The sequence below is a fragment of the Acipenser ruthenus genome, chromosome 2, assembly GCF_902713425.1.
Source record: "Acipenser ruthenus chromosome 2, fAciRut3.2 maternal haplotype, whole genome shotgun sequence".
Lineage (NCBI taxonomy): Eukaryota > Metazoa > Chordata > Actinopteri > Acipenseriformes > Acipenseridae > Acipenser > Acipenser ruthenus.
The window spans coordinates 50846428-50918516 of record NC_081190.1 but is presented as its reverse complement, the minus strand read 5'-3'; the positions used below and the strand labels follow the sequence as shown (position 1 = coordinate 50918516).

The window sequence follows — 72089 nt, the reverse complement described above, 5'->3', positions numbered from 1 at the left end:
CAGGGTTAAGTCAGAGAGGCAGGTGGTGTAGACTGGGCCTTCCGAGGTGTTCATCCAGGACAAGTTGTCGGCAGAAGTACTGGTCATTGTAAGTAGATGTTGGTGGACGTCATGGATTTTGGCATGGAAGAAGTTCAGAAACTTGTTGCACTGTTCGGAGGAGGGGTCTGCAGGGAAGTTGTCAGGAGGCTGAAGTAAGCGGTTCACTGTGGAGAAGAGAACTTTTGAGTTGTTTTTACCAGAGTTGATGATGTCGGAGTAGTAGGATGTTCTGGCAGCTCAGAGGGTGTTCTTGTATATCAACAGACCAGTCCTTTTGCACAGATGCTTGAGACGCTGTCCACTGGCTTTTAACTGGCGTAGCTCGGGGGTGTACCAGGGAGCAGTGTGGGGGAAGGAGACTGAGTGGGTTATGAGGGGAGCGAGGAAGAAAGGCAGTCATTGTAGTGGGTGATGAGGTCAGGGGGGGGACTGGGAGTCAGGACTGGGGTATGTGTTAAACAGGCTCATGAGATCAGTGGGGTTTATGTTTTTTACATTCCTAAAGGAAATGGTGCGTTTGACATTTTGCTTGGAAAGGGGGGGGCGGAGACTTCAAACATAACAGCTTTGTGATCAGAGATCACCATCAGTTATATTGCAGGGAAGAATACCAGTGGAGCAGACTAAATCTAAAATGTGGCCTTTGTTGTGAGTGGGGAAAGTAACATTCTGAGTGACATCAAGACCATCGAGTAAGGACATAAAGTCAGCAGCAAAAGTACAACTTGAAGTGGCATCAACGTGGATATTAAAATCACCTACAAGCAGTACATTGTGAGACATGGCATAGACAAAAGTCATTAATGAGGACAGCTCAGTTAAAAACAGATCAGATGGCTTAGGTGGTCTATAAATGGTTAGAATGATCAGTGGTTGAGAGGGAGTTTAACAGCCAGACATTCAAAGGAAGAGAATGTCACTGAGCAAACAGAGCTGGGGGAGCCCTGTAGCTCAGTGATTGGAGATGTAGCAGCTCCGCTACAGAGTATTTCAGTGCAGACCTAGCACTGATGGTCGAGCAGAGGATAATCCACCAGAGAAGCATATTAATCCACATAGCGGCAATGAAGAGGACAACCAGGCAGGCAGAAATCGAGGGGTTGAGATTGAGAAGGTAGAAATAGAAACTTTTGCGAGCCAGATTGCAGACAGTCAGATAAATCCAGGTAATCGTAAATCAAGGAGGAACAGAATAGGGAAACAGTCTCTTCAGAGCCAGCAAATAACCAAGCACACAGTTTAATCCAGGTGAACTAGAACGGTAAATCGAGGAGAAACAGTCTATTTTCCAAGCCAGCAGGTAGAAGATAGATAGCCAACGCCCAAAACTCTGACGTTACTTGATAAATATAAAAGTCTCTAGCGAGTTGTAATAGAAACGATAGGCTAAGGTGGATAATTTGTAAAACACTGTGTACTTAGCTAATTAAATAAAAATACAAAGTAAAATCAACAAACAAACATTAGCAAACAAATTTCAAATATTCCCGGGCTGAGAAGCGACAGCCAACTGCACCAGCGTACTCTCACAACAATAGCACAGTAGTGATGTCAAAATGTCATAATTCCTCTAGAGCAACGTTTCCCAAAGTGGGGGTCGGCAAGGCTTCTGATGGGTCGCCATCTATAAAAAAATATGATGTTCAGTGCACATTCTTAAGATTTAGTTTCATTATACAACTTCTTATGCTTATATTCAAAATAAATATAATTTGCATATAAATCATTAGCGATAATTATGTAAACAATGTATTGTTTTATCACCAGTCTTCTGCTTTAAATATGAACCAAAAACAAATAAAGTATAATATGGCATTTTATGTGCGGTTACTTGGGATTTTGAAAACAGTTGTTAAAATGGATGCAAAACGAAAACATTTTTAATCCTCAAAGAAACAAACAAACAAACAAAAAAACCTTGCAATTACCAATTGATGCCGAGGATGATCCGTGTCCTCGTTTTATTTGTTATGAAGTGCTGTATTACTGGCTCACGATAGCTAAAGCGTCGGCATCTTGAGACAGGGCATCCAGATTGCGTTGGGAAACAACACCAGTTTTTCCAGAAGAAAGCTGATCAATTAGCTAAACAGCAAGACGTTCTTAAAAAATCAGTCACTGTCTCAGAGAAGGAGATGAATGTATCCTACCTGGTTACAATGCATATTGCAAAAAACAAAAAACTGCACAACGGACAGTATGTCTACAATGCTTGGTGTTGAATTGAAAATTAAAACTGGTATTCAGTATGTTGCAACACAATTTTAAATTGTTATTGTAACGTGGCGGTAAAGAAAGCAATCCAGGCAAGTATTCTGGTCTCAAATGCAAGGTTTATTTTACAAGAACGAGCAGTTTGGGGGCTCCCGACTGGCACATCCACTAAAAGCGCTCTGCGTGAAGTGCAGGATGCGCCCTATAGCCTGGAGATCGCAGGTTCAATTCCAGGCTATGTCACAGCCAACCGTGACTGGGGGTTACTAGGGGGCAGCGCACAACTGGCTGAGCGCCGCCTGGGTAGGGAGGGCTTAGGTCGGCAGGGGAATCCACAGTTCACCGCGCACCAGCGACCCCTGTGGCCGATAGGGCGCCTACCCTTCTGCAGTGGAGCCGCCAGATCTGTGTTGTCCTCCGGCACTATAGGTCTGATGGCCTCGCTGTGCGAAAAATGACGGACTGCCAGGAGCACGTTTCAGAGGACACGTGTTCCAGCCTCCATTTCCAGAGGTTGCAGTTCAATAAAATAAATGCAACAGTGGCGGGTCGTCAGCAAAGGCAAGTGGGGCATATGCATATTATTTACTGTAATTGAAACAGATTTAAGCATATTAAATACATTTAAGTCCACAGAAGCGCTAGTGACATTATTTAAAAGTCTCAAGTCACTTTCACCAGTAGAGAAAGTGCAACGCCAGAAAGCTGGAACAATGACCCCGTTCACACTACTGGGCAGGCCCTGGACTGGCCCAGGGCCGCCCCACATTTAAGTCTGCAACCCCATTCACATTTGCGTTTTTAAGGTGCCTTTGCGCGTTCACATATGTGACTGAAAAGCAGGCCTAAAATGTGGCAAACTGCTTTTTTTATTTTTATGGAACGATATCCTGCACTCAGCATGGAAGAGCTACCGGGATATACTTTTGTAGCAGATGTTTGTTGATAGTTTTTTCAATGCAGCACAGAAGCAATTTGATGGTATATATTAAAAAAAAACAAAAAAAACCATATTGACTATTTTGACACCAATATGGTGTGTAACGGGATGACGGTCCGAGCTTACCCCCACCCACAATCACATTATTCTCGTAAGAACACGGAGGTATTTAGAATGCGGGAAACAGCAACTTGCTAGTGTTCACAGGCATAAATATTTATTTTCGTAATGGATACTTCTCTCAGATTGCAAATGACTATCAGGTTGTACACAATGACTGACATTCAAAAGACAAACTCACGAATGACCACCTAATAGTACTACTGCTCCCTCCTAAGGAAAGACACGACATTAAATAATGTTAAAAATATAGTTTCTTCTCATGTATACGTATTTGTTTAACCTGCATGAATACCGTCTTTGTTTACAAATACGATCGTTAAACTATTCTATTATTTACTCATTATTCTATTGTTTACTCATTTGTCATCCAGATGGCTATTGTAAAATAGAGCTGCAGCATTCTCCAGCCAGATTGTCTGAGACGTGGTGATGTTGAGCACAGAAAGAATCCCAAGTTTGCTGCTGTTTTTCGTTTCGTTTCATTCAATTTATGTTTAGCGCTTACTATTGTACAATCGTCTGCCTGCGAGTGTCATCTACAGCATTGCTGCATGAAGTACAGAACAGCATATTACCATCCGATTAGGGATGATTGTTATTGTTTTCGGCATTTTTGAACAGCTCTTGATACTGACAAGTAAACTGAAGCTTCATTCAACACTGAACTTGAATACCGGAAGCAGTTTTATCAAGGTATGTTTATGTAAATTTAAAGCAAATTTGACTGTGTTTATGTTAATATATGGTATTTGTATTGATTTGGTTATTATCAATCCTTGTATGTTTTTTGCCCCTTCCCAAATGTCTAACAAAAAAAGCTCCAACATTATAGAAAATCTGCGTTTTTCCATGTTATCATAGAAAATCAAATTGGTAATATGATACGAAAAGGATGGCCCTAGTCTGCTTTGCGTTCATACATATGTAAAGGCCGGCCCTGGTCCCGGATTGCAGGTCCCAGCTGGGCTGTATCGAAACGCCGGCCTAAATCTAGGCTGGCCCAGGGCTCGCTTTTCTTTTTTGGAGCATTCACATATGAGAAAAGGCGGCCCGAAGCGGCCCAGGGCCGCCTTAAATCGCAAGTGTGAACGGGGTGTATAGTGCTGCCGCGTGAAGCACAAACCTTGAGTGCCTCACAAAGCTGCTTGTTGCCATGGCAACTCACCAAGCTGGGGAGTCCCTTTCTGAAGGCATTGTTATGGTAACCACAGCTTGATGAGGCACCTACTGGATTTGGAGCAGTAAGAATGTGTGTGATTTTAATTTTTTCAATAATGGGCATAGGTGTAGTTTAGCGGGCCAGGAAAATCAGGCTTCACCCATTCCGATCTGAAAATGTTGATGTGCATTTTCAAACACATTTTCAAACCAACAGTTCCTAACTGAGAATTCTGACCGCTCTGCCACTTTCTGTGGGATAAAATCATATTTCAAACTCGATTTTCATCCCACTGTTGCCAGTGAAGCAGATACAAGTATTCGTGGCGATTATTAAACCCCACTTGCATCTGCCTCATTGGCAACAGCTGGATAGGAATCGAGTTTCATAATCATGGTAAAGCTTTATTTATTTTTTACACGGTGCACATAGTGCTTACGGTACTCTGTGCGCACGGTGCTGGGTAGGCAGGTGTCTAGTACATCAGTGCGCATAGCGCCCTCGGGTGCTCGGTGCAAGAAGTGCCTCGTTGCCCTCTGCCTGTAAACAGTGCTCCACTCCGTTGTAGGCTACGTGCTGCTCCGGTCCTGTGACTGCACGTAGTCCAGGCTAGACACCCCTGTCCAGTTACTACGCTGTGTTTACCCTTTTTCTGTGTAACAGCCTACATCGCTTTGCGATTGCAGTCTGCTTACAACCTTACATCGGTCGCTGTTTTGTGTTTTTCCTCTGCTATTGCAGTTTAAAAAGAAAATGAGATGCGTGATCCTCCACCGGACCCCGGCTCTGCCGTGCCCCACTGTGGAGTTGACACTGCTGGACTGCCTCAGCCCACCCTCTCGGTGCGCTTAAAAATTCAGTTCACCCGAGTTGCAGTGGTGTCTGTTGTATTACCCTCTCAGCTTGCTGTTGTGTGCGTGTATGTGTGGTTTTATTTCACTGCCTTGCAGTTTAGAAATAAAAAATAATACAAGCACAATTCCTCCATCGGGACCCAGCTATGCTGTGCCCCGCTATTGAGTTGCTTACGCTGGCTTGTTTCAGCCCGCCTACTCGGTGGGCTGGTAAAAACAAAGCAAAATCAGTTACCTGCGTTGCCGTCGTAACTATTATTTTTGCCCACACAGCTTGCTGTGGAGTGTGTATGTATTCGTTTCTTGCAGTTTAGAAATGAAAAATAATACAAGCGTGACTTCCATCGGGACCCAGCGCTGCTGGCCACGCTGTTGAGTGGCTTCCGCCGGCTTGTTGCAGCCCGCCTGCTCGGTGTGCTGTTTCTAAAAAAAAAAAAAAAAACGTTACACGTGCTGCCGTGGTGACTGCTGTTTTACCCTCACAACCTTGCTGTTGTGTGTGTGTATATGTGTTTTTTCTTTACTTCCTTGCAGTTTCAAAAGAAAATGTAGTATGATATCCACCGGGACCCAGCTCTGCTGTGTCTCGCTGTTGAGTTGAATCTGCCGGCTTGTTTCAGCCCGCCTACTCGGCGAGCTTGGTCACCCGCCTGGCATGGTGAATGTGTTTCTCCCATAGCTGAATGGCTGTGTGTATAAGCCTGTATGTTTTCCTATTACTGCCTTTGCAGTTAAAAATAAATAACATGCCACAGCTCCTTGAGCCTGTGCTCCACCCTGGCATACGCTATGCACTGCCACGTTGTGTGACTGCACGTGGTCCAGAACCAGGTTATCGCCGCTCTGCACCATGGTGCAGCACCGTGCGCTCCCCTGTACTGCTCTCCTGATTGCCTACCGCAGCCACTCAAGTCTGTATATCCACCCCAGTGTATGATATGTGCTACCCCGGGTTGTGTTGACTTCACGCGGTTAAGGCTGAGCGCCTCGCAGTACTTCGGTGCCCTCTGTGTTTAGATGCTCCATGCCTCAGTGCTTAGCACCACAGCATGTCAATAACACCTGCACTCGGAGCCCCCGATGCTTCGGTGCACCAGTACTGTATTCTACCTCACTCAGTGTCCTCGGTGCGTCTGCACCCTTGGTGGCTGAGTGCTTCAATACACGGCTGAGCCGTACGCGGCGCTGGGAGCCCCTGGGTAGGCAGCAGGCTCAAGCCCTTGCTGTGGCCCCAGCTCAGCCGATAACGCCGGCCCCGGAGCTGACCCCGCCTGCACCGGTGGTTGCCCTGGATGTTATGGAACCGGATTTCAGCTTTGCTGAGGAGGACCATGATGCGATTATGTCGCGGCCTCATGGGAAGGTGGCTCCTTCCTTCAAAAGCAGCCCCTACCTCGGCTGATGGCCTCGGCTTCATCACCCACCCAACTAGGGTTACTCCACAAGCGCCCGATCCAAGTGTGGGTCAGTGCCTTCGGCTGCACCCCAAGCGCGACAGACACCGTCAGCTGACCGTGTCTCGCCTATGCTGGGAAGTCCTACGCTGGTGGAGGCAAGCCTCTCATCTGAGCGAAGGCGCAAGGATAGGAGTGATACAGAACTGACAATTGGTGATGACAGACGCACCCAACTCTGGTTGGGGGGGGGCGGTCTGGGCAGGTAGAGGAGTTCGTGGACCCTGGTCGGATCGCTGGACATCCCTGCACATAAATGCGTGGGAGCTGAGAGCAGCCCACGAGAAGCCCAAAGAGTTTTTGTACGCTTTCCCGCCTATACCTCTGCTCCCGGCTTTTCTAGAAAAAGTCCGGTTAGAGAAAGTATCAGTTCTCCTAGTGGCTCCCAAGTGGCCCAGGAGAATGTGGTTTTCGACCCTGTGCCAGCTGTTGCATAGCCAGCCCTGGGAGATTCCACTTCGTTTGGATCTCCTCAGTCAGACGAAAGGCTCTCTTTGGCACCGGAACCAGGCAGGTTCCAGCTATGGGTCTGGCCCCTGTAAGGGACGGCTAGCCCTAGGGCTATTGGACGCGGTTGTGGGTACGATGCAGAGCGCTAGGGCGGACTCCACTAGGTCTTTGTATACCTATAAGTGGAAGTATTTTCAAGCTTGGTGTCTGGCGAGAAACCATGACCCCATCACTTGCCCTGTGCCAGTCATATTGCAGTTCCTGCAAGAACTGCTTGATGCTGGAAGATCACCTTCCACCTTGAAGGTGTATTTAGCAGCTATCTCTGCTTGCCATGCCCCTGTAGATTCTATGTCTCCGGGTGCGCATTTTTTGGCTACCCGTTTCCTTAAAGGCGCACGGCGATTACGCCCTCCTAGGAGGACTGTTCTCCCCGAATGGAGCCTTAATATGGTACTAGAGGCTCTCACGAAGGCCCCGTTTGAGGCCTTACACTCCATAGAGCTGAAGGTCCTGTCTATGAAGACAGCCTTCCTCTTAGCTATCACCTCCGTTAAGCGGATCAGTGAGCTGCAGGCGCTGTCTGTGCACAGCTCCTGCATGTGTATTTGGGAGGATGGCAGCAGGGTGTCGCTGCGCATCAACCCCGCTTTCCTCCCCAAGGTGATTGCAGCTTTCCACATTAACCAGTCTGTGGAACTGGAGTCTTCAACGGAGGATGAGAGATTGAATTTCCTCTGCCCAGTGTGGGCATTGAGATGTTACGTGCTTAGGACAAGAGCTCTACATCAATCTGACCAGCTCTTTGTATGTCACGGAACACAGACCCTAGGACAGCCCCTCTCTAAGCAGCGTTAGCATGCACAAGATAAGGCAGCTCATTGACCATTCCTTGTAAAGGCCAAATGCTGTAATTTGATGATTTGAAAACTGGAACACCGTCACAGTTAAGTGTTAAGGACAAGCTATAAGGGCTCTGCAGAGGCCCTCCATCGTTGCTCAATTCTTGGTACATTCTTCCACTGTAAATATCTTCATGTGTATCTGATATATTCACTTTCCTACAGAAAGTGGATTTTATTGAATCAGAAATGTCTTCTTTCTGAAGAAGTTCTTCCAATTGTGTTTTCATGGGTAAGTATATGAAGAAATTTCCATTTTTTAAGCCGTCATTCCTATTCCATGGTAATTTGCAAACATCACATAGTCCATGTGTTCCTTTATTTCCAAGGTAGTATTCGCATGTGGAACAATAGATGTGAAATTGTAAATGTCCATGCACTGGTCCAAGTTCTTAAAAAAAAAAAAGATACTTTGAAGTTGATATTGGTGGTTCTGGACAGTGATTATTAATTAGATCTAAAAGATCAGAAAGTGCCGATCCTGTTAGTCCATGTCTCAAAACAAATGAAAGGATTAATAATAAACTCTGTCCTCTTCTTAAACTAGAGCCATTGTATAGTAAATCTGCATTTGTTTGTGGGTGTTCAGAGTCTGGATCAAGACATTCATCTTCACTTTCATCACTGAAGTCAGTGATGTTTTCAAAGTTGTCTTCATTCAAGTCAGTTGGAACCACCTCTTGAAAACCTTCACCACTGCTATCAAAATGTAATTCAGTGTGTTGGTCATGTTCATTTGTGCACTGCTGTGAAAGATTGGTTGCAATATTATCAATTTCTTCTGGACTGTCATATTCAAAGAAAAGTGGTGAATCAGTATTCCCATGTAATTCAAATGTAGGTTTCTGTTTGGCATGGCTTTCACCATCTGCAGAATCTTTACTTGCAAAGAGTACAGGTGAACCTGAATAATTTGCCTCCAAATTGTCATCTCTCTGTGCACAAAATACACTAGAAATCACAAAGTTTTCTAAATCATGAGTTACACAACTACCAGTGTTCTGTTGTAAAGACTGAAATCTCCAGTTGTCATTAGTGTGAGGAACAACATCTTTTCTAAATATTTCCAGGCTTCTTAGATTTAGTTGTGTGTCCTATTGTGAAGTCCCTTCATGTGATTTGTTACTCTGACCACTAGAATGTTCCTGATATAGTAATTCTTCATTTCTTTGTGGACATCCAGATTTTGGATCGGTTGAAAAATCAAAGTCACTGATGTTTTCAAAGTTGTCTTCATTCAAATCACTTAGGTTACCTTCATTTGGAATTAAAATCTATGTGAGAGAAACTTACCTCCTCTTGAGAACCTTCACTTCTATCAAAATGTAATTCATTATCTTGGTCATGTTCATTTGTGCATTTATTCCAAGTAAGATTAGTTTGATTATTCTCCATTTCTTCTGGACAGCTTTCACCATCTTCTGACTCTTCACTCTCAAACAGTACAGGTGATTCTGGATAACTTGCTCCCAAGTATTCATCTCTCTGTGAACTAGATAGATTAGAAATCAAAAAGCTTTCTACTTTTTCAGTTGAACACCTACCTATGTTGTTTTGTAAAGACTGAGTGACCTGATCACTAGAATGTTCACATTGGGCAAAAATGTAATTGGTATGTGATTCTGTATCTACTGAAGAAGGTATGCCCACTGTTATATTACAATCAGAATTAGGTTCTACACTGACACTACCAAACTGGATTTCATCCATTTGAGAACTGGGATTGCATGTATTGTGTGTGACAGAAGGATTAATTAATGAAATGGTAGGAAACTCAGATGTAAGATTTTGTTCATAATCAGGCAAAATGTTGGCATCTACACTTAAATGCTGAACACTTGTGCAATGCATTAAAGAACTGCTTGCTTCAGTAGATCCATATGACATATGTAAAGGCACTGTATCATTGCTTGCAATGCTTATACTGTAATCAACTGAATTTGTTTCACTGCATTGACAATCAGTCCCGATTTTGTCTACCTCTGAATTCACCTCTGATCTGTCCATTGTGCACAACAGGTTTTTCTTGAGTTAAATCTTGTGAAATATCTGCAGATGACACGTTGCTGCTGTCTTCATGTTCTTTAGTGTTATCATTTGAGAAGTACTAAACAATTAAAAAATAGAACAAAATTAAACCTTTAAAATACATTACATGTAGTCATTTTTATGTGTTCCTAAGTCCCGTCCCGTCCCCCCCCCCCACCGCCCCTGTTTGTGATCTACTCAGAAGAATGTGCAAATACAATTAATCATCTGATAATAGTATGCTGTACGTAATTTTAAATTACGTACAGCATACTATTTAACATTACAACTTATAAAAAAAGTATGAAGGCAATGTATGTGAGTTTAATCTTTAATTTACACAACTCTTCACTGGACGAAAACCATATATAATAAATAAATAAGCAGTTCTGACAGGTATATGGGAATATCATGAAAAATAATTAAAACAATACATACATCTTGTTTAAACAGTTGTAGCAACATGTAACACACCCACAAAACACCTTTAGTTATCATTTAAGTCCACCAAATCTGCTTGCTTATTTATTTATTTAGTATTTAGAATTATAAATCTATGGTTTGTTATAAATTACAGATTAGAATTTGCTTTTAGAATATTATGCAACACAATGTGTAAATAATAAGAGTTTATTTTAAGGAAAATGGGTCACCTAACAAATAACACACATTATTATTTATTTCTTAGCAGACGCCATTATCCAGGGCGACTTACAATTGTTACGAGATATCACATTATTTTTACATACAATTACATTATTTTTTTTACACATTACTTTTACATACAATTACTCATTTATACAGGTGGGTTTTTACTGGAGCAATCTAGGTAAAGTACCTTGCTCAAGGGTACAACAGCAGTGTCCCCCCACTAGGAATTGAACCCACAAGCCTCTGGTCAAGAGTCCAGAGCCCTAACCACTACTCCACACTGCTGCCCTACACAATTGTCCACATTATGCTCACTATCCAGAATAATTGCAAATTATACATAAAACTGTTTTACATATAGGCTACACTACAAACACACAAAGGCTGAAGCACAACTTACCAATGATACATGACTGTCAGTTGTTTTTTACACAGAGAATTGTGAGGTTCTGGAACCAACTCCCCAGTAATGTTGTTGAAGCTGACACCCTGGGATCCTTCAAGAAGCTGCTTGATGAGATTCTGGGATCAATAAGCTACTAACAACCAAACGAGCAAGATGGGCTGAATGGCCTCCTCTCGTTTGTAAACTTTCTTATGTTCTTATGTTCTTATGTTTCTGGATTTGGTGAAGATTTCTTTTGACCTTCCTAAAAAGTGAACAATGAGGCTTAAAGAAAATACTTTTGTGTATCGTTTACACAGGTACCTGATCTAATTCAAATTTAGTGATGACATAATTTCATTATGTTTTATTTATTAATAGAATTGACAGTTTGGGTTTATGTTTCAATTAAAACACATTCATTTTTGTTAAAAAAGAAAAGAATCAAATTAAAAGCAACCTTTTTTTCCACCGTCGAGTTCTGTCTGGTACAGCAACTGACGAATTATGTTGAATGTATTTTCTCCTAAGGTTTGACATCTCTGTGTATACATATCGTTACTTGGGGTATGATCAAATTAAATTCTGTTCAAGTACTGCAATCCCATAATGCAATTATACTGAAGAAACGGAAGTGAATAAAACACAACACATCGCAAAATGCAATTAAAACAAAATACAGGTAAAATACATTTTAATTACAAATATTACATTTCACTGGGCGTGAGCTGGGGGGGAAAGATAAGGCAGAAGAAGCAGCAAGGAGCAGTTAGTAGGACAGAATGTGGTCACCGACTGGGGCCGACGCTGTCGACATCCCAGGGGCGGAGGACCCGGCAACCGGAAAGGATAGAAAAGAGGTCGTCGACTGGGGCCGACGCTGTCGACATCCCAGGGGCGGAGGACCCGGCAACCGGAAACGGGATAGAAAAGAGGTCGTCGACTGGGGCCGACGCTGTCGACATCCCAGGGGCGGAAGACCCGGCAACCTGAAAACACATATGAGGGTTAGACTTGAAAAGCCACCCCTCGGGAGGAGATGAGAGAGGTACCCAGCATTTGAGGCTTATGTAAGGGGCGCTCGTAAAACCCCTGATTGGCCGAGACATCACGCTGCCTGGGACCTGAAAATAGGACAGAGCATTGAGGTTAGTATAGGACTCGGCACGAGTGACCACGTCCTGAAGAGAGGCAGAATAGAAGAGAGCCTCGAGTGAGATGAGCGCAGGAGCTGCGACAGGACAGAGTTTGGCCGGGGGTCCGCTCTGACTCACGCGGTGAGAACCCCTGAAGGTAAGGGAGGCGGCTGCCTAGCCCTGAGGTCGGGGAAGTGAGCCTCACTTGCCCCCCAAAGGATGGACCCCCGGCACCTACGAAAATTCCCACACCGTGAGACAAACAAGACAGAACATGCCAACGCATAACATAAACAAACAAACAAAAGACCAGAAGGACGAACAAAGGGGGATTAGTAAATTTGTTAATGGGATGTGACTGTGTATACTTGACTATGTGTATACCTGCCGCTCAGTGGAGAGGAAAAAACCCCTCGAAGCGAATTTAGGGGAAAACCTCAGGTGGCCCCGGCGAACAGGTAGCCCCCACTCCGGGCATGCTAGCAATTTTAAAATGGGCTGCTGCTATAACGAAGGGAGATGAATGGACGTAATAGTCTACTGCGGAAGAGGACCAGCGGCCCATGGTCTTGATCAGACTGTGATTGATGCTGGCTCTTGCAGCGGAGGTAGCTGCACCTATACGAAATGAATGGGGAGAATACAGCTGAGGAGGGAGGCCTGTTCTAGAAAGGAGGGTGGAGAGCTGGGCTGATTAGGAGATTTTCGTCGCTGCAGGGAAGCTTGAAGCTGAAGAAACTGTGTATTCTGAGCTTCCGAGGAAGCCGAAGAAGGCTGTGAGTGATGTTGGCCCTCGCAGCAGAGGGGGCTGTGCCTACGGAATGATTGGGGGGGGGGAGGCCCGCTCTGGAGGCAAGGTAGGTTGGAATCCAGTGACGAGTGATCCTAGGAGTGAGAGAAATCAATGAGGGGGTGAAGTAGAGGAGGGAGGCTTGCTCTGGAGGGTGGAAGGAGGGGTGATGAGTGATGATAGGAGCGAGAGGAATCAATGAACCGAGGGTCCTGGGGGGGGGTTCTTGCTGGGGAGATACCTTGATGATGAAAAGGGGCAGATAGGGGACTCTACTTGACAGCTGAATGGACTAACCACGTTGAAATTGATCCCTCTTGGGGGTATGACCGAATGGTGAAGTAAATCAGAAGCAGAAGAAACTGCGAGTTCTGAACGTAATAATCTACTGCGGAAGAGGACCAGCGGCCCATGGTCTTGATCAGACTGTGGTTGATGTTGGCTCTCGCAGCGGAGGTAGCTGCACCTATACGAAATGAATGGGGAGAATACAGCTGAGGAAGGAGGCCTGCTCTAGAAAAGAGGGTGGAGAGGTTGGCTGATTAGGAGATCTTCGTCGCTGCAGGGAAGCTTGAAGCTGAGGGAACTGTGAAGTCTGAGCTTCTGAGGAAGCCGAAGGCGGCCGAGAAGCAGATGAGATACCTTGACGTTGAAAATAAGGGGCAGATAGGGGAATCTGCTTGACAGCTGAATTAACTGACGGCGCTGAAATGGATCCGTCTGGAGGTACACAACTGAATGATGGCGTAAATTAGAACTGTGAATTCTGAGCTCCTAAGGAGACCGAAGAGGGCTCAGATGCAGATGATCTCCATAGGTAGATCCTTGTATGGGGAGAAGCGGCGTTTCAGAAGAGTAGAATGAGCAAACTGAGAATGGTCATTGATGCGGACAGCGGGAAGGTGAGGCAGAAGGGAAGGCTCTTAATCAGCTGTTAGGCAGATGGTCTCCATGAGGAGATCTTCGTAAGGAGACAAGCAAACTTTCCAAAGAGTAGAGATAAATGAATGGAGAATGTCTGTTGATATAGGTAGGCTGGAAGGTGCAGCAGGGGAGGGGGGGGGGGGATGAATCAGATTCTGGCACAGAATGTTTAAAACACTGACCAGGCTGTACAATATGAAGCTGTCGAAGGAGGGAGAGAGCTGCAGATACGAAATGCTAAGCAGATTGAAGGAGGTTACTGAGAGGATGATTCAGTCAAATGACAGCTGGTGAATCGGGGGGGGGGGGGGGGGGCACGCAGCAGACGGGACCAGTCGACGGAACTTGAACACTAAAAGTGGAGGCCGAAGGGGAGCTGGAACTGACAGTTGAGGTAGCAGCTGGAACCGACGAACGTGTGTAAATCGACTGCTGGGGAAGCTCAGCACGCTTTGTGCTCCATTTACTGGAATGGAGGGCAGAGATGAGATGTTGACTATCCTATGTGTCAGTGAATACGGGATCGATCTGTGGTCTGCTACTATCATGTCTGCTTGAAATGGAAAAGGTGAACTCACATTGAGAGACTGGGTTTCACAACTCCAGTTATTCTCCTAGAGTGGAACTCCTTAACTCATAAACAAGACAGATTTCCAGTCTCACCACGTCTCTCACCATGTATTAATGCTGTAATATTTGAGAGGATGTGTGGACATATGAATAGATTGCTGAGAAAGACAAGCACCTCGTATTTTTGATTAGATGGGGATTAGCATTAGCCTTGACTGCGGAATGCTTCCACGATCTGCGTATTGGAGGAAAGCGGAAGCGTTGGAAGATCTGGAGTAGTGCAGGTCCAGATTTAGACTGAACTAAAGCAACTTGCATGCTAGAACAGTGTGTAGATCTGAAGAGGGAGCAGAGATCTGCTGCAGGGAGGAGCAATTAACAGTAGAGGATGGGATCTGCTGGATGGTGCAGAGATCTGAGGAAGTAAACAAAGAAGTGCTGTCAATAATGAGCGGTGGTCTGCTGTAGAGAGAGATCTGCTGAAGCAGTGATCTGTTATTGTGAATGGTGGACTGCCATTGGTAGAGCGTGGTGGTCTGCTGCAGAACGCCGATATCTGCTGAAGCAGGGATCTGTAATAGTGAATGGTGGATTGCCATCGGTAGTGTGATCTGCTGTAGAGCACAGACATCTGCTGAATGCGGTGGATATTGGACTGTGAGTTAAACTGATTTAGATGAAGCCAGAGATGGAGAATACATAGAGCTGAGGCTGCTGTAGAACCTAAGAGGATGAAGAATCCACTGCTCTGAGGCTGTTGAAATATCTACAGATTTGGTCAGGAGCAGTCCGCCTCAAAAGGGGCGGGGGGAGGGGGGTAAGAGTTGAAATTGAAGAATGTAATTTGATATAGATAGACTGAGGATGAGGCAGGAGGGGGAACTCCCGAGAATCCATTCGAGTGAGAACTGCGGGAATAGATAGAAAAGCTGTAGTGTCCGAGCTTTGCAGCGAAACCAAACTGGTTTAATGTATAGAGAGAGAGCTTGTGGTATTATACTGCCATCCAGAGGTTATGATTGGAATTACATCATTGACCCGAGTGAATCAGGGTATAATCTAAGAAGTTATTACGATTAAAATCCTTGTCTATGTAGAACACCATTTGCTTATTCCTTTAGATTTGTATAATAAATATTCTAGACATGTTTAGGACAGATAGTCATGAATGGAAATAAGTTAACGCAATATTTAGATGTTATGGTTCGGCGCGTTGAATTCGTCTCTGCCAGTTGTGAAAGTGCAGCAACAGGAAGCCGGAAGATTGCGGTGCTGAGGCGCAGAGCACGCAGAGCCTGATGAAGCTGCCTGGTCACCATGACAACTTACCACTCCCCGCAGTCACTCAATAAGGGCGTTGCCGTGGTAACCATAGTCTGTGAGGCGCCGGTGGAAAAGTTACAGTACAATAGTGGAGTTGGAGAATGTTGTGACCAGTCGAGTCACGAGCCGCCGCTAGTTACAAATTGAGTTTAGAATGGGCTGGATACGTCTTTAAAATGTTGAACGTAGCTGATGGAGGTCCAGGGCAGGATCTTCTGATGAAACGGTAATTGTGCTGGCTCAGTGGGAGCGGGGGGAGGGGCGTCGGATTGCAAGCGAGGAGTAAAGAAGGATTAAACCGACAAAACTTTGTGGTAGAATTAAATAGAGCTAAGGTAAGGCAATCGCAGACAACGGGAATGTCGATGTCATGTCGAAGGAGCTTGGAAGTTTAACGGAGGACCAGACTTTCTGATAAAGTTGCAGACAAGTTGAGTATTGAAGCTGCGGTTTGGACGGCTATGAAGCCGAGGTGGAGACCGGATGGAACAGGAAAGAGTAACGTTGGAGCTCTTGGAGCCGAAAAGAGAAGCTGACTGAAAAGAAAGATCACCTGAGCAGGTAAGAAAATGATTGATAATATCTTGGCAGCGATGTGCAGAGAAACGACCTGCGTGAGCGAGGCAACGAAGTTTAGATATTAGAGGTGAAGCACGAACGACGGCGTCTAAGCGTTTGCTACAAAAACGAAACACTAGACAGAAAAGGTGCAGGTGATCAGGTCTTAAATAGTAAATAGAACTAATTAACTGGAGATTAGAAAATTGAAAGATTAGAGATTAGCAGCCCCCCCAGCTTCACGCCCCCCGAACCTCGCAAGCTAACATTTAAAGTGTATATTTACTTATTTGTTTTTATACACATACATTTACTGTTTTCAAATTTCCATTAATTTTAAATAAGTATTTTTCTCCATAGACTTCACAGAATTCACGTTCAGATTTTATTATAAAAACTACACTACACCATGCTTTCTAATGATTTGTTATTTACATTTAAAAAAAATATATATTATCATTTAACATACAGAGGTTTTAAAACGCACTAATTACTTTTGCCATTGCCTCGTTGCTTGTTTAGCTCCATCTAGCAGCGGATGTGACATCACACTAAAGAAGCGCATTCCAGAATTCTTTGTTATTACTGCAACTGAGCAGGAGAGCGCGCGCAATCGCCAGTACAGTATTATCATGGCGAAGTACGCACTTGTTTCATGGGCGGATGGGCCAGATAAAAATACTGTCAGTATTATTAAAACAGCGTGGATTATTGATTTTAATCCCCAAAATTTACAGAAGGCTTACTTAGTTGAATGCAGAACAAATAAGAAGAGACCAAGTAATGGATGGCCTGTGGAGAAGGCAAACATTATGCAGTTATCAGGTGAAACTTGAGTTTGAACTTGAAGTAAAGCCTGAGTTTCCTGCGGGCGTTTTTTTTTGGTTTTTTTTAGCTTGTCGAATGCATACTTTAAAATATTATTTTTCATTATTTGTTGATAGATAAAGAGAGTGTGGTTAAGGCACAAGAAAAGGAACTCACGACAGCACCCTCAGCTGAGTTAACAAAAAGAATAAGAAGACCGAAACGGCTAATTTATGAAGATTCTGAAACTAATGAGGAATCCGAAAATGAATCCTGCTACTCCAGTAAACGAGGAAGTATTCAAAATATATTTGATTAAATTGCTTTTAATTATTTTAGTATTGTGTCACACTAACCTGACTAGACATTGCTTTTGTAGTATTTTGTAGTATTTTTTTACATTCTGTACAAACATATCAGTATCTAACGATACGTGTTGGAGGCTATTATAACTGATAACGAAACTGAGCTTGGTAATATTGTGTTTCCCTTTCAAGTCAAAGACGACCATCAACATTATGTATGAGATATTCCCTGCCCTTGAGGTAGGTAATACTGAGCTCTCTATATCAGAGCTGCCGAAGGCCCCTTCCGTAATGACGCACTCGGTCCCGCCCACCGAGGGTATAAAACTGTCACTCACAGGAAGATCTCCCTCTTTTTCCTTCTCAAGACGGTAAGGTAAGACCTCTGTGTCTAGACTGAGCGTGTTGATAGGAAGAGCCCTCGAGTCGATTCGGGTCAGTTATATTTCCCTAGCATTCGTGCTGAAAGCTGGCTTGCCGCTTTCCTGGAATCAACAACTCTTGAAAAAGACCAAGTCTTTTATCTTTCTGTCTTTCAGCGGCCCCCCTTGGTAGGCCGCTCTCTTTTACTATCTGTCGTATGTGAGCGACTGTCTGTGCAGTCATCCACGAGTGAGTTGTCTATTCCTGAGACTTACACAGTATCCTCCTTGGGGCCAGGCCTGGCCGTATCCCCGCTGTCGAGTGACCCAGCTGCGCTCTCCTCCTCGGGGCTAGGTACTGCCGTATCCCCGTTGTCGAGTGGAGCCGCCGGCCAAACCTGACCTCTGCGGTGAGGCGGTTCGTGTACATTCGGTGTACTCTCACTCTCTTTCCTTCCTCTTTAGAAAATTGTGATTTTTTGATGAACAAAAACTTCACCCACTGCGGCTTCGGCCTCTGTCCTCCCCTGGTACACGCTCCGCGCTGACCAGGTGTGTGTGTTGACCACGCGGTCAGGGTACACACTTTGCATAAACTAAAATGCTAATTACATGATTATTTAAAAAAAAAAAACCCAGAGACAAGGTGCAGATTAACAACCTAGCGAGACAGATGTACCCGTGAAACTCTATTTTCTTTTTAGAAACTTTTGAAGCTGCGACAAAACAACCATACGGTTATCTCTTGATAGATTTAAAAGCACAGACCCCTGAAGATTATCGGTTACGAACAGGTTTGTTCCAACCTTGACTGGCCTGCCACCTATATTATGAAAAACCCCAAGGCTAAGAGGTTATAAAGCGCTGTAGCTGCTTAAAAAGATTATTTTATCAATAGCAAACAGCATGTTGACTAGAATAAAAAGAAACCTCCCTCTCTTAAAAAGGCTAGTCAGCGGCTCTTCTCCCCAGAGAAGAATCGTTTTACAAGAGGCCTCTGATGATCTTATCAAATCTGTTGTTGAAATAGTCAACACTTTAAGGGGGAATATTCCTTTGACCAATGCCCAATTAAAAAGACTTAAAAAAGAAAAGGGCATAATAAAGAAGTTGTGTAATAAGAAACAACCTCTAAAAAGCCCCACCCCTTTTGATCGATGCATGACCATAAGCCCTGCCCCCTTTACGCCTTTTGATTGATTTATGACCCTAAGCCCCGCCTTTATTGGTTGATGTATGACCCTGAGCCCCGCCCCTTCCCCACGCTTGGGAGTGATTTATGACTCTTAAGCCCCACCCCTTTTGCCACGCCTTTTTGAGTGATTTATGACCCCTATGTCCCGCCCTTTTTTCTGACATTAACTGGATATCAGTCAAAAATAGCCCACCCCTAAAAATAATACACATGGTTCTACATAATGGTTGATTTTAATATTACAACGTACTCTAAAAAACTATTTAAAGTTATTTTTTAATCTAGTAAATGTTAGCACAGGTTCGAATTGTTAAAGTTTTAGGGTGTAGGAGCCTACCCATAATACACCTGGGTCTGCATAATGGTTGATATTAATATTACAGAGAACTCTAAAAAACTATTTCAAGTTATTTTAGAAGCAACAAAATGTTAGCACTACATTCTTTGGATTAATATGATTATTTTAAGACCAAATAAGACATAATTAGGAATAAGAGTCATCTTTTTCTGTTAAAACTGAATATATTTTGTAGTTGACATGTAGGATTAGCCGTTCCGCATATTGCCCTCTGGTGGACGATTTTAATATTGCAGCTGGCTGTAATTATTTTCAAAATATAGTCTAAAAAAACTATTTAATGTTATTTTAGAAGTTAAAAAATGTTAGCATTACATTCTTTGAGACTAATATATTTTTTAAATAAAAATGTTCCAATTACTGTTGACAGGATTCTGTGAGGGCTGTTCACCCGTTAGATCTTAAGTCTAATGCCATAAACACTCGGCCACGATAGTCTCCCCCTGAAAACAGTCTTAAGGCTTTAGAGTAGGGTAGTGTTTTGTATAAAAACTTGAAAAACTTCTATTTTGGGTTGTTTATAAATGACGTATGTATATGAAAATGTAATTTAGAAAAATGTGAAAATAAAAAAATGTTAGTCGGCGGAGGGCTTCGATCCCCTGTACTCATTGCTGAGAGCTTTGCACGCTCCATAGCTCTTTGCAGAGTCCTGGGACATTCCAGCCACCTTACCATTGGTCCACACCGGCGTCCTATCTGACGTAGGTGAATCTGTATATACAGTGCCTTGCAAAAGTATTCAGACCCCTGACCAATTCTCTCATATTACTGAATTACAAATGGTACATTGAAATTTCGTTCTGTTTGATATTTTATTTTAAAACACTGAAACTCAAAATCAATTATTGTAAGGTGACATTGGTTTTATGTTAGGAAATATTTAAAAAAAAATAAAAAACTGAAATATCTTGCTTGCATAAGTATTCAACCCCCACACATTAATATTTGGTAGAGCCACCTTTTGCTGCAATAACAGCTTTAAGTCTTTTGGGGTAAGTATGTACCAGCTTTGCACACAGTGTCAGAGTGATTTTGGCCCATTCTTCTTGGCAGATTTGCTCCAGGTTGTTCAGGTTGGTTGGTCGACGTTTGTGGACCGTAATTTTCAAATAGTGCCACAGATTCTCAATGGGATTGAGATCAGGACTTTGACTGGGCCACTGTAGGACATTCACCTTTTTGTTCTTGAGCCACTCCAATGTTGCTTTGGCCTTGTGCTTGGGATCATTGTCCTGCTGAAAGGTGAATTTCCTCCCAAGCTTCAGTTTTTTAGCGGACTGAAGCTGGTTCTCTTGCAGTATTTCCCTGTATTTTGCTCCATCCATTCTTCCTTCAATTTTAACAAGATGCCCAGTCCCTGCTGACGAGAAGCATCCCCACAGCATGATGCTGCCACCACCACACTTCACTGTAGGGATGGTGTGTCTTGAGGCATGGGCAGTGTTAGGTTTGCGCCACACAAAGCGTTTTGACTCTCATGCTTTCATGTCACTCTCATGCTTTCTGGCAAACTCCAGACGTGCTTTCAGATGGTACTTTTTGAGTAACGGCTTCTTTCTTGCCACCCTCCCATACAGGCCAGTGTTATGCAGAGCTCTTGATATGGTTGACTAGTGCACCATTACTCCACTCCCAGCCACTGAACTCTGTAGCTCCTTCAAAGTGATTGTTGGCCTCTCTGTGGCTTCTCTCACAAGTCTCCTTCTTGTTTGAGCGCTGAGTTTTGAGGGGCGGCCTTTTCTTGGCAGAGCCTGGGTGGTGTGATGCAGCTTCCACTTCCTGATTATTGATCCAACTGTGCTCACTAGGATATCCAAACACTTGGATATTATTTTGTTACTTTATCTCTAACTTCTGTAGAATGCTCTTTGGTCTTCATTTTCCTTCAGATTCACAGCCTGACCAATGATCCTTCGACAGTGGGGTTTTTATCCAGAAAATGTGACAGCAACTTTAATGGTTCACAGGTGGAGGCCAATGGTAAGGTAATTGTGTCCTCGTTAGGGCAATGTCTTTCATCGGTGTAAACTGGGAGCTTCCACAACACAGGGGTTGAATACTTAAGCAAGCAAGATATTTCAGTTTTTTATTTTTCTTAAAAATATTTCCCAACATAAAACCAATGTCACCTTACAATAATTGATTTTGAGTTTCAGTGTTTTAAAATAAAATATCAAACAGAACGAAATTTCAATGTACCATTTGTAATTCAGTAATATGAGAGAATTGGTCAGGGGTCTGAATACTTTTGCAAGGCACTGTATGTAAGGTGGTTTCAAAGACCCCCAGAGCGCTGGCATGTTTGGTCATGTTATAGGTTATGACGCTATCTATGGGGGTGTGTTTCAGGTTTCTAATAAAAAGGTCGTTCTTATTCAAGGTTCATACTGCTTAAAAGAGAAGAACCGTCAGCATGGCTTCTGCGGCATTTGGAGATATTTCAGATGGTTCTTGCGACGAGTGGTTTGATTTTGATTGTGTTCCAGAGAATAGGGATGCTGAAGATCCCGAGGCGCCGTGGCAATGGTGTGTATCTGAAAAAGGGTGTTTTCTACCTTCTTACGAACTGCCGAACCAGAGTCTTCCTACCACCCCTCCTACAGAGCCGGAGGTTCCAACCGAACCTGTCTTTATACCGTTGGCTCACGCTCTTCCTACAGACCCTCCTAAGGATCATGACGACCCCGACAGCCTTTACGAAGTGACATTCACAAGAATCCTCAAGATTGTCAAGGGCCTTCTGGCCTCTCTACTGGAAGTGATCATAGACAGGTATCTGCAGAAGAATTGTGCCAGTTGCGCTGTGGACCACCCCAGCCAGAGATGCCATAGCTGTCTCTTTGAAGCGGACTACGGTTATTTCAACAGGACGTTTGAAGAAATAATAGCTAAAATACACGTACCTTGGTTAAAGACTGGTTTCTAAGGCTCTTCATCTACTCGATTTTTTCCTACCTCTGAACATGATTCAGAAACTCATTGAGGATTGTTTAATCGAACTGAGACCTGAACCTTACATAAAAGAGAAGCTCCAGCAGCTGCAACAGGACCTGGACGAAAGGACTCAAGAAGTGGTTAACAAGATAACTAGATCTTTCTATCATAGAAACTTTACCGACCCCCAGGCTCCTCTGTCTTATTACGGTGCTTTTTAACTTCGACTGATCTGCACTGGATAATATTGCTTCTTGTTCTAGACCCTCTCTGTATTGTGTGCTTTGACACTCAACAAGAATGGAAAACTTCAACAACCACTGGGGTATATGACTTTATTTTAAATGTATCTAGGAGTGCTTGTTTAACCCTTTGCGGTCCATTGTCGGACTGGGTCCGACATTGCAATTATTCCTCTCAGGTCCTTTGTCGGACTGGGTCCGACATCATTATAGCAACGCAAAAAACGGGTTTCTAGTCGTTTTTTCTCCGGAAAAAGCCGAGAAAACCATTCAATTGCCGAGTGGGAGCGACAGGATCCGAAACAAGTCGGGAAAAAAAAAACAAAAAAAAACGCGTATCTCATGAATAGTCATACATGGTATCAGGTATCAGATAACGGGGCGGTCATAGTAAACAAGCTGGCTGAGTGCGTCAGCGCACAGAGACTATCATGGACATTTGCAGAGCTTTTTTCAGATGTTATAGTAATAAAATAATGAATTTGATCGCATTATTGAGGAGTTTGGTGATAAAACGAGTGATCCGGAGATGATTGATCGGTATGTATGACTATTATTTTTATTATTATTTATTTCTTACATAGATGAAAGCGATAGCGAACGAAAGGGTGTGGTGGGGCTGGAGAAGCCTAGTGAGTGCTTTGTTGATTTGCAGGGCCATTTAAACCCGTTTGACTGTGGAAAAAAAATACATTTTAAACAGCGCGTCTAAAATTAACTGCGCGTGTGAAAATAAATTGGACCTGACGCGCACTTAATAAATGGACTGCAAAGGGTTAAAATTGTTAATCTTTTTACCGTGTTATTTAAATGTTTTTTCGTTATTGGTTCTCTTTGTTTGACTGCTGGTCTATTTTGTATATGTTAAGAATCATTCCAAGACGACCGCCGCGTTTTGTTAGGCTTCCAAGCCAAAGCCTGGGGAAGCCTATTGTTATTATTATTATTATTATTATTATTATTATTATTATTATTATTATTATTATTATTATACAGTGATGTATGACATCATCAACATACGCACCTGACTATAAAACTGCCTATAACTTCTGATCTGTTTGATCTGTTTGTGATGATAACGTTTCATTTATAATAACCAATGCACTTAAATTTCACAATAACTGCTTGGAAGCCTTTATAGTTGCTAGCAACTCTAGTTATTATTTTTCCGCACAAACAACATCGCAGAGTTATGAAAACGCATACGTATGTAGATGCCTATGACTGGACAACCAGACTGGCGTCCCCAAATGAAAAAGTCACATGGTTCGACCGCCATATTGGATCTCGTGGAAAATTGGGGAATTTTTCAAAACTCTTGCCGTTAAAAACAACTTAAGGTGGAACTATGACAATGGCAGCAGATAGTGCAGCAATGGCCTATAAAAAACAGCGAGGTCGACTGAACAATTACTTTGCCCGCTACGCTGGATTGGCGCCAAATATTCAACAATCTTCTTGTCTTAAACCGCAACGTCAATCGACACCTAAATTTGCATGCATGTTCATGACTAGGCCCTTTCTACCGTTTGTAAAATCCACGCTTTTCCGTTACAAAACATGGCCGCGACGCGCAAATAACCGTTTCACCGCGGCTCTATTTTCATACATTCGTGCATAAATCCAAGGTGCAATACACTAGTCATGGAACTTTATATGACCATAGAGACTGACGTCAAGTACTGGTGATATGTAAATGACACATTTTGGTCACATGGTTTGGCAGCCATATTGATAATTGTAAAAAAAAACTTTTGCAACCCATTGGAAAGTAATAACTGCTGAAGAATGAAACAGATTGCTCACACGGCGCGGCGGCCATATTGGAATTTACGTTGAAATTTTAACTCCTACGGCGTGCCGACAGGGTCATAGTTATAATGGAACACGTATAGGAAGTCATATGTGCTCTATGAAAAAATGTCATCACCCATGACCTTTGACCTCTCCTAAAGGTCAAACGTCATGCATGAGATCATCAACATACACAACTGGCTATAAAACTGCCTATAACTTCTTATTGGCTGCACCAAAATGCACAAAATTTGACACGGATGTAGAGGACTATGGGATGTTGTGCCATGGTCAATATGGCTGCCTTTGGTCACATGATGTGGCAGCCATCTTGGATTTAATGAAAATTTTGAGCAATTTTCAAAAGTCATCTTCTCATGAACGGTAAATAGCACAGCTGTGAAATTGTGTACATAGTGCGCTAACCAATGCGCTTAAATTTCACAGTTACTGCTTGGAAGCCATAAAGTTGCTTGCAACTCTAGTTTTAAATGTATCTAGGGCTTTTCTTTAGGGATGCTTGTTTAAAAATGTTTGATTTCTGCATGCTATATGCTTTAATATTGTGGGGTGTCTGATGTTTTGCTAAATGTTTAATACATGCTATTGAGTACTTGCTTGTCGTAATATTTATACTCGTTTAGAGCTGTATAACCTAATGGATCGACTACAGAGAAGGTGCCTTTACCATGACACTGACTCTGTAACCTTTGTAAGCAATCCCAGAGATTGGAACCCCCACTAGATGATTATCTAGGGGAATTGACCAGCGAGGTTAAACCGGGTGATTACGTTACATAATTTGTTTCAGGGGGGCCCCAAAACATGCGGCTATAAAACAAAGGACAGCCATAAGCCCTACCTCTTTTACACATTTTGATTGATTTATGACCCTAAGCCCCGCTCCTTTCTATGATTTATAATTTCAAAATATAGTCTAAAACCTATTTAAAGTAATTTTAGTCGTTAATTAATTGGATTAATACGATGTAATTAGGAATAAGGATAATCTTGTTCTGTTAAAACTGTAGATATATATGGATGTAACATATAGTCTTGAATAGCAAAAAGATGTAATATCATAGGCTATTACATAGAAAAAAAGAATAAAAATATATAATAGCCTATAATATTACATCTTTTTATTCTTTTTTTCTATGTAATGTCAGAAAAAAGACGTGGAAAGGGGCGTGGCACAAGGGTCATAAATCACTCAAAGGTGTGGGAAAAGGAGCGGGGCTTATGGTCATAAATCAACGGATAGGGGCAGGGCGTATGGGTCATAAATCAATCAAATGTGTAAAAGGGGCGGGGTTTATGGCCATAAATCACTCAAAAGGGGTGGGGCTTTTTTAGAGGTTGTTTCTTATTACATAACTTCTTTATTATGCCCTTTTCTTTTTTAAGTCCTTTTAATTGGGCGTTGGTCAAAGGAATATTCCCCCTTAAAGTGTTGGCTATTTCAACAATAGATTTGATAAGATAATGCCTAGGTGTATTATGGGTAGGCTCCTACAACCCTAAAACCTTTACAATTCAAACCTGTGCTAACATTTATTAGATTAAAAAATAACTTTAAATAGGTTTTTAGAGTACTTTGTAATATTAAAATCAACCATTATGTAGAACCATGTGTATTATGGAAAGGCACCGATACCTACCACGACCTGGAAACCGGGTGAAATGTAGGGGCCCAGTCCTAGTACATTTCCTCATGCAATCATGGGCTCATTTTCAGTGTGTTGTTTTATAAGATACTTATGATGAAATTCTTTTAGATGTCTAAGGTCTCTCTGATTGTTAATAACCCAGGTTATTATTTTGGAGGGACTCTTGCATTGTCAAAAGATAAATGCACACACACATTCTTCTCTGTTCTTTTTTTCTATGTAATAGTCTTTAAACCAAGGATACAACAGATGCCATTTTTAGGGGTGGGCTATTTTTGATGGATATACGGGTAACATCAGAAAAAAGGGGTGGGGCTTAAAGGTCATACATCCCCCAAAGGGGTGGGGTTTAATGGGTCATAAACCATTCAGAAAGGGGTGGGGCTTAAGGGTCATAAATCAAATGTGTAGAAGGGGCAGGGTTTAGGGTCATAAATCAATTTAAAGGGGTGGGGCTTAGAAAGTGACATTCACTGTATTGCTTTTACTACTTACATGGTTTGTTACATATCTTTTTAATAGAGCTTGAGAATGCTCAAAAACATAGCACATGATTACTCAATTACTCAAAAAGTGCTTGTTTTTGTGTATTGTTTCACAGCTACGATAATTAGAACCAGTTGTGTGGATGGTATACTGTTTCATGTATGTTCCTTTTTCAGGTTAAGATTTTTGGAAATTCTGGTGTGAAAGTTTCATCACACTGTTGGGTGACTGCAAAGGACCAAAAGACCCCTAGTGCCATGGCTCGTGTGCTTTTGGTTGGCCTCTTTATGACTGATGTGCTCATTCAGTCTAATCTAACTGGTGTAAAGAACAAAATCAGCCCAAATACAGAATGCCGAATACCACTGGATAAGACCAAGATTGATGCTCTAATTGGTAATGTTTGGCATATTTTTGTATCCATAAACATTTTTTTAAATGTATTTGTGTTTTGCCCTGTCCAAATTTGGAAATGTCAAACCAAAGCACTATGTCAGAAGGATTCCCCTTGACTATTGAGTAGGGCTGGATCTTTCTTTTCCTGCACCATTCAAGCAGCTTTATATTGAATCTGTGAATATTGCTGTCCAGAGAAATGGCACAGATAACAATACAGTGTTTGGCAGAAATGAAAATTATCATTACTAAACAATAATTATAAACATTTATCAAGGGTTTATCAAGCAGTAAACATCTTGTTTAATTTTTCTTTCCAGGTGCAGTTTTGAAACACCACCCAACAGCAAAAGTCAGTGAAATAAGAACGACCATAAACATGCGCATCTGCGAACTCAGGCACCACGTAAAAATAAAACCTGAAGAATTACTTTGGGAAATTGTCAAATTGTTATGTCTCATAAAAGAAGAAAGCCACACACTCAATTGCACACCAAATCAGACATTCTTGTGCTGAAACATCAGTGTTTTCAAATCTGAAGACTAAATAAGTACAATTTTAGACTGCAATCAAGTGTGCAGCGTTCAACCTATTGAAATATGGATTCATCATATATTTTATAGTGAACTACATTTAATGTATTTTAAATTGAGTGTATTCATGTGGACCTGCATATACATGCAAATATGCTAGTGCTTCTCACTACTTATATATTAAGAAATATAATACAATATATTTCACAGTAATATAATTATATTTTACTATTATATATTCATCAATATATTGAAATATGGATTGATCATATATTTTACAATATAGTGGTCATTTAACTACATGTATTGCTGTGGACTTGCAACTGTTATAATATACATATATACATATCTTTGAATAGGACCTCTGGCTCCTTGTCTCACAATTACTTGCAATATATTGAGAAATATATTATCCATGTTTTCCTAATATATGAAAAGCGGCAATAATTTGTATATTATACAGTATATATTTCCATATATTGCATTATATTTGACAGTATAATGAATAATAAATTATTTATTATATTACATAATATATAATTGCATCAAACACAACGAACGGTTTAATAAACTAAAAACCTTTTGACAAAAGTGACAATATATTCAGACATATATTTTCTTTCCATAAGGGATGGGGGTATATTTTACATAGCACCTGCAGTTTAAGCTCTCTGCTGAGGCATATGCAATCAGGATAAATAAAATAGTTTAATAAACAGTCAGGTAACACACACAAAGCTAACAGTCTCTGCGTGTCTGACTCAGTAACTAAAAACAGCAGGCTCTCTCCCACAGCTCCAAAACACGCTCTTCACCGAGCCCCTCTCTCTGCCAGGCTTACATTTCCCTCCATCGCGCGCACTCCCCCAATCACAGGCACGCATTCCTGTCCAGGGTTGCCAGATTTCTACTGTGTTATATAGCCCAAAGTCACTTCAAAACTAGTCTGTTTTTTTTTTTTTTTTTACTGACACCAAGCTTATTATTATTAACACGTAGGCCTATGCATGAAAAAAATTCAACAGCTTTCGTAAGAAAAATCTAGTATAGATTTGATAAAAGTGACAAGCCCCAGCACAGCTCATCCACACGTCATTATAAAAAAAAATCTGTACGGAACTGAAGGCACAATCAACATTCATACCAGCAGCCGGATTACAGCGTCATTTCTTTACTGAAGCACTAATGCTGATACTGTTTCCCAAACAACAATGCAAAGAAAACAGTTCAATCTTTTAAAGTTATACCACCAGTCTAATTAGATGATCAATATTAATTAAATGCACCTTAACAAATTGCAAAAAACAGACACAACAGCTTGCCTTTTTTTTAAAAATAAACACAAAAAAGTTAACAGTTAATTGTAAGTATGCCCCACACATTAAAATATAACACATAAACATATTAAAAAAAAAAAAAAACATTTTTAATGTCTTACCTTGTCAATTAACACAATCATTCGTCTCTCTCATGGTCATGCGCAGTGCTGGTTGTGGTCATGCGCAATATGAGAAGTGTTGGGAGTAAACGCAACCTGTGTGTAGCATTATTAAAAGAACGAGAAGACAATTACTGTGTGTTTTAGAGTTTTAGCAGAGCAAAACTTTGTGTGTGTTACCTTAACAATCATTGGCATATTATTGAAAGTGATTCCACACTCACTACCAAACATTTTTAAAAACAAGCCTTTGTATACAAGAGAAACAAACCTTAAAAGCTTTTTTGGTTCATTCAGACATCATTAGATATCAAACACTTACTAGATCAGGCGATAATTTCAAATGTCTGAATTGTTCCAAAAGCAAATACACGTACAACATTAGAGAATTTCCACATGCGAATGAAAATCGACTCATACGAATTAAAGAACGTATCACCTGTGCAAGCAAAAATGTGGTGTACTGTATAATCTGCCCTTGTGGCTTAATGTACATCGGGGAAACATCAAGCCTTTAAAGTTAGGATTTCTGAACATATTATGGCAATCAATAGAAATGACGCTAGACCCAGTGGCAGCACTCTTTAACCAGGTAGGGCATAAGCTTAATGATTTCATATGTTTTGGAATAGAACAAATCATGACTCCGAAAAGATGGGGGGATGTCAATTTAATTAGGAAACAAAAATAAATTAAATAGATTTCTGAATTGGGATCAGTAAGCCCAAATGGATCGAATATGGACTTTGATCTGACTGTATTTTTTATAAATGTGCTTTGTTACTACTTTTGCACAAGTTGTTTATACCCAATTGTTTATATTTAAGTACTTGTCTCACTTTAGTATTGATTTAAACTTGAAAGCAGTAAAATAGTTTGACATAACTGTCTGTAAATATACTAAATTGGGTAATATTTGTCTAATTTGTTATTTTGAGCCCTAATGAGATTGTCAGTGATCCAGGTGAACCTGATGGAAATGTTTGTAGCCTATTAAGGATGATTTGTAGCTCTATTTAGAAACACCTGATGTGTAGATTTGCTCAGAAACACCTGATGTGTAGATTTGCTGTTTTTTCTTCCCTCTGATGAAGGTGGATACGGCTGTGCCGAAACTCGTTGGGGGTAACTGTCCTTTAAATGTTATGGACCTTTAAATTTACTTTAATAAAGCTTGATGTGTGAGTGTCTGCCTGAGCTCCACCTCAGGCAGACACTCACACGTAATTGGTTACCGCCGACCTTCAATGGTAGTGAATCATGCAAAGAGCCAACTCACGCCTTCTCAAACAGTCTCCTAATCTAGGAGTGTGCTTGGACTCCGGGTCCATGCTGTCCACTCCATCGGACGGTAGAATGCAGAGAATAGTCACCTGTTTAGAGCTATTTCAGCGCAACATGCTGGCAGCAGCTTCTCAGACCTTACCTTTAGGTCTCCTGCGCTCTGCAAGCCTGGTTCATCAGCAGGGCTTTGACGATGTTTCGTCACTGTCTAAAGGCACTCTCTTGGTACAAACAGCCAGCCCATCTGCACCTCAGCGTAGCGTTAGGTAGTGTCATCAGAAAGGGAGGTTGTCACCTTGGATGCATCCAGCCTGGGCTGGGGTGCTGTGTAGAATGGCAGGGGGTGGAGCAGGGGGTATAACCCCCCTCCGCACGGTCTCCACATAAATGTTTTAGAACTGCAGGCAGTTTAACTCGCCTTACAGCATTTATTGTGTCAACCATAAAGATGGCCTCAGGTTATCCAGTCTCCATCGCATGGCCCGTATGCTTTGCTCTGGGCACACAAGAACCTACTCTCACTGCAGGCAATACATTGCCTGGGGTGAAACATTGGGCAGTGGACCTCCTCTCAAGGAGGGTCCCAACGGCTCAGAGTGGAGGTGAACCCCGAGATGGTAGCCTCATTTGGGAGAGGTTCGGGAGACCCTCTTTTACCTCCCATGAATCAACCCACTGTCCCTTCTGGCTCTCCATAATAGCTGGCGGTAAATGCCTTGGTTGACCAGTGGCCAAGGCAACTGTTATATTCCACAGCAGCGTCCACACATTCCCAGTACGAGTACAAGTGGAGCGTCTTACAGACATGGTGTCTACCTTGTGGGTTCGATCCCATGACTTTTTCCCATGGCATTAATACTGCAGTTTTGCAGGACCTGTTGATGAGAGGAATTTCCCTCTACAGTAAAGTATCTGGTAGCCATTTGGCTTGCCGTGTCAAAATTGACTCAGTCTCCCCAGGAGCTCAGCTTCCTGGCAGGGCAATTTCTTGAAAGTGGTTCGGCGGCTACGGCCTCCTATGAAGGACATCGTTCCTCGCTGGAGGTTAAACGTGGTGCTCAATGCACTCTTGAAGCCTCCATTTGAGCCCATGCATTCTGCTGAGCTGAAATATTATTGCTCAAGCAACTGTTTGCTTGCTATCACCTTCACAAAGCATGTTTTGTCTGCTCTGGGATGTCTAAGCAGAGGCTGTCTATGAGCTGGCCAACTTGCCCCCTCCAGAAAGCTCACTGCCCATTCCTTCACGGGCATGGCAACTTTGTGAACTTTATTCCAAGGTGCATCTGTCAAGGCCATTTGCAATGCAGCTGTGTAGGCTATTCCCCATACCTTTGCTAGGTTCTACAGACTTTGGTCGTGGATCCACAAAACCCTGGCTTTGGAACTTGAGTATTAAGGATGGCTTCAGGGTCAACACTTACAACATAGACATAGAGGTGAGTTTCTCCCTAACTACTGGTACAGGGGTTCCTAATTGTAACCTTGCCCTTGCGACGGCTTTGGTACACTCACCCATTAGGTAATGGTTACATTTCGTACTTGAAAGGGAACATTAGATTATTATCATAACCCTGTTTCCCTGAAATAGAAATGTAACCATTAACCTTCAAGGTCACTGCGTCTATGATTGCAGCATGCTTGATGGAAAAATGCTGGTATCTGTGCATGCAGTTTTCTTATGCCCTCGGGGGATGGGCATGACTGCGTCACACACACTGGCGTGCATCTTTGGTATCTTTGGCATCTCAGGTTCGGGGTCTTTAGGAGGTAACCACCCATTAGGTAATGGTTACATTTCTATTTCAATGAACCAGGGTTATGATAATAACCTAATGTTCCAAACTTTGTTCCTTGTTTTTTTCATTGTAAAGTAGGTATTAAGATCTACATATAGTACAATACTAACTAGTACTCAACTAAGGACTAAGGACCCCATTTTCGGCGCAGAGGGACTTGCACAATTTACCTGCAATTTTCAATCAGTATCATGATTGCATCTTGCCGTGTTGCATCTCTTTGACTCGGGTGTACTTTGAGTTGTAAAAGTTTTTTTTTAAAATTAAAAATAGCCGGGTTTGTGTGAAATGTGTTTATGAGGGTAATACAATTGTGTCAAGTTTGTAATTAATGACAGCATATGTGATTTTTGACACAATCTGTACTTAAGCACAAACTTAAGCAAGGCTAGAGCTACTTGTAATTGTGCACCAAACATAGCATTACGTCCTCGACAGTTTCGAATGCTTGAGGAAAGAAGGGGAAGAGGAGATTCCCTGCAACTAGAGTATATAGGACCAGAGTGACTTTTCAGATTAACATCTTACACAGATACTGGCTTGATAAACAGGCTACAGCAGATCTGTGTTCAGAGTTTCTGGTCTTCAATGTCTAAATGCATCAGCCAGGTGACGGCTGCTTTGGCAAATAAATACATAGTTTCCCATGTCCCCTGTGCAGCAACAAAAAGTGAAACACGTTTTTCATGCATCGTTCCTGAATGTACTTGGAGCTATTGATTGTAAGCATGTTTGCATTCGTGCACCTTCAGAGAATGAAGATATTTTCCAAAACAGGAATTGTTTTCACTCAATGAACATGCAGGTAGTCTGTGATGCAAAGTGTCTAATAACTAACATGGTTGCAAAATATCCTGGCTCATGCCATGATTCTTTTATATGGAACAACTGCACCCTAGCTGACCTTTTTCAGTGGAATATCATTCGTGGAAGATGGCTTTAGTTTATGACAGTGACTACACTTTGAAGCCCTGGTTAAGGATTCCTGTAATTGTTCCACACGCCTTACCCGATGTGTGACTGAAAGAACGCTTCTCGCTTCTCCTACATTCTCGCTCCTCCTATATTCTCGTTCCTACATTCTCACTCCTCCTACATTCTCACTCCTTCATTCTTGCTCCTCCTACATTCTCGCTCCTCCTATATTCTCGTTCCTACATTCTCACTCCTCCTACATTCTCACTCCTATATTCTCGCTCCTCCTATATTCTCGTTCCTACATTCTCACTCCTCCTACATTCTCACTCCTATATTCTCGCTCCTCCTATATTCTCGTTCCTACATTCTCACTCCTCCTACATTCTCACTCCTATATTCTCGCTCCTCCTATATTCTCGTTCCTACATTCTCACTCCTCCTACATTCTCATTCCTATATTCTCGCTCCTCCTACATTCTCACTCCTATATTCTCGCTCCTCCTACATTTTTGCTCCTATATTCGGGCTCCTCCTACATTCTCGCTCCTCCTACATTCTCGCACACAACCAGCCGGTCTGCCTTCTGCAAGCAGACATCTGGCTCTCTCAGATTACCTTTTCCACCTGCCTGTACCTCCATTCAGTGAGCTGATATTCAACTAAATCCATTCCTTTCCAATCTCCATCCAGTGTACCTGCACTGAACTGCTCTATACTTCGCCATATTCTACTACTGCTCTTAATTCTAACTATTTCCTGTATCTTGTACTTGATTTTACTGTTATAGGTATCTGTATTCTCATTTTTTGTAATTGCTCATATTTGAAATCGTACTTACTATGTGCTCTTAATAGACTTTACTCGTATAAGCAAATATTTGTACTATAAGTTTAACAGCGCTTAGTTGAACTCGCTCTTATGTGTAATTATTTACTGTATTCTTTAATTTGCTCTTATTTGAATTTGATCTTATTTTCTACTGATTTTACTGTACTGTATCACTGCTCTTATCTGTAATGTGATATTTTGTAATGTGCTATTTTGTAACAACTGTAATCCGTCCTGGATAAGGGCACCTGCTAATAAATAAATAAATTAATAATAATAATAATAATAATAATAATAATAATAATACAGAGGTACGTGCAAGCATGCCAAAGAAGCAAAGGAAGGATTGTTTTCAGGTACATGAAAATTTAACAGGATCGTTCAATGAACATAAACTGTATGGTCCAAAACCTGTGTCTGAAGCTGCCAGGCGAGCCATATGGAAGAAATAAAAGATCAAATTAATGCTTCAGGTGAAAATTCTGTAGGACCACCACCTCATTCCCCACTAACCCCCATTGAGGAGAAGATCATGAAAACTTTAGACCTCCAGAGCCTGGCCAGCATAGGAGGCCGGTGCATTTGTCCTTGGTTTTGGTTTGTTATTCCCAAGGTTACAGATAAAAGGTGTATGCCCCATTGAAGCAGTGTTTGAACAGCGGCTAAGTGAGAACTGTATTTTGGAAAATATTTTAAATGCGCTGATTTACATTTATTTCTGAACTTATCCAGTAGGGCTACACAATGTTTGCAAAATCGGTTGCTTCTAATGTGGCCAGAGATATTGGTTTCATCTGCATTTTAAATCAAACTGTTTTATATAGGGAAAACGTATTTATGTAACAATGTGTACATAAAAACTACACAATATACGTAAATAAGTAGTACGGGATGTTGGTAATGTTCCTGAATCCTGCAGTAATTTGCAACTGCAATTTCACAGAACGTTACTGGTACGACAGTAGTTTTTTATGCTTCATATATGATGATATAGCAGAAAATGACCATTAACGTCAGAGCCTTGGCGATATCTAGACATCCCATGGTTTGGAACTACAGCCTTATCACAGGTAAATAAACATATCACTCCTCCACTTATCTCATGCCAGTTCTTTCTGTCTTTCAAAACTACTTTTTCTTTCACCATGTTTTATGAAATGGTAGTTGATTTTGACTTTCAATGACTCTTTATGACTGTTCTAGAGAACACCACATAGAGAACACCACGTGGGGCTCCGGCCACCCAATTTCCAGCAGCGAAACTTGGCCGGCAGCTCCCCTCCGTGGAGCTCTGGCCACAGTGTTTCCTGCCACGAAAGTGCGGCTGGGGGAGCTGGTCTCCCGACCTCCCCCCCTTTCTTCATGACCGGCAGCTCCCCTTCGTGGGGCTCCGGCCACAGTGTAGCAACCCCAGGAGAAGCAGGATCCCCAGCGACCCCAGATGAAGCAGAGCGCCCGGCGACCCCAGGCGAAGCAGGACCCTCGACGACCCCAGGCGACGGCCGAAGCAGCGGACCCTCGGGAGGCGACGGCCACAGCAGCGGACCCTCGGGAGGTCGACGGCAGCAGCAGCGGACCCTCGGGAGGTGACAGCAGCAGCAGCGGACCCTCGGGAGGCGACGGCAGCAGCAGCGGACCCTCGGGAGGCAACAGCAGAAGCAGCGGACCCTCCGGAGGCGACGGCAGCAGCAGCGGACCCTCGGGAGGCGAACTCGGGAGGGGAGACCCTGGCCATGGAGGCGGCAGCGGGAGCTCCACTTCTCCCTCGTACCCTGTACCCCGTGCGGAGCAAAAGGCAGCCCTAGGCAATGCGGAGCAACAGGCAGCCCCAGGCGATGCGGACGTGGCATCTCTGAGTGGAGCATGCGTGGCATCCCTGGGCGGTGCGAGGCTGGCATCCCCGGGCGGTGGCGAACTGGCATCCCCGGGCGATGGCGAACTGGCATCCCTGGGCGATGCACGACAGGACGGCAGCGGTCCATCAGGAGGCGACGGCGGCAGCGGACCCTCGGGAGGCGACTGCAGGAGGGGAGCCAGGACCAGCGGCGGTGCTAGGGTTGGCCCTCTTCTCAGCCGCTGCAACCCAGTGGTTTTCCCCCTTGCTCTTTTTAGCAGCCTGTGCAAGGGCAGCTGCGGACCGCCAGCCTTCTGTTCGGGTCCGTCCTGTCGTGAAGGCAGAGGCAGCTCCTGCTCCTCTCCCTCAGGTGGTGGAGGCAGAAGCAGCTCCTGCTCCTCTCCCTCAGGTGGTGGAGGCAGAGGCAGCTCCTGCTCCTCTCCCTCAGGTTGCGAAGGCGGCAGAGGCTCCTCCCCTTCTGGCTGCGAAGGCAGCAGGGGCTCCTCCCCTTCTGGCTACGAAGGCGGCAGGGGCTCCTCCCCTTCTGGCTGCGAAAGCGGAGGTGGCACCAGCAGGTATTCTCCCTCTGCTGGCAGAGGTGGGAGCGACTCACAGTCCTCCCACGGAGATGGAGGCGGAACCAGCAGGAACTCTCCCTCTGCTGGTGGAGACGTGGGCTGTAGACATTCGGCCTCCCCCCTTTTCGGCTGTGGACGCACCGACTCCTTCCCCTTGTCTCCTCTCCTGCAACTGTAATCCCAGTCTTCGGGGAGGGGGCAATTAACTGGGAAATGCCCCCGCTCCCCACAGATGCAGCAACAGTAGGTCTGGCTTATGTTGTGGAGGAGGGCTTACCAGCTGATCTCCTCCTGTGCCTGTTGTTCCTGCAGCTGCTGCTGTCTGCAGCTCCTCCTTCTTCCAATCTTCCATTTTCCTCCCATCCTTCTTCCTCCTCACTCCTTTCTCCACGCACAATAAAAAAAAAAAAAAAAACGAAAAAACTGCAGTACCCCACTTCTGCCTGAGTCCAGGAGGCGCTGGTGATCCCACGCTGGACACCACGTGTGACAGGCTGGACGAGTGGTCTGACGTCAGGCCAGAAGCAGGAAGAAAAACTGACACCAGGCAAGTACTGCAGTTAAAGGCTGTGCCGTTTTTATTCAGCAAAAATAAATCAAAAGTTTAAACAAAAAGAAACTGTGCTCACAGAGCGAAAATAAATATGTAAACAAAAACAATCACGAACACAAAAGTAATAAAATCCAGGTCAGGCTGAGAAATTGCCTTCACTGACGCTATCCTTGGTTAGTTTCGTTTTTAAATAAATTTCTCTCACTCTGCTCGCTCTCTCCTCACTAACACCCACCCCGAGTGCCGAGAGCTGCAGGCTTTTATAACAGGTGACCATCTCCCGATTAGCAACAAATTTTAATCACCTAATTAATTCGGGAGATGGCCACCTTCTGCACGAGTTTTTAAATGGGGCTTCCCATCCACGCTACTAAATAATAAACAAACGGCTACGCCGTCACAAATACATAAACAAAACAATAACAAATACAAAAACACACTGCACAGGGGCGGAGGGGGAAACCCTGATCTAAAAATAAATAAACAAATAAATGTACAGGGCTCGCTACCACCCTGCTACAGTATCATATTACAATTTTTGGAATTCTGCATGTTGGGGACACAAAGATGATACAAAAATTCAGATTTAAAAAAAAAAAAAAAGAAATGTATTTACAGAAACTGTGTGTACAGAATGTTGTACATCAGGACCAAATCAGATGAAAAATATCAAATTGAAGATTTAAATAAGTCCAGCCTTACAACAAAAGAAATAAAAGCACATTAAAAGCGGTATGTGTGGAAACTTTTAAAGCAGCATTCTCTGCTTATTCAAAAAGAAAAACTTTTTTTCAACACATTAAACTTAAAACGTTTGAAGTACTGCTTGCTTTTTGGGTAATCTGTCTTGCCATGTTGTAGTACAGAATCTTAACCCTGACACCTTGTCTTTCACTTTCACAACTCATGTATGTAAACTGTTTGACCTATGTATGGAAACTTTTGAAGCAGTTTCTATGTTTATTCAGCCACAAGAAAACCTTACGCTTGATGCATCGACCTTCAGATCTTTCAGAACAGCCTGGATTTCTGCACCTTTGAAAAGTTTTTGCATCTCCGATTTAAAATGGGCTGCCTTCGATGTCCTTGATTCTTTTGGAGTCAGTGGAGTCAGAGATTTTTGTTTGTTTGTTTGTTTCTTTGGTGGATTGTCATTTTCACTGGATTCTGTGGATGAAGTGGTATCATTCTCTTTGAATAGAATGAGTTGCTCTGTCAAGCGCATCTTAAAATGCAGGTATTGCTTAACCTTTTTACGTGGTACAGCCAATGTCTTGCATTGTGAATGGTACTGAAGCCATGAATTAGCTGCTGCCAAATCAGCCATGTGCAAAATTACCCCTACAGTCATTTTTTTTTTGTTTTGTAGGTGATTTTGTAGTAAGCAATTTGTGGATCTATGTGATCGACTGCCTGGAGTTGAGGGACGTCAAGGTACCATTTGTCCTTTTTAGACCAAACGACGGCACCTGACCTGTGGCTCAACTGAATCACAAGTAGAAGGAAGAAGTATCTCCTTATCATACCATTTGATGATTGCTACCTCCTTGTCATTTCTGAGAACAATATCTGTTGATCCTCTTCCCTTTCTTTTAAGATATTTTGTACTAAGCAGTTTGTTGTTTTTAGGAAGTCTGTTTCTCATTAAGGTCCCAGTACAGAACAGCCCCTTCTGCAACAAGAAGTCAGTGAGACGTGAAGAATCTGTCACACACAAGTGCCCTTTTCCAGCTGCTACAACAGCTTGTCCTTGGGTTCATTTTTGGTATATTGTAGCATTCCCTAAAATTACAAGCAGGTTGTCTATCCCCTGGTGCAGCTCAAAGTCCACTACTATACTATTGGCTGCAGCTAACACATAATTCAAGATCCCCTCAGGATTTGGTTTTCGTGGCGAGTACCTTTTTAAACCAAAACTTCCAGTAAATGGAATAATTTGCTCATCAATACATACTTTATCAGGGTGGGGTATACTCAAGCAGCCTCCTCACACACATTTCAAAACTGGTCTGACCTTCCAAAAATGATCTTGTTTGCGTGCATCTTCTCCTATGTCTGTGTTATTCACAATTTTTAAGTTGTTTCGCAACTTAAACCTCTCTCGGGTCATTGTGTTTGCAATCTGTGGTATCTCTGTTCTTTTAGCCCAATACATCCGAATCCAGGGATACTTGAGAATGCTTGTGGCTATTGAAATACCAATTAATTTTCTCATTTCAGCTGCTGTGCATTGGAGGTTTTTGTGGTGTTTTTAAAAGTAGACAATGTTGGTCTTTTCAGCCATAGTTTCATATATTTCTGAAGGAAAGTATTTTTCAAACTACTCAATTTATCTTTGAACTTCACTGCAGCTGGAATGCAGATCTGTGGGTGCAATGGTTCTGTTAAATGTGAAGTTATGATGTTTCCTCCACAACACATCATGAGAGGGAGTAGATGCTCTTTCCTCAGGTTCAGTTTCCTCATGGATTGACAGCTTGTCTAAACTGGAATCATAATAGTCATCATTGCCCTGTGGATCATAAGTGGGATCATCAGCATCAGAATCATTTGAATTAAAGTGGTCTAAAGCATTACTAATTGCCATCCCTCTCCCATAGAAAGCGCGTACTGAAATAGGCACAGGCTCTGTACTAGAAGGTCCTGAAACACAAATAAATGAATACATGTATTCAACTAAGATAGATTTTAACTGATCTGTCTACTGCAATTGCTAACATAACAGATCATTTGTTATGTTACATGTTCTATCTACTAATATAGGCAATGGTAACTATGAAATAGTACAATACATTTTTATGTGAAAAGTGAAGTTTAAATTTAAAACATACATTTGATTCAAATATTGATTTTCAATCTTTAAGCCTTTATAAACATAACAAGAATTATTTTGTAAAGTCCTAAAAGTTAAGTAGGTCATATTTTAAATGTACCTGCTCCAAGTGACACACCACCACCTTGTTCAGCCATTTCATGGACTTCACAATTCTTCAAAAATGAAAGCGCAATACCACAAAACCAGCCACTAGATGCCTCCAAAAATGGTAAAGTACAACAGTGAAACAAGTATAATACTTGTAGCATCTATTTTGTTTTGTACAGTACTGTATGGGGGGTTGCAAGAGGATATAAGCTGTTTTTTATGTAATTTACCTGAAATTAATATTTTTAAAACAAAGTTAGGGGTGGTGGCAAGACAAATGACAATAACAAGAGTTTTACACTTTGGAGTAACATAAAATTGATATCAGTGCATTGAACAAGATCTGTGGTTTTATTTAATATGCCACATTGTGGGGTAATATGATCATGTGACATTGAGATCCTTTGAGTTAAAATGACTAGAAAGTGTTCCACATAAGGTAGAGGTGTTTAAGAAGGTTCACAATATTCCTCAGATGTGTCAGCTTTTTTTACCAAAGCGATTTGATCAATACCTTACCATTAGGTTTTGGCAGGGTGTCAAAAACGTGTCTGTTTTTTCAAACTTACATGAAAATGTCAACCCGCGGTACAGAATTCTGATCGTCTCAAACCTGTGCAAGTTATACATCTATATGGAAAGCTTTGTCTCCCCTCTTATATTACACATCTTGTTTTTCATAGGTAGAAGATATATTTGAATAATTATTTACATCTGTGCTTTAACAGAAATTATTGTATCCTTCAAATGTAACTTGTGTCAGATCTTGACTTCCCAACTAAAAATGCTACATTTTACCATCAAAAACATTGGTTACTGCCATTCAATATTTTACACTAGAAAATACATGTGAAAGGGTTGCCACCCGTTCTGGTTTTGCCTGGATTGTTCTCTTTTTGAGGCAGCTGTATTGGAAAATCTGTAAGACTTCCCAGGACATTAAATGCCAAAGTATATGATTTATTTATTTATTTTTGTACGAAATTACTCTGGTGTCCCGGTTTTTTGTAAGTCAGAGGTGGGAACCCTAATGTGAGCAGTGGCATGGAGTTCTATAGAACTTTGTAAGCACCAATTCAAATTTTACCAAAGTTCTGAACATAAACTGAAGACATTACTGAGTTATTTTAAACCATTGGTAAGTTTGTTTGAAATCAAAATGTAAAATCTATTGTGTGTGTGTGTGTGTGAAAGGTTTGATTGCCCTTTGTAAGCAGACCCAGAGACAGAAATTGAGGATTTAAAGCACTTTCGTGCCGTTTTTATTCTTTACAGAAATTAAATCAAAAACAAAAATAAAAGCCTAACTTTGACATGGAGTTCTAAACTAAACTTCTCACTTCAGGTTCTAACTATAGTGGACGGCTAAGCCATTTATCGATTACAAACCCACTGTTCACACACACAGTTTAACATTTAAATAACACTCCGGTTCACACAGTACCTGGGTCTAGACACTGACAGTCTCTTCTGTTATCTGCAGAGAGTTGTATGTTGTTTGTGTTAACTGATGACAGCTGTATATGGCTGATTGTGCCTTGCCCCTTCCACTGCTTGTAGGGTGGGGGGGAATGCAGAGTTAAGGCTGGTTCACACTGGGCATACGATTCAGATGGACGCTACGAACCACCACCCAATGCATTCAAATCGTAGACGCTGCGGACGAGTTGGTAGATTTCAACTTCTCAGCGTCAAGTTGATTATGTCACCCGCGTTCAACCAATCACACGCCCTTCTCTTTCCTTTCACATTTTACAAGTAAATACAATTTATTGTTTATTATTTGAAATAAATTATACTTGTATATATGTAGTGGAAAATGTCTGAAGAACTAATAATGATGCATGTACGGTACCATAAATAAACAGATAAATAATCAGAATGAAAACTAACAACTCAGTAATTTAAACCGTGTTTGATGTGTGTCTCTCAGCAGACTACGTACAGTGTTTACTGAAAGCGGGATGGTTAAATTGAGCGGGTCAGCTCAACAAAGTCTGAGCGAATGTCAGTGATTTTACCATGAAATTGATTTGTGGCATTTGCTGTCAATCACACAATAATTATTTTAAATTTTTTTGGATCAGCTGTTTATAAAAAAAAAAAATAGAGGCGCTGCGGTACAGTGTATAAGTTAAATGCGGCTTTGTGCACAACTCCCCGAACCTCCAGAAGAGTGATGTCTTTTTTAAACCAATCAGAATGAACCAACTCAGGGAGAAGACCGCTCAGTGTGAACTACAGCCTGCGTCCGTTCGTAAAGAATTTCTTTCCTTTTTGAAAATATATTTATAGCTAGAAAGCCTGTGCATTCTATTATAGAGCACCAAAATAAAACTGACTATATTTGTAAACTTGGTTAAACACATCACAGGTGTATATATCTTAAACACTAACACAGGTTTATATATAAAACAAATTGTGTATTTGACTGTCTACTATGAAACATATGCATTTTATTTTCTTTAGAGTATTTTACATTGCTGTGCTTTTCACCTCCCCTATTGATTTCATACTTTTATCAAGTAGAAGCAGCACTACAGTAGCTGTACACGGTCCGGCATCAGTGCCATGCATTTGGTTACTACGACAATGGGGTCAAACAAATACAGGCTTCATGATTACAAAATCTTGTTTGTAGTTAACGTTTCTCCTGTGTTTGATATTTTGGGATTAGAGGTAATAAAATAGGCTATAAATTACACAATCATTTTAATTGATGTGTCAACATAGGTTTTAAAGGTTTACAAAACTTGAAATTGTTGCTGAATATGTCATTCAAGGTTGTTTTAAAAAAATCTATTTTGTCTGCTTGTTAATTTTTGATTGCAGCCAACACAGACCATTTTAAACATCTTTCCAGCAGAAGTTTGTTACATTTTTAAAGATTGCTTCAATGGTGACTCGAATTACAATGTACATTTTTAAAGAGTTGACTCAGTATCTAGGCTAAATGTTAAAATGTTTCAGCCTTGGTTTTTGGGTTGTGTTCTTGATGAACTATCAACTTACATCAGTAGAATATAATATAAATAGAAAATATGTTTTTTTTTTTCTTTTCTTTATAAAATGTCGGTTTCGTGACATATTTATTTTCTCCATCTGTTGCAGTCGGGCGTCCATTATATCCATGGAATTTTTTAACTCTTTCATTGCCACCAACACGGCGGTATTGATGTTGACGGACAGTTCCGTATTCTCAATTTCTTCGGCCAAGTGCTGTTTCTTGGCATAAGGAGGAACTGAAACTATGTTGGAGCATTTCTTGACCTCCATTGGGCCACACTTGGGGACGAGGGGAGCTATTTTAGGGTCAGACGGTGAAGTAGTATTTATTTGCGAGGTTATCGAGAAACAGTTGGGATAGTTTGTGATGGGAAGCATTTGCCAGGATCATGAAACCTTGTTTAAAAATGAACTTTAGGAGTTTTCGAACAGACCAGCTGGACAATGTTGGAGATCTTTGCGCTATTCGAGGGCTCCGGCACCGGTAATCTGGAGAGGGAAGGTCTGGAAGCCATTCGTTGTATGAAGCACTTGGAAGCTCTTCCTGAAAATCAGGGAATTCGTTCAGGAGCTGGAGGTCATCTTCTGATTGTAGATCCAGTTGGAAGTACTTTTTATTTTATTTATATATTTTCTATAAAGATAAGGCTGAATGTTGATAATAGGTTTTGAAACAGTGACTAGCACTGCAGCCGCACTTGAACTTCTAATGGTAATTCAAAGCATGCCAGGACTGCATTTGCAAAGTAGGTTTATATACCTAATAGGTTGATGGGAACTTGCCGGTAATTAGCTTGTAGATTGACCAATGAATAAATGTGATGTACTAAGAACTGTATTAATGATACTATAGATTTCCTGCCTGAAAACCTAGCAAGCTTTATATAACTTGGATGGGTGTAGTAATAAACATCAACTATTTATTTATAATTATTAGACAACAAGCAGTTGAAGGGTTGAAGAGCATAGACAGCAGCGCTCTACCAGGCAAACTAAAACTTTGGTGCTTTCAGTTTGGTCTACTGCCGAGGTTGCTGTGGCCACTGACTGTGTACGAGGTTTCTTTGACAACAGTAGAGAAGCTGGAAGCTTTAATCAGTTCATACATCAGGAAATGGTTGGGAGTTCCACGCTGCCTCAGCAGAGTGGGACTTTATGATAAAGGAATACTGCAGCTACCAGTCTCCGCTCTAACCGAGGAGTTTAAGTGTGCCAAGGTCAGACTGGAAATGACATTAATAGAGTCACGCGACAAATGCGTAAGGGAGGCAGCACCTGTGTTGAAAACTGGAAGAAAGTGGGTGGCAAAGAATGCTGTGGAGGATGCAAAGGCTGCCCTTCGAATTGGTGATATCATGGGGCAAGTTCAGCATGGAAGAGGGGGTCTTGGTCTCAGTTCAGCTCCTCCTACATGGCACAAGGCAGCCCTAGCTCAAAGGAGGAAACTGGTAGCCAACGAGGTGCAAAAGCAGGAGGAGAGGATGAGGTGTATAAAGGCCATTTCCCAGGCCAAGCAGGGAGAATGGATGAGATGGGAGAGTGTGGAACAAGGCAAGATTGGCTGGCAAGACCTATGGTCAATGGAACAGAGCAGGATCAGTTTCCTCATCAGGTCAACATATGATGTTCTCTCATCACCACAGAACCTAAACCTCTGGGTAGGAGAGGATCCCTCATGTCCTTTGTGTTCATCACCAGGAACATTAAGGCACATTTTGACAGGATGTAAGGTGGCTCTTAGCCAAGGACGGTTTACTTGGCGCCATGACCAGGTGCTGCGATGTTTGGCCTTAGCATTGGAAGATAAGCGTAACATGACCAATAAGTTGCCACCTGTTCCATCAAAACATTACACACAAAAGGCAACATTCCTCCGCCCAGGAGAGCAACCACCAAGAAAAGGTGTTAAAACCAATCCTCGCCCAGGACAACTGGAAGCTGCTAGAGACTGGAAAATGCTGGCAGATGTTGGTCAACGGCTTATTTTTCCACCCGAGATTGCCACCACTAACCTTTGACCAGATATTGTCTTGTGGTCTGGATCAGCACACCTTGTTCACCTGGTAGAGTTAACAGTGCCATGGGAGGATGCTGTAGATGAGGCGTATGAGAGGAAGAAACTGTGGTATGCTCAACTAGCCACTGAAGCAGAACAGCGAGGATGGAGAGTCCGGGTTTACCCAGTGGAGGTGGGTTGTCGAGGATTTGTGGCAACTCTACAACCCGGTTTCTCAGAGACGTCGGATTCAGTGGCCAAGAGTTGCGTTGCACAGTGAAGAACTTATCTGAAGCAGCAGAGAGGAGCAGCAACTGGCTGTGGTTGAGACGGAAATATTCTGGCTGGGGATCTCAAGCACAAAAGAAAGAAAGAAACGTTGAGGTGTCGTGGGCTAGTCGACGAAACACCGAGGATGGAAGGTGCCCACTTGAAGACCCCAGAGATGTACCCTACTTAGCTCAATCCAGATGGTTGCCATGCTGATGCGCTGGGGAGACTGCACTATGGTTGATCCCCGGAGCCAGCATCGCAGCTGTTGTGTGTGCTGATGCGCTAGGGAGGCAATAAGCTGATCCCTGGAGCCAGCATTACACTTCAGCCATTAACACCAGACAGAAGGATATCTACATCATCATATGGAAGGAAACGCAAATGGATGGAGACACATATGGATCACATTAGTTTACTGTAAAGCTACGTCTTAGTTGGTGCTTATCTTGGCGAGAGCCAAGTTCAAATCAGCATGAAGTTTTAACATCTACTCTCGTGTAGGAAATCATTAGGTATAGCAGAATGGAATCAGTTAGTGGAGAACCAAGTGTTAAGAAGCGGAGCACAACAAACTGGGAAAAGTGAATCCTGCCTGAAACGATCAAAAGAATCCCTGAGCAAGGCAACTGAGGAGTCAATCAGAAAGTTTTTAGTTGCTGCCCAGAGGAGGTGAAATGACCCATCTTCCAGGTTATAACATGAAGATTTGTCCAGTAAGACAGTTTTCTGGCACAAAAGCTGCTACAAGTCCTATATATTGCATAATATTACAGACCAAGCATCAGGTACATCAGAAGCTTCAGCATCCAAAGTGCAAACACCTTCAACCAGATCAAGTGGGGTCGGAACACAAGATTGCAGCAGATGTAACTTCTGCATGGTGATTGCCAGTTTTTCACAGTGCAAACTTTCAAGTTTCAGGATAAATTGGTTAATGTTGCATCTTTAGAAGATGACACCATGTTGGCAAAAACAGCCATTGTAGGGAATGACCTGGTTGCTGCTGGTGCAAGTTATCACAGGCAATGTCATGATCTCTATATAAGCGACTGTAACATAAGGGCACAGCAGAAGAAAATAGAGTCTCTGCGGAGTGCAGCAGAATCCCTTCACAATGCTGCATTCACAGCATTACTGTCAGAGATTGAGCCTTTCTGATGAAACATGCTCCAAAACTTGATAAGTATCTAGTACATACAGTAAGCTGAAAGCAAGACTACTAAAACATTTTGGTGAAAGTATCAATTTTAAGGGAAGAGCTGGTCTACTACAAGGATTGAGTGGATGTTGGCATCATATATACTAAATTAGAGCTCCAGGATGTAGATGACCTACCAGATGAGCAAGTAATGCCAGATGAAAATGACAAAATGAAGGCTCTTTTCTGCAGCTGCCATTCTCAGGTCTGAGTTGAAACAAGTAAAGGGTCTTGTAGCGAATCCCATTGATTTTACCGACATCTCCTTGGAAAAAGCAATGGCTGCTTCCAAAGAGTGTTTACATATTTCTAAAGTTCATTATGCAAGGAGAAATTAGTGATGACACCACATAGTGATGGAACCAACTCCCCAGTAATGTTGTTGAAGCTGAAACCCTGGGATCCTTCAAGAAGCTGCTTGATGCGATCCTGGGATCAATAAGCTACTAACAACCAAACGAGCAAGATGGACTGAATGGCCTCCTCTCATTTGTAAACTTGCTTATGTTCTTATGTTCTCATTAGAATAGGAAACCGCCCAATAAGGATATCAATCAGCAGATTTTGTCTGTAGGCTAGGATCTTATTTACATAGTGTCACAGGGATCTAAGAAAACTCTAAACCATTTGGCTATGGCAATACACAGCCAAACAAGGAGCTGTTCACTTGTTACTATGCTCAATAAGTTAGGTTATGGGAGCAGCTATAGCACAGTAGAGCGAGTAGACTCAGCACTGGCCAACTTCTACCTAGAGCAGTATACAAAGGACTGAATAGTAATACCATCATGCATACATCCAGGGGTCTTTACACAAGTTGCAGCCAATAACATGGATCTCTGTGAGGAGACACTTGATGACAATAATACCACCCATTCAACCACAATTGTGTTGTACAAAAGGAGCCAGATCTGCTTCATACAGCATCCAGGGATGATCAGAGCTCACTTCCCCATAGCCAAATAATGGATGTTGCTGATCTCTACAAGATACAGCCTTTTTATGCCTCAGGAAAAAAGCCAAATACCAAAGAATATGTTGGAAAAATCAACAGAGTTGTTTAGTCATCACCACATGAAAGAGCTTAGGATGGATTTTGGATGGATTTTAAAACAGGGTTTCACACCAACCCAGATGAGAGAGTGGCAATCAGAGGGCACATTTGCTTCCCAACGTGTTGCAGTCAACAATTTTGCAAGCCAGTTATGTGGCTGCTGCAGAAGTTCAGGAAGGAGTGTAGCAATAAGTTAAAGCTGTTTCAGTTCTGGGAAGAGTACGTAACAATGGTGCACATCCTCCTAAATTTCATCCGAGCACAGAGAGTTGGCAACTGGAGCCTCCATCTGAAAGTAGCTGCTGCCATGCTTCCCTACGTTTTTGCTTTTGATCGGCAAAACTATTCCCGCTGGCCCACTGTCTATGTTAGTGATATGCAACTCCTTCCTGAGACTACACCTGAGGTATATGTTTAGTTTCAGGAATACTATCATGCCATTCCAGATCAGGAAAGCCTTGCTCTGATGTGTGGACAGACATGGCCCTTGAAGAGTCAGTAACCAAATCACCAGGAGGAATCATAGGCATCTCCTGGCAATCCATGGCTCTGAACAAGTGGCTCCTGACCTCCCACCAAAGATCAGCTATTGTCACTGCAATTAAGCAAATGTGCAACATGAAAGGTGATGATGAATCTTCTCACAAAAAGGCTGGATTTCAAAGAATGTGCCGTGATGAAAAAGACGTCCATCAACTGTACTCTACTGTCAATGTACAGATAATATTAACCAAATAATGAAGTCCAAAATTGGGAATGAAAAGACAAAGATGATCAATGGAGCTGTTCCGCAGAATGCTGATTGCTGCTAGAAAAAGAAAGATTCCTCTCCCTCACATGAGCTGTCCACTGTTCCAGTCTCACTACTCTCACCTCACATGTTCTCACATGTGTTGTCTGCTGTTCCCCTCTCATTTTTCTCAACTCATAGTTCCTACCACAGAACAGACAAGAGTTCTCCGATTGCTGAACTGGAGGAGTTTGTTGCAGAAGACATCATCGAAATGCTGCCGAATACCAAGGCACCTGTTCAGCGGTGAATAATAATTTTGGAGTGTATGCTGATGCATTCTACAATATAATGACAAGACCCCTGCACACAATCGAAGGATGTACAAAGGTTGATGTCGTCTTTGATAGGTATAATTTAGAGAACTCCATTAAGACCCATGATGTAGCTGCCATCAAAACGGAGACAACAGCTTTGAGGTGCACATTCATTGTCCACATATGCCCATACCAAAACAGTGGGATAAACTTATATCCAGCAACTCCAATAAGGCCAGACTCACACATTTTCTTGCAGTATATGTGTCCGAGAGAGGGAAGAAAGACTTGCTCCCAGGTCAACAGCTGTTTTTAGGAGGAGGGTTTCAGGAAAGCATAGTGGCAAATCACACTAATACATCAAGAGGAGATAGTGGATCTCTTTACAGGTCAGGAAGAAGCAGAGACTCGCATGATCCTCCATGCAGCACAAGCTGCCAAAGATTGATTTACCCACATTATTATGAAGTCACCAGATACAGATTTAGGGATTCTGATGATATACTTCCATCAGAGGATACATGCAGAGCAGTTCTGGTTAATCACAGGTGCAGGACAGTAAAGAAGATTCATCTCAATCCATATCCCACATGCCAACATTGGTGATATAGACGATGCTCTCCCAGGTTTACATGCCTTATCGGGCTGCGACACAACAAGATCCATGGCAGGCATAGGCAAACTGAAGCCACTAAAACAACATCAGAAATTCCCAATGAAGTATTCTACATCACTAGCACAGTCTGCGCCACCTAATTGGGATCCTGATAATCGGGATTTTTTGCTTAAATGTCAACATATCAGGTGCGGTTCATTTTGTTTTGGAATACAAAAAAAAACATGGACTCGTATTTTAAATGATGTATTTAACATTTACTCATAATGTGATGTGATTCTTTATCTTTTCACTAAGAATCAAAAAAGTTGGAATAAGGTCATCTCAACTGCCTCTCGTTTAATTGGGACTGCCGCTTATTCAGGATATTTTTTCTCCTCCCGAGGCGCCCCAATAAAGCGGCGCCGATTGTACATCTGGGTTAGACCTTAATCTGTCTGATGACATTGTAGCATCATAATATCATTTTGTGTATGAAATTAACAGAATTGAAATATACAAACCGGGGTCTTAAGCCATTCTCTGTGTCTACTTGGTTTCTGCTCACAAACTTCCCCATTGACAAAGAATGCTCTTAGAAAGAGTCATAAACTAACTGCTGGGCAAGTGTTCTGTAGTGGCTAAAATCAGCTTTGAAGAGAGCCGTAGCTCTTTGCCCTACGAGAGACTGAAACAGTAAATGGAAGCATAGCCAGCAGCTGGACCTAAGGCCAGGTATTAGCTGTACAGAAGAATTGCAACAAGAACACTTCTACGAACTACATAACTCGTCAATTGCAACGCATTATCTGAACTGAGTTACGTCTGATCAACTGAACTATTTCCAGTTGGAAAACTGCCAACAACAATGATAATGCTACAAGACTTGGAGATCGACAATTGTATTGAAAATAACTATTTGTTTATTGTGAGCCTACGCAATGCGTACAGCAAAGTACCATCTTCATTGGAACTTCAGATCCAAAGAGCTGCAGTGTTCATCAACACAGATTGACTTCTTTATATGGAAATCGATAAGTATTCAACATTCTAATATTAAATACTTTATGACTCAAGAAAGTAACTGAAGCAAATGCTATCAAGTTAAGTGGATAAAATGTTCTAGGAATATAATATATCTTCCTGTTTTAGAGAGTGTAAGAAATGTATTTTGTTTGTTGAAATGTGCAACTCAAAGGAGTTGCCTCAAATGCAGAGCATTTGATGATTATCCCAGTTCAGAGTTAATTTGAATATTATTTTTTTTATTATTAATTTCTTAGCAGCCGCCCTTATCCAGGGCAACTTACAATTGTTACAAGATATCACATTATTTTTACATATAATTACATTATTTTTACATATAATTACATTATTTTTTACATACAATTACCCATTTATACAGTTGGGTTTTTACTGGAGCAATCTAGGTAAAGTACCTTGCTCAAGGGTACAGCAGCAATGTCCCCCACCTGGGATTGAACCCACAACCCTCCGGCCAAGAGTCCAGAGCCCTAACCACTACTCCACACTGCTGTTTGGTACATCATGTCTAAACTAAATTAACACGGTAAAACTAATTTGCTAAATTAGGTACTGGAATGTTGGATTCCGTTCTGAATAAGAATTTGAATTAATTCCTGTGCATATTGACATGATCGATTACAATGAGAAACAGGTATTGGAAATACTAATGCAAAGTAGACACTTTGTGTGATCAGCCAATATTTAATATTAAATATATTTAATATTAAATATATTTAATATTAGTATATTAATCATGTATGCTAACGATGTTATGGTCGTTGTAATCGTTTGGCTATGAGATCAATGAACTGTATACTATTCAAGCATATCTCTAACCAATAGCCTTTCCTTTCTGTAATATTAGATTAGTTGTGCACCCCTTTTTATTTTTAACCCTTAGCGGTCCATTTATTCAGCACGTCTCAGGCACCTCAGGACCAATTTATTTTCACACGCGCTGTTTAAAAAGTATTTTTTTTCACAGTAAAACAGGTTTAAAAGGCACTGCATATCAACAGGACACTCAGTACTGCATCCCCAGCCCTGCCCCACCCCTTGTTCACTGTATTTTTCACATACCTCTTCATAGTCGTGCATACTGATAAATCATCTCCTGATCACTCGTTTTATTACCAAACTCCTCAAAAATGCGATCCAAGTCATTATTTTATTACTGTAACATCTCAAAAAGCTCTGCAAATGTCCATGATATTCTTTGAGCGCTATCTTGTTTGTTTATGGCCATGTTATCTCTGTGGTGCCAGGGCTATGTGTATTGCTCAGATTCAGCCTTTTTTTAATATATATATATATATATATATATATATATATATATATATATATATATATATATATATATATATATTGGCTTCTTTCAGCTCATGCCGGTCTCACTCAGCCATTGAATGGTTTTCTTGGCTTTTTCCGACTACAGACCTGTGTTTTACGTCTTTTTGATGATGTCGGACCGGAAAGGGAAAACTGTAATGTCGGACCTGGTCTGACATAGGACTGCAAAGGGTTAAACTATCCGACTTCTACATGATCCCGCCGAACTATTATGGTATGCCTCAGTTATTAACATTTGGAAGTTCTTAAACGGGCGCCTAGAGACTAATTGACTGTATATTTAAATAAATTTTATACCTAATTCACTACAACATTGTGAAAAGGTGTGAAGCCCTCGTAGCTGCTCTATGTGGTACCACACTGACTAACAGTGAACGGGTAGATATACTGAGATATGAGCTCTACTGCAAGAAGCAGCTACTTAATGAGTCTCTTCCACCCAGACCTATATCTGGAAAAGAGCTGACAATGCCTCTGCAGACACTCCAAACACAGTAGGGAATTGGATGGCAGCATGATGAGCGTGGGCTTCTGATGCCAGTGTATGTGAAGAAGGAGCAAGCTCCAGATGCAGGTTTGGAGTTCCTAACCTGTAAGTGTGGAGTGTCAGCTTGCACCAGTATCACCTGCCAGTGTAAGGCCAACAACCTCTCGTGTATTGAATCTTGTGATTGCATGGCATCCGAGGAGTGCCAATTAACCCTTTCAATATACAGGATGACGAACAGTGAAGTATTTTTTACAGTCGCGATGAAGAGGAGGAGAAAGATTAAGACGAAAAGAAATCCCCCGGTGCTTTTAAGGAGCAACAGTAATTTGCCTCATATGTCCTGAACATTTATATATAAATATAGATAACAGAGAAGCCTATTGTTATTGTTAGGATTTTTCTTATTATTAGGATTCCAAGCCAGAATGGCTGGGAAGCCTATTGTTTCTGTTAGGATTTGTATTATTTTTTTTTCTTCCGCTCTTTTTTCAAATGGCTCTAAAATGGCTCTAAAATCAACACAGTTGCACGGAAACTCACAAAACTTGGTAGGGTGGTTGGCACCTAAGGGAAGTTGTGTCAGAGTGAAAATGAAGGTCATAGATCCCATGGTGTGGCGACCATATTGGATTTTTCAAGAATTTTGGGAAATTTAAAAAAATATTCTTCTCCAAACTGGTTTACAGCAGAGAAACTACGTGCACATACTCCCCTCATGGCCTAGATTTACGGTTGTTCAAGAGAAGTCGATCGGTCACACCGTTTGGCGGCCATACTGGATTTGTTGAAAATATTCAAACTACTTCTTCTCTGAAACGATTATGCCGATTGAATCAAATCTATGCATACATGGCCTTGGCAAGGTTGTCTATCAAGTTTGTTCAAAGCAAGTCGCTACATAAAAAACATGGCAGCCGCGAGCCAATCAAATTTCAGCTATGGTCAATTTGCATATATTGCAGTGTTTCTCTATGGTACAATGTGGTAGAGTGATGAAACTTCATACAGTAATAGACTACTATGGCAAATTAATGTCAACGAAAGAATGAAGTTGATTGGTCACATGATTTGGCAGCCATATTGTATTTTCCAAGCCAAATTTTCATATATCCGTAAAATCAACACCGTTGCATGAAAACTCACGAAACATGGTAGGGTGGTAGACACCTAAGACAAGTTGTGTCAGAGCAAAAATGAAGATCATAGGTCACATGGTGTGGCGGCCATATTGGATTTCTTGAGAATTTTAGACAATTTAAAAAAATCTTCTTCTCCGAAACCGCTTACCGCAGAGATGTGAAACTTGGGGCACAGACTACTCTTATGGCCTAGATTTAGATTTGTTCAACACAAGTCGATTGGTCACATGAAAAACATAAAAAAAACATGCTATGTGTCCGGAAGACATACCTCTTTGAATTATTATCCTATCAGATGGGGTTTGGAAGATATGTGGGTTGGATTAAGTGACACATGTGTTTTTAGGGGCAGGCTGTAGTGTTAAAACAATATATATATATATATATATATATATATATATATATATATATATATATATATATATATATATATATATTTCAATTTAAAATCACAATCTAGCTTGGCATGAATTTTCCCTTTATAAAGTTTTAATATTTTAGTGACAAATCTTTTATTTTTTTTTATTCTGAAAGCTAAAGTCATTAGAGTGCAAAACTTAAATCCAAGGTGGACACCAGGCAGGAAATGTAGTCAAATTTGGTGCATAAAGTATTTTTACATGTCTTAAAACCTTTTTTTAAAATATATTTTAATTTTAGATGTGTTAAGTAACAACTATTGATAACCTATTTTGGGTTTTGTTTGTTGAAATCTTAAAATATGTTTGACCGTTCTACTATTTATGCTGAAAAGAACATTCTATGTGTTTAATAAATCTGCGCACCTGTGCTGTGTGTTAACAAACCCCTGTTACAACTATTCAAACTGAATTCCCAGTCCAGATGTATACCCTCCCATATGCAATATTAAAGTTAGTTTGCTATAGTACATTTTGCAGTTTTACCATGATTTCCCTTATCTTACACCATAGTTTATTTTTTACAATGATTTGCCATACTACTCTATGCTTTTCAATGCTTGTCTGTGCATACTGTGTTTTCACTTTGCTGTTTTTTGCATATTGCAGGACACCCTCTCATTCAAGGGGGTTGTAAAGTAATCCCACGCTTTGAGGTTTTAGTCTTGATTTTGCTGCATTCAGCTGAACCTTCATGTGCATCATCCACCATCTTGAAAATATGACCAACACTCGACTAAAATTTTATTCTACATTTTTTTTTAAATTGGGTATTTGAATACTTCGAATAACTGTTGCAGCACTAAATCTGAGGCATATTATGAAACACTTTTAGCTTAGATGGAACACATTCTTCAGCCGTTTGAACTCAAAAGGTCCAAAGAATGTCACATGATCTTATTATCCAACACTGTGACATATTAAATAAAACCACAGATCTTGTTCAATGCACGTATACCACTTTTGTGTTACTCCAAAGTGTAAAAGTAGTTACTGTCATTTGTCTTACCACTACACCTTTTTAAAATTTTTAAATTTCAGGTAAATAACATTAAAAACAGCCTCTTTATTTTACCACATCGCTGATGATGTACCCACCCTAGAAGGATGTATTAGGACCTTGTCTTTCCCAAAAACACAGGGGTTGAGCTTTTTTCAAGATTTAAAGCTCTTTTTTTAATTCAGATGATAGACTATTACTGAACATACTGTTCTGCAGTTTCATTATTTTAAATGTTAAGTGGTCTTCTCACCAAGTAATACACTGTTTGGTCTGTTGGGGCTCTGAAATAAATCCCAAAGGGTTGACTACTGCAGGAAAATTCGGCACTTTGTTTCGTATGTTTCGTATGAAATCCCAAACCTGTAGGTAACGGATAAAGTGTGATTTTTGTGTTGAAAATTTTTGGGACAGCTGTTTAAATGAAGCAAACCAGTCATCAATGTACAAGTCTCTGAAAGATACAATACCTCTTCTACACCAAATGCGAAATGCCTGGTCTGCAACTGATGTTTATGTTAAGAGGTGCATAGATACTCAAGGACTGAAAGCCAAAGTGTTCTCTAAATTGTAACCAGGGGGTTAGTACTAAATCTAGAGATTGAGAGAGGAAGGGAAGAGCACACTAGGGCTGGTAAAGAGGAGGAAAGGCTGGAGGATGCTTCCATCTGCAGCCAAGATGGACAATTCTATTGAACATGGGACTGCATCCAGTACGAAATTATACAAATGTTAGTCGCCCAGTAATAGAACACAAAATTAGGTAATGTGAGGCCCCCTAATGCTTTAGGTCTGTGGAGAAAGGCTTTGCGTATTCTCTGAGACATTTTGTTCCAAATAAAGGAAGATATAATTTGGTCGAGAGATCTAAAAAAAGATTTGGTAATAAATACTAGAATGCATTGAAATAGATATAAGAATTTTGGAAGAGAATTCATCTTAATACAATTAATGCGACCAGCTAAAGATAGAGGTAAAGTACACCAACGAGCAAAATCCTGTTTAGTGCGTTCCAGTAAGGGAAGAAAATTTGATTTAAAAAGACTGGTATGGGAACGAGTTACATTGATTCCTTTATATTTAAAACTATTAGTGTAGCAGGGTGGTAGAAAGCCCTGTACATGAAAAGTGGGCAGGGCAAAGCCCTGCTGTTTAAATGTATTGTTTATTTATTTTTAGAACTGGGTCTCCCCCTCCACCCCTGTGTTATTTTGTATTTGTGTATTATGATTTATTTATTGTATTTATGATGGCGTGTTATTGTTTATTTGTGATTTATATATATATATACTGTATATATATATATATATATATATATATATATATATATATATATATATATATATATATATATATATATGTATGACAGCGAAGCGCTGTATGTTATTGTTTTTGAGTAATTAAAAAAAACCTGTGCAGAAAGTGGCCATCTCCTGAATTTAATTAGGTGATTAATTTGTTGTTAATTGGGAGATGGTCACCTGTATATAAACCTGCATCTCTCTGCACTCCGGGTGGGAGTGAAACGAAACTAAAAATAGATACTAGGATCAGTGAAGGCGATTGCCCAGCCTGACCGAGGTATTGTTTAGTTTTATTTACACCTTCTCTTTTGAGCTCTGTGAGCAAGTGTTTTTTTGTTCCAATATTTTATTTTACTGTTTGAAAATAAATGGCGCTGCAGCGTTTTTTGCCCTGCAGTACTGCCTGCCTTTGTAGTCTTTCTGCATCTGGCCTGACATCACCACAACGCCATTCCTGTCACACGTGGTGTCCAGCGTGGGATCACCATAAGAACATAGCACCTCCAGGATTCAGGCTGGAAAGGGTACTGCAGTTTTTTTTGTTTTTTTTTTGGAGTGAGGAAAAAGAGGATGGGAAGGAGAAAGCTGCAGCAACAACAGCTGCAACAACAGCAGCAGCAGCAGCGCAGGAGATGGTGATCACGGGATCCCACCCGACTGGGACCCCGATACTGGGAGGCCGAGCAGGAGCAGTGGAGGGCTGAAGGGGCCCCCCTGTGAGTCATGTGCAGGGAGTTCGGGCATGACCAGGAGGACTGCCCCTATGAAGACCCCAGCTTCTGGGAGGCCTACTCGGTGGGGACTGTGTATGGTGTGTCCGGGTAGTTTTGGCTGCCGGAGCAGCAGACCCCATCACCTCCACAGCCAACAAGGGGAGAGTGCCTGCTGGTCCTGCCTCCACCACCCACAGCAGAGAAGAAAGATCTACTGTGTCCATCGCCACTAGCAGAGGGAGCATGCCTGCTTGTCCCCCCACTGCAGCCAGAAGGGGAGGAGCCCCTGCCGCCTTCGCAGCCAGAAGGGGAAGAGCCCCTGTCGCCTTCGCAGCCAGAAAGGGAGGAGCCCCTGCCGCCTTCGCAGCCAGGTGAGGAGCCCCTGCCGCCTTCGCAGCCAGAAGGGGAGGAGCCCCTGCCGCCTTCGCAGCCAGAAGGGGAAGAGCCCCTGCCACCTTCAGCCAGATGGGGAGGAGCCCCTGCCGCCTTCGCAGCCAGAAGAGGAGGCACCTGAACGTCCTGCGCCTGAGTGGGAGGAGCCCGAACGTCCTGCGCCCGAGTCGGAGGAGCCCGAACATCCACAGCCCAAGAGGGGGGAGTCGGTGCGTCCACAGCCCAAGAGGGGGGAGTCGGTGCGTCCACAGCCCAAGAAGGGGGAGTCAGTGCGTCCACAACCCAAGAGGGGGAAGGCCGAATGTCCACAGCCCAGGTACCCACCAGCAGAGGAAGAATACCTGATGGTTCCGCCTCCATCGCCGTGGGAGGACTACTTGCCGCTACCAGCTCCACCAGCAGCGGAAGAGTGCCTGCTGGTCCCACCACCACCACCACCCGAGGGAGAGGAGCAGGAGCTGCCTCTCTCTTCATGACAGGACGGACCGGGACAGGAGGCTGGCGGTCCGCAGCCCCCTTTGCATAGGCTCCAGAGCAGAGCAAAGGGGAAAACCGCCGGGTCGGAGTGGCTGCAAAGAGGGCCAACACCAGTACCACCAATAGTCCTGGCTCCCTCACAGAGAGAAGTGGAGTTCCTGCGACCATCGCCTCCCGAGGGTCCGCTGCCGCCGTCACCTCCTGAGGGTCCTCTGCCGCCGTCGCCTCCCGAGGGTCCGCGGACGCCATAACCTTCCGAGGGACTGCCACTGCCCTGTCATGCATCGCCTGGGGATGCCAGTTCACCATCGCCCGTAGAAGCCAGTTTGCCATCGCCCGGGGATGCCTGCCTTCCACCGCCCAAGGATGCCTGCCTTGCACCGCTCAGGGATGCCACATCTGGATCGCCTGGGGTTGCCTGCTGCTCCGCATCGCCTGGGGTTGCCTGTTGCTCCGCATCGCCTTGGGCTGCCTGTTGCTCTGCATCGCCTGGGGTGGCTATGTCCTTTGCTTCTCCTAGGGTTGCTGAAAGTCCCGCTTCGTCTAGGGTTGCTGAAGGTCCCGCTTCGCCTGGGGGTGCTGAAGGTCCCGCTTTACCTGGGGTTGCTGAAGGTCCTGCTTTGCCTGGGGGTGCTGAGGGTCCTGCTTTGCCGGGGGTTGCTGAGGGCCCCGCTTTGCCTGGGGTTGCTGAAGGTCCCGCTTCGCCTGGGGTTGCTGAGGGTCCCGCTTCGCCTGGGGTAGCTGAGGATCCCGCTTTGCCTGGGTCGCTGCTGGCTGTGCTTTGCCTGGGGTCGCTGCCGGCTCTGCTTCGCCTGGGGTCGCTGCGGGCTCTGCTTCACCTGGGGTCGCTGTCGGTCCTGTGTGGCAGCAGGAAGTGCTGAGGCCAGAGCCCCACAGAGAGGAGCTGCCGGCCACGAAGAAGAGGGGGGGGGAGGTCAGGAGACCAGCTCCCCCAGCTGCTCCAGGCAGCCGACGACCCAGAGGAGGGAGCTGCTGGCCACAGAGAAGAGGGGGGAAGACCACCCCCACGAGCAGCCGACTGGCTGCCAAAATTTCCTTGGCCGGAGGAGCCGGCCTGTGCGCGGCCCACCGGGACGCTATTGGTGTTGGGGTGGGAGGAGGACCTCCCGCCATGGCCGCCACCATGGACACCTTGCTTCCCCCTCTTCCGGGACTTTGAGACTGAGGGGGGGGTGGCCATTGGGGCCAAGTGTGTGTTGCACAAGGGGGGGGGGGGGGGGGGGGGGATATGTAGCAGGGCGGTAGAAAGCCCTGTACATGAAAAGTGGGCAGGGCAAAGCCCTGCTGTTTAAATGTATTGTTTATTTATTTTTAGAACGGGGTCTCCCCCTCCGCCCCTGTGTTATTTTGTATTTGTGTATTATGATTTATTTATTGTATTTATGACGGCGTGTTATTGTTTATTTGTGATTTATTGTGTATATATATATATATATGATGGTGAAGCTCCGTATGTTATTGTTTTGTTTTTATTTCAAACGTGTTCTGGCAGAGGCAAGGTAGGCAGCTCGCCCTCTGCCAGGAGTAATTAAAAAAAAACCTGTGCAGAAAGTGGCCATCTCCCGAATGAATTAGGTGATTAATTTGTTGCTAATCAGGAGAGGGTCACCTGTATATAAACCTGCAGCTCTCTGCACTCCAGGTGGGAGTGTACAGAGGAGAGTCTGGGAGTGCGAGAGGAGTGAAACAAAATGAAACTAAAAATAGATACTAGGATCAGTGACGGCGATTGCCCAGCCTGACCGAGGTATTGTTTAGTGTTTGTGATTTGTTTTCTTTTGTGCTCTGTGAGCAAGTGTTTTTTTTGTTCAAATATTTTATTTTATTTTATTGTTTGAAAATAAACGGCGCCGCAGCGTCTTTTTGCCCCGCAGTACTGCCTGTCTTTGTTTCTTTCTGCATCTGGCCTGACGGCACCACAACACCATTCCTGTCACAATTAGTAACAATTCTAAAGGGAAAGTTATCGAGAGGATACTTTTGGGCAGCTGGGTTAATGGGGAATATCTCACTTTTATTGAGGTTGAGTTTATAACCGGAAAATTTACCAAATTGCTCAAGGGTAGAGATTGCAAGGGGAAGTGAGGAGGCCGAGTCTGACAATTAAATAATTAAGTCATCAGCATAAAGGGAAACTTATGCTCCTGCCCACCCTGTAGCACCCCCCGTATATCTTGACAGCCACGGAGAGAAATTGAAAGGGGCTCAATGGCAATAGCGAAGATAAGTGGGGAAAGGGGGCAACCCTGCCTAGTGCCACGATGCAGTGAGAAATAATGTGAAAAAGTATTATTTGTGTGGACAGATGCTACAGCAGATGAATATAATAATTTAATCCATGAGATAAAATGTGAACCAAAACCAAACCTTTGTAGGGTTGCACAAAGGTAGTCCCATTCAACATGATCAAAAGCTTTTTCCACATCTAATGAGATCAGAACTTCTGGCAATGGCGAAGTGGATTTAGTATAGATAATGTCAAGTAATCGTCTAATGTTAAAAAAAGTGTTTGCCTTGTATGAACCCTGTTTGGTCCAGCGAGATCACAGAAGGCAGGACAGTCTCGAGTCGATGGGCCAGAGTTGTAGCGAGTACCTTAATGTCTACGTTAGGAGGGAAATAGGACGATACGAACCACAGTCCAAGTGGTCTTTATCCTTTTTTAATAACAATGATATGGATGCTTGATGCAGAGTTGGAGGTAGAGACAAAGATGTAAATGACTCTGAAAATACAGAGCTCAGCAAAGGGGCAAGTTGAGGGCTAAATTTTTTATAAAATTCTATGGGAAACCCGTCCGGACCTGGTGACTTACTTTGCATTGACTGAATTGCCTTCTGAATTTCGTCAAGTGAATGGGGCTACTCTAAGTCTGCTTTAGAATCAGGATTAATTACAGGAATATCTAAGTTATCAAAAAAAGAGTTAAATAGGAGTGGATCAGAAGGCGATTCAGAAGTGTATAGGGGAGAATAAAAGGTCTTAAATTCATTATTTATTTCCTGCTGGTCCACTGTGGTTGAGCCAGAATGTCTACGCATCTCGTTAATTAAGTTGGCAGCTGCCGATTGACGCAATTGATGAGCCAGAATTTTACTTGCTTTGTCCCCATGTTCATACATAGTATGGTAGGATTTACATAGTAGGTGTTCGGCCTGTTTGGTAGACAGGAGATTGAATTCAGTCTGTAGCGTTAACCGGTCTTTATAGAGGTCAGGTATGGGAGCAATAGCATATTGTCTGTCCAAATCTGAGATTAGGTCAGATAACTCTGATAGACGCTGTGATGGCTGTTTATTAATTTGAGCAGAATATGAGATGATTTGCCCACGCAGGTAAGCTTTCAGGGTTTCCCATAATGTGGCATTGGAGATGCCTGGTGTAGTGTTTGTATCTAGAAACAGACCTATCTGCGAAATAATAAACTTAATAAAATTATTGTCAGACAATAGTAGGGGACTAAAGCACCAAGGACCTCGAGTTGGAGACTGATTATAAAAATTAATCATCAATACAACAGGGGCGTGGTCTGATATCACTAAGCTGTCATAAATGCAAGAGTTAACAGAAGGGAGTAACTTATTATCTATAAAAAAGTAATCAATTCGAGCATATGTATGATGGAGATTTTGGAGCAGAACGATCCAGAGTAGGATTTAGTGCACATTTAAAGTCACCTCCTAAAATCAGATGATGAGAGTGTAAATTGGGCAACAAGGAAAACAAGTTAGTCATAAAATTGTTGTCATCCAAGTTTGTAACATAAACATTAGCCAATTCGAGTGGAGTGTTAAAAAGTTTGCCTTTGACTATCACATACCAGCCATTCGGGTCTGATATTACTTGTAAGGAGATAAAATGAATACTTTTATGTACTAAAATTGCTGCACCTCTGGCCCTTACTATGAAATTGGGAGTGAAAGAGCTACCCCACCCACCACCTCTTATGCATTTGAAAGTGGTCCGAGGTCTGAAGATGTGGCTCTTCAAGGTATACTATCCCCACTTTAAGTTTCTGGAGATGTGATAACACCCTATTATGCTTAACAGGGTAATTAAGCCCCTTAACATTCCAGCTGACAAAGTTCACTGGGCACCCTGCAATATGGTCATTTTTGTTAGTGGACATCATAATAAAAAAAGAGCTTCAGAAAGGTTGCGACTAAGAAAAATATCCTAAACATTGATATCCTAAACTACATAACAGAATCCAAGACTCATGACAAAAGGAAAAGATTGGAAGAAAGAAGTGAGAGAAAGTCAGAAGTAGACAGGAGGAAGAGACAACACCACCCCCCCCCCCCCCCCCCCCCCCCCCAAAATGAGGTGAATGCATACCCCTAGTAAGAACAACCACTTAGCAGGCATAGCATATGGGGAACAAACGTGTAGACTACGCTATGACCCCCCTGCTCCTGCATAATCACTATTTATAACAAAGCAAACAAGGACTACAGTCCTACAAATGTACACTGCAGTCAGAGAGAAGGAGAAAAAAAGAAAAAAGGGAGAATGTGAAGCTTAACCCATAAGCCATTAATATAAAATAAACTGCAGCACTGATATCGGTAGAGGACAACACAAAGAGCAACGACAACAACAAAACAGAAACAAAAAGTACATGGGAGATTGTTAAGTTGCGATTGCAATTAAATAACTGCAGCAAAGATATCAATTCAGAGTACTGCACACAGAGCAGTAACGACAAAAAAGTACAAGGGAAATTATAAAGCTTAAACCAGAAGTTTTTGCAATAAAATAAACTGTAGTGATGTCATCAACAAATTTGAACACACAGAGCAATGACAAACAAGGGAAGAAAGAAAAAATAAATACGGACCCAACTTAACAGTACTCCATACAAAACCATGGTCGTGTTTTTAAACACTGCAGCGCTCCGGTCTTTAACTCCAGACAACCAGTTTAAGGGAAGAGAAGAAAAAAAAAAAAAAGTCAACGGGATATCCAAAATCTGTTAAAATTATGTATACACAAGTAGGCTATACATATCTTCACACGCACAAGGAAAAAAAAAAAAGGAGTACTTATCTGAGTAACATCTTAACTCCTGTTTCCAAAATGAGTCGTATTGTTCCAAAGTACAGTAATCCAGATAATTGTAGTGTGCGCACTATGGTGACAGTGAATTAGCCAGAGGAGTCAAAAGAGAATTCAGTGTGGAGCAATTTTACCCTTGTAGAAAGTGGCGGCCTCCTGTGGTGTATTGAAAACTAACTGGGTGATCAATAGTCGAGCTGGGTGCAGAAGGCTGTATTTCACAGCAGCTTCTCGTAGTTGAGCCTTCACTGGGTTAAAAGCGGCATGTTGTTTAGCCACATCAGCACTGAAATCAGGAAATATATATATTTGCCTCCCTGAAAATATAGATCTTCCTTGTCTCTCGACAACCATAAGATCTTTTCCTTAACCTGAAAATAGTGCACCCTAAGGATAATGGGACGGGGCCTGTCTCCTTCCTTAGGCCTTGTCATAAGCGATCGATGAGCACGATCCGGGGGGGGGGGGGGGGGAGGAGAGCTTGTCCTTCCCAAAGAACTGCGACATGAAAGTTGTCGGATCACAACCCTCCTCTCCTTCAGAAACACCGATAACACGTAGATTGTTCCTCCGTCCCCTTCCATCTAAATCCTTGACTTTCCGTTTGAGCTGCACGTTTTCTGCAGAAAGACTGCTGCAGGAGGTCTCCAGCTCCGTCACCCTGTCAGAGATATCATTCGGAGATCTCTCTACCTCCTGTAGCCAGCTGCCATAAGAGTCGACGGCACCTTGGAGTGTAGCAATAGCTTCACGGTTTTCAGATCTATGTACCCTTGAGCAAGGTACTTTACCTAGATTGCTCCAGTAAAAACCCAACTGTATAAATGGGTAATTGTATGTAAAAATAATGTGATATCTGTATAATGTATAATGTGATATCTTGTAACAATTGTAAGTCGCCCTGGATAAGGGTGTCTGCTAAGAAATAAATAATAATAATAATAAATGATTCTATGGAATTATGGAGCTTGTTCACCGCTGAGATCAGAAAGGCCAGGTCTCCGCCATTTTCCGGGGGGGAATTACCGCCTCCAACCAGGCCTGAATCTTGATCGGACTGAGTTGCATCTGTCGCTTGCCCCTTCTTGTTTTTTTTGCTTGGACATAGTGAAAAAAATGAAGGTAACAATGTATTGCTGTTTTTTTACTTAAAATAAAATAAAAGAATATTATCTGTGTGCTGAAAAAAAAATCTAAATATGCAGGGGCTCTTTTTTCTCGCGTCTACACACAAGCCATGTTCAACAGCGCCCCCAATGAAATTGTATTTTAAAGTGATTGCTCCTTAATTTGGAATAATTAGCTATTGAATTTACAGCATCTGCTCTTCATACTACACCCTGAAAGAATATAAGAGCGAGAGAGATGGCTGCAAAGAATGATGAATATAAGTTTTCTGCTTGTACAGTGGTAGCCACAACCAGCAATTTACCTGTTGCCAGTGCGACAAAGCAATGTTGCAGCTTTGCAATCCTGTTTTTTCAGACTAAATTAAATCAGCTGCACTTCAGGTGAAAATGGGAGCAGAAAATGCATTAAACAAACCAGCAGGAAGTGCAGGCCAATCGTGAAGTTTGTCAGAACGTTGTTAAAAGGCACATGGTTTGGAGTTCTGCTCTTACCTCAATTGATTGTTCACGCTCGTTCAAACGGAAGGAGTTATAGTTATTGAACTAAAATCAATATAGAAGGCTATATAAAAAGTGCTTACAAGTATAAATAACAAAACACTCAGGCCCAAACTTATAAAGGGGAAAAAACGACCGCAAAAAGCCACGTAATGTGCGTGTTCAGTACGGGCCGCACTCAGCGTCAAAATAACGACTTATTTTATAAGACTAATTAGGTGAAGCAGGCGATTCTGCAATCAAACAATTTAAATACCCCTCAAGAAATGTAGGAATGTGCTGTCACTCAGTCACCGGGGTGGGTTTAAAGTACAAGTATTTAGGGCAGGACAGTATCATCTTTTCAAATTCCCCAGGGCACACACTTAGATTAAGTGGTTTGGCAGCAATTACTTTATCACCACCAGTGTTAGGAAATGGAATTACAGATTGCAGGCATACAGTACAGTAAGCCCATGTATCTACAATACAGACACATGTTTATATTGTAATAAGAACAAGGAGCATTGCCTCTCCCTATAGCCAAACAAAGGCAGAAGAGCAAGCCCCTACAAGCACCTGCCTTCAATCCAAACTGCCTTTCCAATCGCCTGCAATATCCTATTTCACCAATAGAGGACAGTGTGTGCATCAGTATTGACTCCCATGAAATATCCACAACAGCATGTTCATTTATTCAAGTTAGAATACAAAGGAATAGCTCTTTTGAGAATGTTTTATCAAGACACTGACTTGGCAGACTTCATTGTCCCACCTTTCATGAGCAATAAATCACAAACATACACATGCTGCAGTCCCAGAAACTTGTTCCTCAGGATTCAAATACAATACTAATATATTGGTAATTTCTAATATTAATAATGCAGTACTAATATACTGGTCATTTTTAATATTAACAATACAGTACTAATATACCAGTCATTTCTAATATTAATAATACAATCATTTTGCCATACCTGCTTCGTGCACTAGGTGGTGCCTTTTACCCCAATCCTCAGTTAAAATAAACTAAATTAATGCTTACAGTGCCTAGGGGGCAGCACATTTTGTTGCAGATGTAGTGTTGTAGATTTAACTACTGCCAGTGTATGACTGGCCATTGAAAAATGAAATATAAATAAAATCAATAAAAGCATTTAATGTCTAATGTTGACATAAAGAACCTTCAATTGTTAAAACACACTGCAATCAATTTATAATCTGAGGTGTATTGTATGTTATTTTAAGCTATACAGATGCTAACTCCCCCTGAAATATAATTTAATTGTATTACCCTATAAATGTATCATTCAAATGTATAAACATTGCCACAGCATGCAGAGACTTAACTGCATCTATGTAAAATGATGGAAGTGAATAAAACAAAAAACTAAAATGAGACACTTTTCTGTTTTAAATTCATTGTATAATTCTTTAAGAATGAGAATTATACGATGTGGTAAAAGTTCCTCGTTCCATTAAGGGAAACACTTAAATCAATGAATACATTCATATTCTATTATGATGAATAAATAAACTTAACAGTAGAAAACAAATGACAGACAATGACTGGATGGGTTTTCTTTAAATTGTTATGTTTAATATTTCATATATTTAATCAAATTTGGCAGAAATTAAAGGAGTGAAAATGAATGTAAAGTAAAATCTGTTCGTAGCACTAGACTGAAAAACCTATAATTAGAACCAATTTCACTCAGCCATATATAACTTGTTTTTATGTTATTTATTTATCACCTGGTGGCATGTATTGGCAACGGTACAGTTTTATTTACAGGATGAATAACAAACGCAAGATATTATTGATTAAAATGACGAAGATGGCTATGTGCCTAAAGTTCCATGCCTCATCGTGATAGTAATTACAACTTTGAAAACTAAATTTTGTTATGATAATCCTCTAAACATCATCAATTATGATTAAAACCATTTTGCACCCGGTCAAATGAAACAGAACGACAGTGTTATTTACTTGTAACTGCATTATCATCAAAAAATGAAAAAAGTCAGAATTGTTGGTTAGAACTGTATGCTAGAAATCAATTTACACGAATCAAAACGGTTGTTTGCTATAAATGAAAACAATAACACTAAATTGCATAAATACAGTTTATTTTAAATTGATATGATCTGACAGTAGCCTTCTGATTAGATTATTTTTAACCCTCGCTGGCACCCTGATTTGGCTATTAATTAAGTTCCTAGTCGGTGTTACTCCCATGGTGACTGGAATGGGTTTGCTGGTATGCAGCCTGAATAATTTTGGAAGCTAAATTATGTCACATGTTTCGTGCATTTTGCAAAGAGAAACCAAAGCGTTGCGAATAGGACACAGACTGCCTTTGTCCCGAGGACTTTAATAATCCACACCTACATTATTCAACCTGTTGTTTATTCAGGGACAATGCTCAGACAATAGATAAATAAATAAATAAATAAATAAAAACTAACAGGACAAACGTCAAGAAAAAAAAAGGTGCCTGGGGATTTGGAGAGACAAACACAGGCGTCACCAGTGAAACGAGTTTCAAGATAAATCTTAAACAACCCGGTAACGACTAATAAGCCTACTACAGTAACTGTGCAGTATAAATGCAAAATATTAGATAATATTTCAGCATTATAATACAATGTATTTTTCACATATCCTTTTAACACTTATTAAAATAAGTATTCAAATACGTTTACCAAACCTTGCTGCGCCTAAATTTTACAATAACAGTGTTTCCACAGATTTGATTTATTTATTTGTTTGTTTATTTATTTGTATTTTTAATTTCCATTCATGCATTAATAGATGTCTAGTGCATATTCTGTTCATGCATTAACTCTCTCTATTTTTGTGGCAACATTTGTTTGTGATTTTGACAAAACATTATTCATTATTTTGCATCATTTAGGACACAATAACTTGTCTGCAAACCACTCACATTGTTCTCCACACTCAATCCTATCATCTGCAGTAAAAACAAACAAAATAAAAACAGAACTTTTTTTTCAGGAAATCTGTTTCAATGTCTTTCCTGGAGGGTTAAACATGTTTGCTGAAAAAATGTGCAGAACAGCCAACTGCATCTTTGTAAGGGCCAATTGTAAATGAATAAACCATGCAGCCCATCAATGTATGGACATTTGTGGAAAACCTATTTGGGGCTCGCCATATTAGTGCTGTAGGCCAGTAAGCTCAGCTATACAGGTAGCTGAATTGGAGTGGGTGAGGGATATTCAAATATTTATAATCCATGTGTTGTGTTAGCTGTAGTTTAGGCCAGTTGTTTTCACCCTTTGGTCATCAAGTAACCGAACAGTCCAGGTTTGTATATATATATATTTTTTAATTACATATTAGAGTCAGGTGATGAACACAGACACCAGACACTCATTATAGTTTGTAGTCACAGTCTGTTCCTGCTTTTTTATATGCACTGGAAAACAATCAATGTTTTAAATAAATATCTAGTTCCTGATTAAAACAAAAATCTTATGATTATTCTTTTTTTTTAAATTATTGTTATTAGCTAATACTACCTACCACTGTACTACTACTATGACTACGACTACTACTACGACTAATAATAATAATAATAATAATAATAATAATAATAACAACAATAATAATAAATCAATATTTTAAAATAATATTTATAAGGTTTTGGTTTTGGCCTGCTGCTGTGTGGAAGCCTCTCATGCTTCTGTGTAGGAATACAAATTAAACAATTGCACCAATGTTGTCTCTCGTCGCCGTTTCCAATTTTTACACACACAACTTGGTAACCTTTCGGATTTCCAACCATATGGAACGAAAATGTATTTTCAATATATTTTTAAAATATGATCTATGTGGTTTATACCTATATACCTATATATACCTATATATATATATATATATATATATATATATATATATATATATATATATATATATATATGTATAAAATTGTGATATGAAACAAATATATTGTATATCTATTTTTCATATCTATTTGTGGGTGATTATGGTAATAGTTGATCCGAGTCATTTGGACAGGGCGCAGAAGTATTTACAATGATTGTGCAACCTAAAGAATATGTGTGTGTGTGTGTGTGTGTGTGTGTGTGTCTATATATATATATATATATATATATATATATATATACACTGTATATATGTTTTAGCTCAAAGAGCCAGATGCCCAACGTTTCAATATGTTGTACATATCTTTTTCAAGGAAGCCTGTGTTTGAATCAAAACATTGGAGGTATTTATAGGTTTTTGACAGCATGACAACTACTTGTTATTGTTTACATTCAAATCCATGATTTAGTCTTACATGATGTAATGGTGTTCTATATATTGTGACATCATTTTTACTATCTTTGAATCTGTATTAATTATAATTAACACTACTTTATATAAACTTATATTTTTATTATATCATGCAATGCTGGCTCTGAGGATCAGTCTAGATTTGGCCTCCCCAGCGCATCAGCATGCACAACTTTTGAATGAATTTTGTTTATTTATCTAAATGTTATATATTTATTGAAGTTAATTAGTTCATTCTTTTCTGTTGAGTACCGCTGGCATAATCTTGTTCAGTCTATTTATCCATTTACTTTCTTTTATTCTTCTATATGTCGCATTGTCTAATTTGAGCTGCTCTAATACTACAAACTTTACATCATTTATGTCATGTCCCTGACTGGTGAAGTGCTGTACTATTGGTTCATTCATTTTTTTATTTCTAATTAATGAAAGGTGGTTCTGAATTCTTTTATATAAAGTAGTTCCACTCTCCAACATATTTGATTTCATCACATTTTTCACAGGCTATTCCATAAACAACATTGCTATTTTTACAGTAGGTATTAGTTTTTAGTGGATATGTGGTGTTCTTATGTTTAATTATATTTTTACTTTTGTCTATGTATTTACACACTTTACATCTACTAGTGCACATGTTCGTAGAACCTATTTTGTCAATTATTCTTTTATGTTTACTGTGAACTAAAATATCACCTAAATTAGCTTCTCTTTTGAATGCTACAACTGGGGCCTTAAGAAATACTTTTTTTCAATTTTTCTGAATTATGTAGAATCCGCAAGTGTTTCCAAACTATCTTAGAAATATTTGGCAAAAGTTTAGAGTAAGTCATTATTAATGGGACTCTTTTGACCTTTTTATCTCTATTTTTATAATCTAGTAGATCATCTCTTTTTAGTTTATCCACTTTTCTTAACTCCATCTCTATAATTCTTTCTTTGTATCCTCTTTTTTAAGATTTGTTTTTAATACATTTCTTTGTTTTACATAGTCACTTTCTTTTGAGCATATTCTTCGTATTCTTATTCCTAGACCCTTTGGGATTGCCCTTTTAGAGTGTATCGGATGTGCAGAGGACATGTGTAAATACTGGTGCATGTCTGTAGATTTACAGAAGAGGTCAGTCTCAATTGAACCTTCTTCAAGTTTTACTATGGTATCTAAAAATTATATTTCTTTCCTTGTCCATCGAAGGTCCACCTTAATATTACTGTGTATTTCATTTGCCATTTTATGAAACTGGAAAAGAGATTCTTCTCCATGTGTCCAAACCCCAAAAATATAATCTACAAACCGAATGTATTCTAAAGGTTCTCTTTCCGATTTTCTAAGTAATTGTTCTTCCCATTTCCACATGTATGTACTGGCAAAATGCATTCCTAATTTAGATCCTATTGGTGTACCATCGTTTTGTTTGTAATTCTTATCAACAAATGTAAAATAACTGTTTTCTAAAACTATGTAGATCATGTTCAGTACCTCTGCTGTAGGTATTGATTTATCTAGTCTATTATCTAGTGTTTTTTGACAAGCTTCTACAGTTTTGCTATTACTGACTACGTTATAACTATCAAAGCAGCATTCCAATAAACATAGACTGCGGATTTAACAAAACAAATTATATTGAAATCCTACTGATAATATATATTTTTGTTGACTTATCCTTGGCAGAACGTGTCAATCGGGATATCGCATTGTGAAAATAACACCCCTTGTTAAATCGTCTCAACAACAGTATTATCATAACCAGTGTAGTATAATAAAGTTTACTGTAAGACAGTTCCTCATTGGGTGCTTGCACGCGCCTGCCCGATTGCTCTCATTGGCTGAAGTGACACGCGACCAGTGTGAGAAGGCTGGGGGAGGCGGCGGGGTGTGGGGTAGTGGGTGGCTGGCGTGTGCCCCTTTTTAAAGCGGCGCAGCAACGACAGTTACCAGATAAGAGGTCTTGCACGCGAATGTTACACGGGGAAAAGGGAAGTGGGCATTAACAAAAAGTAATTGTATAATTTTACCACATATCTACTGTTGCAATGGCTCGGATGAATGTAGAACAATGGGTGGATGTGAAAGGAGATGCAGAGCAGCAGACGGGTTTAATGAGGGAAGAGCACAGAGGTTATCCACAAAGTATAGCACTTCTGGATAACAGTGATCCACGTGCCTGGCTCGATCCAACGCTGCAAGGCACCTGCACGGCACACTCCGATTACCTTCTGCACTCACCCGGCTCGTCTGCAGAGCGCACACAGCAAGATACAGACAACAGCAAGGAGCTAAGAAAAATAAACAATAACTCCGGGAAAGTGAGAGGCCTCTGCAAACTCAAGGGTGTCGGATTGGACGATACAGGTTGCAGACAGAGAGCCCTTTCCAGTAAGCCGGTTAATGGAGTCCAAAAGCAGAGGAGGATGGCAGCAAATGCCCGAGAGAGGAGGAGGATGCACGGTCTGAACCATGCCTTTGATGAACTACGTCGTGTCATCCCGTCATTTGACAATGACAAGCAACTTTCCAAATACGAGACTCTTCAGATGGCGCAAATATACATCAATGCCCTTTCCGATCTTTTACAAGTTCCCACAGATCAGGTAAAAAACGACTATAGATCTGCCTTGGAGGGCACAGGTTCCAAGTTTTCCTTTTCAAACTGCAGTAGGTTTGCAGCAACAGGTTATCCCATGCAACCGAATACAACGCAGTTCCCGTTTGAAGACGGTACCTTTTCAGCAATGATGGGACAAGAGACACTTTCACCATCACCTACAGTAAAGTCTGGTTCAGAGAACAGCAACGCATCCCCGAGGTCTAATAGAAGTGATGGGGAGTTTTCGCCTCATTCACATTTTAGTGATTCCGACGAGGCAAATTTAGAGTTACAAAGCGAAGATGAACTTTCTGAACTCAAACTCCAGAACCACACCATGTTCTAAACCACAAATGAACAAACAAAAAGCATTTATAATTTGTATTTTGTACACCACTTTGATTCTTGTACTAGTGCCCACATTAAAAGTTTTTTTTATATATATATATAGTTTACATGTTTATTATATTTTTAAATGTTTGTATTGTACACACTCTTTTTTGTTGCCGTTTTCTGTAATATTTTTTGCAATATTGTTGCCTGTATTTTGCCCTGTTGGCGTAGAAAAAGTACTTTTGCCATGACATTGAACACCTATATGTTTATTATTGGCTCTCCAAAATATATATTTTGTAATGACTGTCTTCCAAATATGGAGCCTGTTAATGCATATATTGTAAATGCATGTTTGTCTTATTGTGTACATAAAGATAATTTGATACTGAAATTGTATACCTCCCCTTATCAATGTTGGCAAATTCTAAAGGTAATGCATGCACTTTAAAAAGCCATAGACTTTAAAATTACAAAGCTTCATGCTGGTCATTTTGTAAAAAAAAAACATTGCTTAACTCAAGCACTAGTTGTTTTGAGATTTTTGTATTGGAATTTGTCAACTATTTGTAAAGCATTATTTTTCTGTTTAGGGTATGTTAAATTATTTATTTCTGAGTGTTTGCTACTGTCCATGCATTTTTTGTACATTAAAATGATCCATGTAGTATGGTTTAGGGAATGTTTGTATATGTTTGTCCATAAAAATATTTTTTAATTAAAAAAAAGAAATACAAATTCAGTGTCTGTAGTATTGTTCATATAGTATTAGATTATAAACAAAATGTGAAACAAATACTATCGGGAGGCCAATTAATATATATATATATATATATATATATATATATATATATATATATATATATATATATATATATATATATATATATATATTGTCCAAGGAACAAAATGGTAGAAAAATCTACTTGTCCATCTT

At 41.3% G+C, this 72089-nt stretch overlaps 1 protein-coding gene across 1 annotated transcript; it reads left to right on the top strand.

The window, feature by feature from the left end:
• The first annotated feature begins 70191 nt into the window (after nt 1–70191).
• On the top strand, nt 70192–71475 carry LOC117409147 (transcription factor ATOH1-like). Its single transcript, XM_034014780.3, has one exon. The coding sequence runs from the start codon at nt 70266–70268 to the stop codon at nt 71163–71165; it is 900 nt and encodes a 299-aa protein (XP_033870671.3). The 5' UTR covers nt 70192–70265; the 3' UTR covers nt 71166–71475.
• The last annotated feature ends 614 nt before the right edge of the window (nt 71476–72089 follow it).

Bases quoted from the DNA above. Each gene is read 5' to 3' on its own strand.
- LOC117409147 (XM_034014780.3), top strand. From the start codon at position 70,266: ATGGCTCGGATGAATGTAGAACAATGGGTGGATGTGAAAGGAGATGCA.